General features: G+C 36.6%; 3 long non-coding RNA genes across 4 annotated transcripts in view; 2 read left to right on the top strand and 1 right to left on the bottom strand.

The window, feature by feature from the left end:
• Positions 1–1,517: 1,517 nt before the first annotated feature.
• On the bottom strand, positions 1,518–46,911 carry LOC141379399 (uncharacterized). Of its 2 annotated transcripts, none has more exons than XR_015518842.1 (4): positions 46,770–46,911; positions 27,181–27,352; positions 17,498–19,744; positions 1,518–3,652 (listed from the first exon to the last, which is right to left on the bottom strand). It is a non-coding gene; the product is annotated as an uncharacterized LOC141379399 (long non-coding RNA). The 2 variants fall into 2 exon arrangements; XR_015518841.1 differs by having other exon boundaries at positions 19,625–19,744.
• On the top strand, positions 11,959–15,080 carry LOC147839410 (uncharacterized). The gene is made up of 7 exons (XR_015518815.1): positions 11,959–12,158; positions 12,262–12,369; positions 13,179–13,262; positions 13,383–13,437; positions 13,537–13,612; positions 13,688–13,864; positions 14,199–15,080. It is a non-coding gene; the product is annotated as an uncharacterized LOC147839410 (long non-coding RNA).
• Positions 46,912–54,325: 7,414 nt separating the features above from the next.
• LOC101886926 (uncharacterized) overlaps positions 54,326–60,948 on the top strand; it is a 24,261-nt gene continuing 17,638 nt past the window's right edge. The window contains 18 exon segments of the long non-coding RNA NR_199870.1: positions 54,326–54,356; positions 54,464–54,521; positions 55,757–55,954; positions 56,154–56,195; positions 56,416–56,661; positions 56,767–56,985; positions 57,430–57,506; positions 58,165–58,413; positions 58,590–58,834; positions 58,936–59,133; positions 59,226–59,302; positions 59,392–59,485; positions 59,579–59,659; positions 59,878–60,129; positions 60,218–60,294; positions 60,384–60,470; positions 60,571–60,631; positions 60,817–60,948. The exon segment at positions 60,817–60,948 is cut by the window's right edge and continues 111 nt beyond it. This is a non-coding gene — a long non-coding RNA (uncharacterized LOC101886926).

Below are 60,948 nucleotides of genomic sequence, written 5' to 3'. Positions count from 1 at the left end.
AGTAACAATGTTAATTGTAATATTAGTTAATTTGAGTAAGTTTTACCAATTTACTATGTAAAGTTCAGACTTATTCAGATGATCTGTAATAAAGCAATCACACATTTAAATCGTTCTAAACCTGCCAAGTGAATATCTTACTTTTAAAAAGATGGGTCTGTCCACTTCGAATAACTCTGCTGTCCCACATGAAAAATACTTCATTTCTAGTAAATTCTATAGTTGTTTTGAATGTAAAGTACTTAAATGAATATGATGCATGGTAATTTGCTGTGATAATACAGCAACTAGTAAAATAATCAAATCATCCAGAACTGTACTAACAAGAGGACTGTTTGTAGTAAAATGTAAAAGTAAATCACATTATATATTACAGTTTTTCAGTTCACTACTTTGCTGTTTCAATCATCACAACAGGGCCCAAATACTATGATACCTACAGTATAATGCTCTCGGTTAAAAATGCATGGTTCAAAAACATAATAGTATTTACTATAAATTATAAACTATGTGGGTGGTTCTACAAAAAATTTGACCAAAAAAATCTATAAGACATTAGAAATAAGTCTCCTTTTAGCAGATCCTTTAAATATTTTATAAGCTTTTCATGAGCTGAACGCATATCTTTTTATATTAATAATGTGTAAATGCTAAGTAAACCAGAACTAAAAGAAATCATTTTTATTTTTTGGTGCCAGACCCAATGAATCTAGAGTACAAGCTATTACTGAACTCACCTTTAATTTTAGTTAAATTAAAAAGTCCTGATTTCTATAAATAATCAGTACTAACCACTGTCTTCCTAATCTTTCATCAAAATCTAAATTGCTCTGCTCTAAATTCGTATTCTTAATGATCTAATCAATTCCTATTGGATAAAATACCACTACATTCTCCCCCCACTGATTTAATATCCTATTTCCAGAAATATTCAACATTTACAAATGGTTCTTAATGCGATTTCATGTTGACTTTTAAACAAAACAGCTTTTGAGCAATGAAATAAACAACATTTCAGCAATAACATTTTCTCGGCATGGGTGAAGACTAGTAGTTTTTCCATTCACGCTCTTTATCAGACAAAAAACAAATGAATCAAAATGAATGCAGAGTGAATAGTATTCAAAGGGATGAAATAAGATTGGCATTGAATGCATGCAATATTATGGTGCTGGAGGATTGTGAAGGAGGACAAAATGAGATGTGAAAGTCAGCCAGCCTGATCACTAATAGTGAGGAAACTAATGGACTGATGGACTAAACTGCAGGTGGGTCAGAAGCACAGGCAGATTAGAGGGTCAATCATAGCGCACTGCACAGCAGGATTAAACGGCACTGTAAATGTGGCCTGTATCAAATATTACTGCCCTGAGCTAATAGCTGAACATTATTGTGGCCATTAAGGCAATTCAGCGTTCTCACAATGTCCAGAATCACTTGCTGCTGCTGCATGATGTGCGCCTCTGATTTCCCCCCGACTTCAGAAGATTAATGGAAGAAATAACAGTGATTTTATTACGCTAAACCCTTTATTGCCTTTTAGATGGTTACATTATGATCTGATTGTGCTTTTTGATGAGATTTCAGTTTCATATGAAGGCATTTTTCATTCTACTATCAGTCCTAATAACTGCAGAAATGAATAATTGTGTTTTGTGTGTAGATTCAAATGCAGTTATTTTGAAATGCATTTAAGCATTTGAGGTGGTATAGGATAACAGTTCATGGCTATATAAACTGTGGTGTTTTTTGTCATTCACAAACATGTTTAAAGAAAATTTTGTTCATGTTCTTATTATTTTTGATGGATGGTTAGGAATTTTCACAAACATCTCAATTGCTTATGATTTTCATTCATTCATTTATTTTCTTTTCGGCTTAGTCCCTTTAATCAGGGAATAAACAGCAGAATAAACCATCAACTTATCCATCATATGTTTTTAGCAGTGGATGCCCTTCCAGCTGCAACCAATCACTGGGAAACACCCATACACACTCATTTACACACAAACACTACAGACAATTTAGCCTACCCAATTCACCTATAATACATGTCTTTGGACTTGTGGGGGAAACCAGACAACATGGAGGAAACCCAAGCCAACATGTGGAGAACATGCAAACTCCACACAGAAATGGCAACTGACCCAGTCGGGGCTCGAACCAGCGACCTTCTTGCTGTGAGGCGATTGTACCCACTGCACCACCGTGACACCATAAACTTATAAACTTATGGTTTTTTTCTGACAGGTCAACATTTGTACAGGTTATTAGAATGCATTTTGTTTATAAACAGTTCAGAGTGACATTTTTATTGTTTTGGTGCATAAAAATGTGTGATTCATTATTTTGGTCATTATTTTATTTATTTTTTCAGTTTTTGTTCAAGCATGCATTACAAATTTAAAGGAATTCAATTCACACAATTCCAATGTGTTTAATAATTACATAGAAAAAAATCTCTTAAATACTAAACATTTTGTTTTCTGAAGTTTGATCCACGTGTAATTTAAAAATATATTCAATTCTTTTTTGAGCTTTATCCCTTTATTAATAAGGGGTTGCCTGATTAACTTACTGTAAAAAAAAAAAACATTATTTTACAGGTAATTGTATTTTTTACAGTAATTTTCCAGTAATAATTGGTAAAATGGCTGTATATATGTCTACGCAAATATAGTCTACACATGACTTTACAGAGAGACCTACTAACTACGGTTTGCCTTAAGAATATGTGGTGCAACCGAAGTAAGGACAAACTGTTACAAACTAGCTAGTAGTTACTAAGCCCGTCATGTGGACTTTTGGTTCCAGTTTAAGAAAGAACTTACAAACAGCTGGTGCAACTCTACCCAGGTGAATTGGAACTAAATTGGCCGTAGTGTGCCTGTTTGTGTGTGAATGCGAGAGTGTATGGGTGTTTCCCAGCACTGGGTTGCATCTGGAAGTCTAGCCACTGTGTAAAACATATGTTGGAATAATTGGCGGTTCAACCCCTGATAAATAAGGGACTAGTCAAAGGAAAATGAATGAACGAAAAGAATGTCACTTCCCTAAACATTCTAAAAGTTTTGAGCATTTGAAAAATCGTTTAAATTGTTTCTGTGCTGACACTGTAAGAATATTAAAGACACTAACATTGGAAACAACATTCTATTAATGTTACTGGAAGAACATTTGCTCATAACTTTGAGAGAACCTTTCCAGAACATTACCCAAAGTTCTGTGAATGTTCTCTGTTAGATGGCTTGTTACTAATGTCTGCAATACCACTGCTTTTAAGGACACTGGGAATGAGGGATTGAACGAAGCATGAATGACACATTAATTCTTCTAACACCGAACAAGACGGCTTCATCTGAAAACAGAATTTACACCTGTAAATAATGGATAAGCTAAATCAGCATTCGCTGCGGAATACACACCGTCTTTACGTAAACAATTTTAACTCTCAACAACAAAGCCGGTTCGTTTTTTTAAAGCCACAGGATGTAAATGAGCTGTTGTTGTAGAGCTGAGGGTGACGTTCTGCCAGTCAGGTGCACTCATGCGGAGTGATTCCCTCTGTCAGACACTCGTCCCACAGTTCAGCTCTCTGTCACCACTCTGACTGGAGTGGAAATTTGCTGCTACAGTCGTGATGGATGACATTCTAATTGAGGATAAAGAAGGTGATCAGTGGGCCGCAGGAAAAAGTAAATAAAAAAAATCTGAACAGGCCAGAAACGTGGGCAATATGAAGCAGATTTTTGGTTCAAAAAAGGGTTGATATGTTTCCAGTATTTATTGTTTTTGTAAATATCCCAAAGCTATATTTAAAATCTAATTAAGCAATGACCTTGTGGATGAAATGTATAACTAATTTTTACAACAAGTTTCTATTAAATATTATTAGTTAATGCAATTACTAACATAAACAAATAATGAACAAGACATTCATTTCAGTATATATTAATCTTTGTTAATGTTAAAGGGGTGGTCCACTACGATCTCATATTTTAAACTTTAGTTGATGTGTAATGTGGCTGTGTGAACAAACAACATCTCTGAATGTAAAAAGTTCTAAGTTCCATGCAAAGGGAGACCTTGGTTTTTACAGAGTTAGCTTAGCAAAGCCTACAATGAACGAATTTTGGGGACTACAAAAAAATACTTCCGCCCCCTGTGACATCACAAGTTCGTTTACTGCACATCCCACACTGCGCATGCAGGTAAGGGCCGTGGCCAGAAGCACTGTAACTTTATAGCAGAGATGAAGCTAAAAATGCGTCTAAACACGGCTGTTTCCACAGAGCTTCGTCTGTTTCTGTATTTGGGCTTCCAAAGGACACGACACAAAGACAGAAGTGCCTTCAGTTCAATATTAATTATCTTCCAGAGAATTATAAAATACTCAGCAAGCATGATTTGACAAAACAGCTCCAGAATCTCTCCCAGTTCAGTGCTGGATTCGGCTAAAATCTCCTCAAAGCAAAAGTTGTAAGCTACAAGTAAGTGTTTTCATTTGTTAAAATTGATCATGACATGTACAGTGTCTAGCGTTAACTGTATGCTGTAGCAATGATGTAAACAATGCGAAATGCTGCTTTGCGGGCAAACGATTTAGCTACAAATTCATATTTATCAGCCAAACTGCTGTAAACACACACACACACTCCACCAGCACGGCCGCTTATGTGTGTGCGCATGGGACTGCACTGATTGTCTTCAGGCAGCTTTTCCATGTGTTTCACATCTTAGATAATGAAGTCGCAAAAGATATGAATGATTCATATTACTTACACCTGCATATTCCAGATACTCGTGAAAGACGTCATAACGCATAGTTAAAAAAAATACAGATTAGCTTACCTGACCAGTGGTCGCAGCAGAATAATAAATCAAGCTCAACAGGTAGCATCTCACATCTTGTGCTTTATTCTTCTGTCACGATATATTACAGAAAATAACTTAATCCGAGCATCAGAGAAAAAGAAAGTCCCGTGCACATTCGCTTGCTAAAGAAAGTTAGCACATTCACACACACACACATAGACACACACACAGACGCTGTTAAAGGAGCCGCACCCCATTTTCACTTCTTAGTTACAGACACTTGTCAGATTTTATTTTAGAGAGCGGGCGCGAGGTTGACTGCATGTTTACACAGCAGAAAAGCGCATGCTTTTACGGGCGTGACGTGGAGCCGAATTGCCAATAGCAGCACATTATGACGATGACCAATCAGAGTCACTTAAGGGCGGGCCTTTTAGAGGAACTAGGAAATATGACAGTCGTTTTCATGTTAGCTGAGCATAGATATATACACTAGATGTCGCCTGGCCTATTGTTGTCTATTGGACGGAATGCGTCAATAGCGCCGCCATCTTGCTACAGGGTAGCGCTCCTTTGAAATGAATGCGGGACCAAGGTACAGTGGAGGACTGTGGCCATCCAAAGCCAGAGATATACACATATGCACATATATCTATGATCGGGAGTTTTCTTGGATGTTAGTGTGTAATTTTTTTTTCTAATTACGAAAATTATAATTTTACATCACTTTTCTACATTGATGGATCAGTGACCGCACGGGCATTCCTGACAAAAAGTTTGTGTTTGTGTGTACACAAATGTACTATTCACCCTCCCTGATAAATTTAATATAATCCGTGTCCTGAAACACACCCCCTCTCCTGCTTTCACTTCTCATACTGACGGAGGGAGCGATTCGTTCGTGAATGAATCCCCGACTCTTTCACGACTCTTTCACTAACGTTAGCCGACAATAATACAAGTTTCTAGCAGCGCAGCATCTCGTTGTCATATCTCTTTTGCATTGTTTGCTGATTTTATTCAACAAAACTAGCATAAGCCGAGTGTTTAGTGCGAGTTGGAGCTGCTTTGCCGTATGGTGAATGGAGTAAGTGACTGTTATCATCAATAACGTTACCTGATTAGCACAAAAGTTCAGAACATACAAAAACAGAAAAAAACTTAATATTATCTATGAAATGTTCTGCCTTTGTGCTTTGTTTTCTTTGTTTGCTCGTTACTACACCTGTAGACAGTGCTAAAGTCCCGCATCTACACGTAATAACACTGTCTTGACTAGTGCGGTTGAATGACATTTGTCCTGGGAGCACTGTACCAATGTGGCGGCGCTATTGACGCATGCTCAGGGTCCCTATGCAATATCTAGTGTATATATCTATGTTAGCTGAGTAGCTGTGTATAATCAAAGTGAGATATATGAAAAAATTACGCCATTTCCTTCAAGTGAAACATAAGCACACATTGCTTTGCATCTTATAAACACAACCAAGCCTTAAAATTACATTCTGGACCACGTGCCCTTCAATAAAAATAAAGCAATTCAATGTTAGTTCTTGTTAACTCAGTGCATTACCCAAAGTTAACAAAGACAGTTGTGGATTTTGTTAATAAATTAGAAAATGTTGAATTATAATTAATAAATGCTGTAAATCTGTAATCTGAATTTGTTTTGTTGCCTGAAAAGCCATCTCAGTGTGACCAAAACAAAAGGAAAATTATGGCATAAAACAAAAATGTCTTAGTGTGGACATGGCAAAAGCCCGTTCACCCTTTTAGTTGCTATATTAACCAGTGATTGTTGCTTTATAAATAATCCCAAAATCATCATTTTGTTTAACATATGCTACGGACAGAAGCTCAAAATAATAAAGCTGCACAGCACAGATGGGCGCAGGTCTCTTTCTTTCGCTCTACCCTCTGTAAAAGCATCTACAATAAAAGAAAGAGAGAGAGTAAGAGTGAGTTTCTTCCTGGCTGATTCAATATTGTGAGCATGAATGTGTCACTCCTTGCTATTATTGCCTGCAGTAACTGCTTTTCCGCCATGATAGGCTTGCAAATGTGAATTTAAAACTGCAGTAGCGCTAGCATAGGATGTAATATACACAGGTCCTAATAACTCACTCTGACAGAGTTGCTATATGCAGGAGCTTTCTTTAAAAGTTTCTCCAAGTGGGCTGCGCAGGATAATGCTTCAGAATTCATGCATAGATTTATCAAGTATAGAGCCAAAGGATGTCTTTCTGTTGTGAAGCGGCCCATTGTGAGCTCAGGAGAATGCATGCGCGTGTTTGAGGCTATTTTGAGAGGCATAATAAGGCAATCAAAGCCAATCATTTGGCCTGCATTACGAGAATAATGAACAGCCAAGTCCAAAAAAATAAAAAATAAAAAAATCCATTCTCACACTTTCTATGTATCACACCAGTCCCAAAACGCATGAAAAAAAGTCAGATGGAGTGTGTAACTTCATACTGACGCATTAAAGCACATCCAAGATGTAAAAATAGGTAGAAAGCGGCGGTCTCGCACAATAATATTTGTGCTGCAGTCAGCAGCTAAGAAGCTCAGCGGATCAATGAAGCTCTATTGACACCACATCTTTTTCATGTCATGAGCTATAGCTGCATGAATAATTAAACTGATCAATCTAAGCTAGGCAAGAGCTATTATCCTTATTGACATTTCTTTACGGGCACCGTTGAGCTTCTGGATAGCTGCTGAAATTGTCTCTTTCAGACTGTATAAAGAGCAGGGGTTTTGAGACATGCACTTGTATTAATTGTGTCAGGGGAAGACTGCATGCAGTACAGAATATTGGACATAAAAAGCTACAGCTATTCTCAAAGTATCAAACAAAAAAAAATTTAAATGTAAATGTGCATTAGCTATTTTTACAGGGTAAACCCTCAATTTGTAAACCAGTTATCAATTAATCTTCATTCATCCCTACCAACTCAGTAAACAAAGTGTGGATGCAATTGAGGCATGAAGTGTGATTTTTCTTGTTTAGAAAGCATATTTTGTTTAATTTTTATAATGTTTTTCTACAATATAAAAAATAAACGTTATTTTAAAGGTAATTGTAATAGAATTTGTAATAAAAACAATCTAAGATTAAATTTACAGTTATTGCTTGTTATTTGGTAATGGTATTACAATATTTTTCTGCTTTTTAAAGGACATTTTATGTTTTTTTAGAGAGTAACATGTAATTTTATGTTAATATTTACAGATTATTTCTGTAAAAAAAGGGAAACAAAAATTCAGTCAAATTGTTTTTGTTGTCTAATTTTGTATCTAAAACTTTTTGTGTTTATAATTGGCCAGGTCCCCCTGGTAAAAGATGCATATCTCAATTGGAACTTCCTAGTAAAATAAAGGATAAATTAATAAAATTAAAAAATTTAATCTTGGTTGATTATTAGTTGTTTTATAATTGTATCTCCTAAATTTATTCATTTTATCAATACATTTAATTTACTAAGCTTCTTCAACATATTTCTTAAATTAAAAACAAAGTAACTTGCTATTTCATGAATAACCCAGTTAATTCAGCTCAAAATATCTCACCTTTGGGTTTTTTGTTGGAAAAAATCTAGTGAAAAAAAGATGTAGCATGATATTTTATAATTCTGATCATTTCATGGCCTTATATTTCTATAAGTAGCAAACAAAAAAACTAATTTTGAAGCAAATTTTGACATGCCTGTTTTTAGGTAGAAGCCTAAAAATGTCTAATTTTAAAGAAAACACCCTATATTTTATCACAAGAGTGTAATAATTAATATTTCATACAGTATTTTTAACAGAGTTTTATGATAAACCCATATGGGTCAAAGTGTCCTTGGGGGTCAATTTGACCCACATGGGTTTATAGTTTTCATGGGTTTATAGTTTTTAATTACACAAAAGGTCATGATCCGCACTTAGAGTAATAGCATTTATTTTTTATTTCACTTTCTTCAGGAAGTATGACCACAAACGTTTCGGCACAACATCTTCCTTAGCGTGCCTTCCTTTTTAAATACACCCTTATGGAATAAACGTTTTGTATCTAATCATTGTTTTGTGCTTCCCAATTCACTAATGTAAAAGTGCAGGGACAGAATAGGGTTAAAGATGAATAAAAGTGATCTTAAGCATAAATTTCTCTTAAAATTATAACTTTGTTATAAATTAAGTCAAATATCTGAATCCACTCCCCCTTTCCCCTCGAATTTATTTACATTTTAATTATTAATAAAATAATAAAAGAACAAGAAGAAAAACTGAGGCTGCTGGGAATACTCAAAAGGCCTTGAGTTTGCATAAATTAAATATAGGAGCTTATAGGTGCATGTATTAATGTTCATGAAAAATGTATGTTGGTTTGGACTAGTGTTGATACAGATACAGTACTGTTGTGTAAAAGGTTTTAAAAAAATCATTATTCAAGTTTTGTTATTTTACATTCCTTGGAAAGTATACAAACAACACTGCACTTTGTTCTTATTTTAAGCTCTATTTAAAAGATTTTAGTTCAAAAGAATCACTTTAGATTGTTGCTGTATTTAATTGCACCTAATTAAGCTGAAGCGATTTGGGTCGCTGAATCAGATCTGACTCATTTGACCTCACAGTGACTCTGAAGTCACACAGTAATCTTGGTTATTCTGGGCTGGTCAGATCAGCCAAGGTCTGTTCAGCTTGATTTCACAATTAAAAAAATAAAAAATAAATAAATAAGACCAATGAGTGCTAGGGTGATCCTTGTGGGTGAACAAGATGAACATGAGTCTGCATTCTTTACAGAGCTCATTCATCTTCTTTCTAATCTTATTTTCTTTATGCACCTTTAAAGCGGGCACCTTGATGTCAAAACAACATCATATCAATATGCACTTTTGAAGTTTTTGATGTCAAAACCTTGAAAATTATTTGACATCCATACATCGATGTTCTTTTGAACACCAAAACAACGTCCCAAAAAGTATTATAATAAAAGAAAAAAGTGTTATTCATCTGATCGCTTCAATTCCAAATGACTAAACTACAATGGATGTTGTATCCCTACAAAGATGTAAATTAACTTGATTCATTAAAATTAACAATCTTACTTTGTCATTTTGATGTTTTCACATCAAGAAAGTCAATTGACATCAAGTCGATTTGCATTTCTGACGTGGTTTTTGATGCTGTTATTAATATCTTGGTTGTGCAAGGATTTTGGTTTCATCCACATCCAAACAATTTTTTAGTACAAAAACTGCCATGTTGTTTGATATTAAAAAAATATTTAAATTCAATTATTTTAATTTATTATTATAATCATAAACCGAGGCTTGAAGCCAAAATAGCATAACTGACAACTGCATTTTCTGATTCTTCCATTTACAGTAAATATAGCAGAGAATAAATCAGAAGTCTCACACATTCTAAGAAAAAAGCTTTTGGACACATTGCAAAATAAGGTACAAAATATAAATAATATGGAAATTATAAACCATGATAACTGTGGAGAAAATTACATATTGCACCTTTAAGAAAAACACAATTATTCATTCATTCTCAGCTTAGACCCTTTTATTAATCCAGGGTCGCCACAGCTGAATGAACCGACAACTTATCCAGCACGTTTAACGCAGCGGATGCCCTTCCAGCTGCAACCCATCTTTGGGAAACATCCATACACACTCATTCACACTCATACACTATGGACAATTTAGCTTACCCAATTCACCTGTACGGCATGTCTTTGGACTGTGGGGGAAACCGGAGCACCCGGAGGAAACCCACGCAAATGCAGGGAGAACATGCAAACAACACACAGAAACGCCAACTGATCCAGTCGAGACTCGAACCAGGGACCTTCTTGCTGAGAGGCTACAGCACTACCTACTGAGTCGCCTTACACACAATTAAAGATCATACTTTATTTTAATGGTCTGTTTGTTGAATTTAAGTTACATTGCAACTAATTCACATAGGAATATAAGTAGACTGTTAGGTTGGGGTTACGGTACGTTGACATGTACTTGCAAAGTTTCTTATAGTCAGTTAACTGTCTGTTGAAGGAGCAGTATCAACAGATATTAAGCAGACAGTCTACTTAAAGTGGACCATCAAAATAAAGTGTAACCCAATTATAAATTAAAGCTACAAGTATATTTGCTTGGTTTAAACAGCAACAATAAATAAAAATAAATAAATAAATAAAAAATAAATAAATAAATCACTATTTGTTTTTTTTTTTGGGTTTGTCCCCAAACCCAAAGAAAAGTGACTAATTTGTACATAATTCCCCCTTATTGGGCAAATCTTAAAATGTACAAATGAGATCCTACAAATAATATACACTCAACGGTCACTTTATTAGGTACACCTGTCCAACTGCTCATTAACGCAAATTTCTAATCAGCAAATCACATGGCATCAACTGAATGCATTTAGGCATGTAGACATGGTCAAGACGATCTGCTGCAGTTCAAATCAAGCATCAGAATGGAGAGGAAAAGTCATTTAAGTGACTTTGAACATGGCATGGTTGTTGGTGCCAGATGGGCTGGTCTGAGTATTTCAGAAACTGCTGATCTACACTCTCAGAAAAAAAAGGTACAATGAGGGTACAATTTTGTTCCAAGAGGGAACAAAATATAAAATTGTACCTTTAAAGGTCCCATATTGGTCCTTAGGGTACAATTTTGTACCCAAATGGGCTATAAAGGTACAAATGTCCAGATTTAGGTTTGAAAGGTACATTTTTGTACCTTTTATAGCACATTTGGATACAAAATTGTACCGTAAAGGACCAATTTGGCACCTTTAAAGGTACAATTATATATTTTGTTTCCCTATAGGAACAAAATTGTACCCTCAGCTCATGATAAGATCAAGACACTATATAACACAAATTTAAATGTATTAATACTAATTAATAACATTAACATTATTAAAACAACATTAATACTAAAATACATAATTTAAAAATATAATAAATAAATAAATTGATTGAATTAAATATTTTAATAATGAATTTTTTTTCATGTATTTAAATTAAATTTTTTCTCAAAAATGTTAATAATTTAATTTATAATTGAATGTAATTTTAATCATTAAAACGTAAATACTGGTCTTTGCTTACTGTTTAAGACCCTATAGTTTATGGGATGTAGAATAAGAACCATGCAGAGTGACAGCATCTTCATACAGGTGGTGATGTTGCTGTCTCTTTAAGAATTTGGCTTGTTGAGACGTTATAGTAGTGTTTGTTACTGAGGCGGTCCGTTGAGTATGCTGGATGTTTACACAGAACTTCGCACGCTTTTCAAAGAAAAGTCTAGTTTGGAGTCCACACTTTTCAGGTAAGAATGTATTAAAGATATTTTTAGTCTCATTTTTACATGTGAAGCCGTGTTCTGTTGATTTTGTCTGACTCTCGGGTCTCGGCTTTTTTCCCGCTTTAAGTGCTCCGGGCTGGCCTGCAGGATGGAGTTTGCTAAGATGTCTGCAGCTTATTAAAGAAGTTAATACAATGTGATATCGAAGTCACCGAGGGACATAACGTTATAGACGGTGAGTACTGTATGCTGTTAGTTTTCTCGGTGTAAAAGTTCCCTTTATCGCCTACGTTACGTATTCGCGCCTTATATCTTACGTTACGTTACTGCTTTATTAATAAGTGTTGCCACGGCGGAATATAATCGCAACCCAGATAGCAAAATACACTCGGGCCAGTTGCGGCGGCAGAAGCGAGCCGACGCTGCCGTATCCGTGCACAGGAATCGGGCCGTGAGTAATGTGCGGTGTGGCCCGGAGCTCGCGCGACTAAAGTCTTCATATACCTTGATATAAAACCTTTTGTTATTAATACTGGAAATTTGTAATTATCGATAATTTTTTATATTTTGAGGCCATTTTTCTAGCCACGGTTGACCGCTGAAATGTAATTTTAGACGGTTATATAAGTTACACCGCCATTTTGTGAAGAAAAATCACAATTTTGTCACCGGCAAAGAGACTGATTATGTAAACGTGGCTAGTTACAAACGTGGCGTGTGTATGCTTGTACATATCTTCGTTTCAGTGTCTAAGTTACATTAATGTTGAGGAGTGTCCACAAACTCTCATGTCCAGAATTGTTGGTGCTTTACTATCGTTTAACGTTATACTTATGTTAATGTAGAATTATTAACATAACATGTTGGATAAATCAACGTTTTAAGTTATACTTTGTTCTTTAATGTAATAATTTGTCTCATCTGTTCTGAAACTGGTACCTTGAGCTATTTTACCTAATTTATTAATATCTCAAAATAAGTAAATAGTTATTGCTTTATCTTATTGCTTTCCAGAAGTTTTTGAAGTTTCCAATTGTCTTTCAGGACAAGATTGAACAACAGAATGGAGCCTAACAGCATCAGACCAATGAAGGCATGTCATATGAAAGCATGGCTCAGTTACAAGATGTAAGTATGTCTCATTATCTATACCATGGTTTTAATGGCTTACATACTATTTTAAATTTGTAGGTTTTTACTTACAAACAACAATAAATGTACACCCACGTGTTTAAAATTATTTTCTAGGTTTTCATCGAAAGATGAGAGATCAACTGAAGAATGCTATGGTCCTGACTCTAAGGTACTCTTTCTAAACTTTCTCCACTTGATTAATATTATAAAATTCTAGCTTTGTATGGATTCCTTCATATTTGTTTGTATGCCACATCTTATGTTCCAGGAATTGATTTTACAGCAGCACTTCTTATGTTGCCAGCCTTGTTAAGCGAGACACTTCAACATTTCGTTGTGCTCAGGTGCGTATGTTGTTTTTTTGTTTAGTATATGCTGTGATAAATGCATTTTATAATGCTTGATATTCTTTATATTAGGATGACGCAGTGGGTAGGGCTGTCACCTTACAGCAAGAAGGTTGCTGGTTCGAGCCTCGGCTGGGTCAGTTGGCATTTGTGTGAGGAGTTTGCATATTCTCCCAGTGTTCGTGAAGGTTTCCTCCAAGTGCTCCGGTTTCCCCACAAGTATAAAGACATGCGCTATAGCTGAATTTGGTAAGCTTATTTGTCTGTAGTGTATAAATATGTGTGTGAATAAGTGTGTCTGGATGTTTCGTAATACTGGGTTGCAGCTAGAAGGGCATCTGCTGCATAAAACATATACTGGATAAGTTGGTGGTTCATTTCACTGTGGCAACCCCAGATTAATAAAGGGACTAAGCCTAAAAGAAATTGAATGAATGAATGAAATTTATATTAGTCTTTTAATCTGTGATACTTTTTTTAAATCATTAAATATTAATTATTTTACTTTCTATGCATGTTGATTTTCTCTTCATCAGTGATAGAGTGACTGATATTAATGTAATTATTGCTTTGTCATTTACAGTGAATCATCTTCACCACATCCAACAGTTCAAGTACACGAGGAGGCCACCGACTGGACAACTGTGTTAACAAGACGAGTCACGGCAGTCTTCAGAGTTGATGGGATTGCGATTGGCCGGGCTAATGATGTGGACGAATATACATTTTTGACATATCCATCTTACTAGAAGAACACCTTGATGTTTCTGCAGTGGAATGTTTTGAATGAACGGTGGACGGTGACAAGCCTCGATCTACTCCAGTTACCAGAGTGATCAACCTTGTTTTTTGTTTCTCTACATGCTCTTGGGATAATCACAATCATCAAGTTAATCCAGCACACTGCTATCATTCATGCATAAAGCAAATTTTTAAATAACTTGTGGTCCTAATGACTATCAAAGAACATTTTCCAGATATGAGTGCTTGACATGTCATGTTTATCAAAAGCATAAACACATATTGTGTTACAACAAATTACAACTCCACTTGAGGAGTAATCTACTGATGTTGAGGAAGAGGCTACTGATGTATTTGGTTTTCTGCACTGTTTAAGCAATTTATAAAGAAAGTTTGCCTTCATTCTGAAATTCAGAGAAAAAGTTGATGACAAATTATTTATTATGACCGAGTATTCTGACTAAAGACAAATACTTAGGACTTTATAAAGTGCAGTACTTGTTGTAGCCTGTGTAATGTGTTTATAAATCTTAAACAGTATTCTTGTGGTCTTTGTATTAAGTGTAGATTATTTAGTTTTTATTCTTATCTAAATTGTTCTTTTTACTGTTTACATGTCTGCTTTATACTTGCTGTGTAATTTAATTTCTTAACACATTCAGTTGTGAGTTGTAATGAAATATTTCTACATTAATAAATAAAAATGGACATCTGTGAACCAAAATATTTTAGTTATTTATTTGTGCATGCAGTCACCAAAGGATCAAAATGCCTGGGTCAGTACCCTGAAAATACTACGTAATATAAAAAGGTACATTTTTGTACCTTCAGTGTCTAGGGTACAAAATTGTCCCTTAAAGGGTACAAATGTAGAAGGTACAATTTTGTACCTTTAAATAGAGGTACAAATTTGTACCCTTAAGGGTACCACCCCAGTGACGGGCCATTTGTACCCTAAAAGGTACAATTTTGTACCTTTTTTTCTGAGAGTGTACTGAAATTTTCACGCACAACCATTTCTAGGGATTACAGAGAATGGACCGAAAAAGATAAAATATTCAGTGAGCGGCGGTTCTGTGGGCGCAAATACCTTTTTGATGCCAGAGGTCAGAGGAGAATGGCCAGCCGGGTTCAAGCTGATAGAAAGGCAACAGTAACTCAAATAACCACTCGTTACAACCAAGGTATGCAGAAGAGCATCTCTGAATGCACATGATGAACCTTGAGGCGGATGCACTACAGCAGCAGAAGACCACACCCGGTGCCACTCGTGTCATCTAAAAACAGGAAACTGAGGCTATATATCACAGAGGCTCACCAAAATTGGACAATAAAAAACTGGAAAAATGTTGCCTGGTTTGAGGAGTCTCTGCTGCAACATTCGCAATGGTAGGGTCAGAATTTGGCCTCAACAACATGAAAGAATGGATCCATCCTGTCTTGTATCAATATTTCAGGCTGGTGGTGGTGGTGTAATGGTGTGAGAGTATATTTTCTTGACTTGGGCCCATTAGTACCAACTGAGCATCGTATCAATGTCACAGCCTACCTGAGTATTGTTGCTAACAATGTCTATTCCTTTTATGACCACAGTGTACCCATCTTCTGATGGCTACTTACAGCAGGATAGCGTACCATATCATACAGCGTAAATCATCTCAGACTGGTTTCTTAAACCTGACAATGAGTTCATGGTACTCAAATGGCCTCCACAGTCACCATATCTCAATCCAATAGAGCACCTTTGGGATGTGGTGGACCGGGAGATTCACATCATGGATGTGCAGCTGACAAACTTGCAGCAACTGTGTGTTGCTATCATGTCAATATGGACCAAAATCTCTGAGCAATATTTCCAGTACCTTGTTGAATCTGTGCCACAAAGGATTAAGGCAGTTCTGAATGCAAAAGGGGGCCAAACCCAGCACTAGTAACATATATTAGGCAGTGAATCAAAAAGTTACGAATTGCTGAGAGATTGCGTTGGGTATGACTATAATGTAAAACTAAATATCAAATTAGGCTCCTGCTCACCATTGTGCCTTTGATATGAGATTAGTGCTTTATGCAATGTTGTTGTAATATGTATGTCACAGTGGTTGAAGTTGTCAGCTGAATAACAAATCAGCCATTAGAAAATTTGGAAATTTTTAGCATGGTGATAAAGGCATTATAAAAGCATTTTTGCCCTATTAAGGCATTTAACAGCTGAAGGGCGTACGTTTGGGCTGAGCGGTGTCTGCAACAGGGCTTGACAGAGGACGTGGTGTCATTGTGAGAGTGCACAACCATTGTTAAAGTTCCACATGGCACTTCTGACTCCAGCTAATTAAAATTCCCATTTCACCCTCAATAACACTTTATTATTTGGTTGGGTGGTTTCCCCTTCCACTATGACTTTGTGTGGCAGTACATGCTCTGCTGTATCAGATGGGGTTTAAGAGGTGTAATCTGGCCAGACTGATCCTCCTACTGTGAGAAAAACACATCAAAAGAGCACAAATGACTGTGTTACGTGCCCACTGACTGCCACTCAATACAACCACTAATTTACTTAGCAGAGCCAGACACTGTCTGAAGCATCCAGGCTTTTATTTTTAGAGTTGGTGAAGTCAAGTTGACTATAGGAAAGTATACACATTACCATGTTGTCTGATTGATATGTAAAACTTGAGCAATTATTGATTTATTAATATATTGATTTCAGTGTGAGGCGTCATGTTGGCGCAGTGGGTAGCACGATCACTTGACAGCCAAAGTTGCTGGTTTGAGCCACGGCTGGGTCAGTTGGCATTTCTGTGAGGTGAGCTTTTTACATTCAGAGATGTTGCTTGTGTTCACACAGCTACATTACACATCAACTAATGTTTAAAATATGATATCGTAGTGGACCACCCCTGTAAATGTGTTAACTTAATCGATTTATGTTGGGGCTACATGAATGAGTTGTGTGGAAGCCTGCATTTTTTAGTGTATATACTTTTCTCTTTATATTTTATTTCTGTTTATTTTTCTATCAATAAATTAAAAATAATATATATGTTTTTACATTTTTTGTTTCAGGTTTAGTTGAATATAACAACTCTAATTAGAATATCATGAATGTGTTCATAACGCTCTAATAAAATGAGTCATAATAACCTCATCAGTTTTCCCCAGTGTGTTCTCCTGGTCTCACTGCTCAGGCACAATACAGAGTTATTTTCCTCCTTCCTCACTCAGTGAAGCAGAAGGTTGTGTGAAGTTCATCTGATTAATTCTGCTGGTGAGCTCTGCAGGAATCTTCAAAGACTTTTAATGGACACCTCTACATACAGCAATCTACATACTCATTAAGACCTAATTCTGCTGGATTGCACAGGAGGCAGACACTATCACCACAGACAGCTGCCTCCGTGTTTTAATGAGATCTTCTCCATCTTTCACTGACCATTGCAGAAGTATTGCTCCAACTATATTTATAAAACACACTTTAGTTTATGTCACAAATCATGCTATTAGCTACTGGCTTAATACCTGCCTATTATAAAGATAGTAACTGTTCATTAGTAGTTAAAAAGTATGATGTTAATCTGCATCTCCAATATCTAAACCAAACTTCTATCTGACTAACTATTAATAAACAGCTGATTAGTAGTTTATTAAGCTGGTAGTGTTGGTTAGTGGTTTGTTAATATGGTAAATTGTGACTTAAGTGTTACAAAATATTTGTACGAAAGTCTTCTGAGTGACACTGGATAAATATGTTTCAGACGGATGTGAAATGTTACAACTTACAATATTACAATTTAACCTTTGTGTTTCATTCTAAAACCTGCAACTTCTTTGTGTTTCTCAGTTGAAAATAACCAACCAAGTAACTGCTTATTACTCCCCCTTCATGCTATATTCTCTTTAAATGTTTCATTTGAAATTTTAAGGCCAACGGGACAACATTAACTCATCACTCATCAACTGTGACCATGTCTTTTTGTTATTTCAGGAAGCTCTAAAAGTGTTGGTGTTGGTTTTGTGTAAGAAATTCCAACTTTTAAATGAAGGAATGTATTGTTTTGATATAAATCAATGTTCCTTTGAAGGAAAGTATGTTCACCCTGTAGCCATATTTGCAACACCTTCGGGAAGTTAATCCAAGAGCAAAGACTTATCTAAATGAATGAAGGAATCCTGAAATCTCTGAAACTGTACTCACATTTAAATTACATTATTCAAATCAGGATGTGAAGTGACCTCACCCATTACTGTTGCTGCTTAAACGCCAAATGAGCAATATCACACAAGTAGCAGTGCGATATGGCTGTAAATCAGCACTGGTGGGAGGCGTGTGTTGGCATGAGGCTGTAGGCCGAGTGTCTTAGTGTCCCAACAGAGAGACAGGGAGTCTAAATACCCTTTTGTATTAGGAACTACTTTCTTCCACTATTCATTCACATCTTCAAGCTGACGTCAGAAATGCAGAATCTATTACTAATTCACCAACGTCACTTCAGAGCTAGCATTTGAATGATTCTCTAGCGTAATGTCTAAAGTGATGACAAAACAGCTGGTTTTGCTGACATTAAGATTATAAGACTTAACGACATGAAATGCCAACCGTCTACAGAAATATCGCCTAACAGTATTGCAGTCTATTACAGTCTACATTATTTCTCTGTTGCAATCGGGATATCGCAAAAGTAACCCAGAAAAAAACAGTGCAATCATTGCCAGATTGCTGTGTTTGTGATAAGGAAAAACACTAAACGCATGTGGGCATTTCTTCTTTTTTTTCTGCCAACACAACACACATTCCTGATGAATCCCATCTCACCCTCAATACACTACAATTATATGGTATAAATACAGCACTACAGTGGCCGCTTAGCCGCCATTGGCACAATACAGACAGTATACTGTATCACTATTAAAAATAAAGGAAATATTAAGTTTACTGAATGCAATTCAAGGCACAAATAAACCAAAAAAGATTTTCATATAAAAAGAAAAAAAATATTTATGGCTATTATTTACAATGATTCAGGCCATGCTAGATAATTTATGAGTTGAAGCAACTGAATGAGTATGGGTCACTTGATAATGTTAAAGGGTAGATGTAGGTCTGAATTCAACATATACAGTAGGCTCATTCTGAATACATACCCTTATATACATTTCTGGAGATTGCGAATTATGTAGGCAGAAGTACGTATAGCTATATTTCCTCTTTAAAATGAACGCTAAAGGGCGGTATGATGCCGTTCCTTTTCTTGTTAACAGCGGACCACTTACCTCCATATGAACGGCTTTTCCGCAGTTTCCAGTTTGTCTAGTAGCCATATATGCTGGCAGACTTTAGACGCAGAGGAGTTGACCACGACAACAAGGTTCGAGTCCGGTGAAGAACGGTTCCTGAAAGCAGGAAAGACAAAAACAGAATCTAAAAAAATAGAATAAAGAGTAAATAACAGGGTGAAAATGTGTTAAAATCTGAAAACGTGGTAACAAAATCAGACAATAGCTTTTCTTTTTCAGGATTGCTTTCGAAAACTGTCAGTTAAGTTAAGGGAAGTGGGTGAGCGGGTCAGTCTGTGCTTTTTAAAACACTATTGGTTGGGTTTAGGGATGGAAGAGGGTGGTTCATTCGATCAGTAAGTCAGTCAGTGAGTCGACAGCACTCATGGCACTCACGAGAGCAATTTGAGACCTCAAAAAGTGTATACAGCAGCCTCTCTTTGATTTGTGGAAAACATAAAAAAAAATTTAAAAAGGCGTTTCTTCGAGGATACATTTGGCGCTCTGAAATGTATAGAGACACATTTTCAGAAGGAGCCCAGGTTGTCTGAAATCCTTAATTTCTACATTACTCACATCACATTCACATTACTGTAAAAGAACATAGATTTCTAACTGTTTTAAGTAAGTAAAGTAACTTTATATTTAAATATACCTACACAAACAGATATTTGACAAATACAGGCTCAAATTAAAAGAAAAAAAAATAGGCATTTAAAGTAATAGTTGACTCAAAGCTGAAAGCTGTCATCATTTACTCAGCCTTCTGATATTTTGAAAAATGATGAAAACCTGTAACAATTGACTTCCATAGCATTTGATATTTTATTAGTATCAAACTGTGGATGTCAAGTTACAGTTTAATAAACATTTTTTAAAATATCATCTATCAAGAAAAATGAAACTCAAGGTTTGCAACCACCTGAAGGTAAGTAAACCATGAGTAAATCACATTTTTGGGTGAACTATCTCTATAAGCAGGAAAAAAAAAAGAAAAAAAGAAAAGAAAAAAAAAGTCAAAGTCTGTCCTCTGAAACATTTTTCGTCTCTCCAGAAGATTTAATGTATGTTGTGAATACACAAGACTGACAGCCTCTTCTGCCAACTCACCGCCGTCATCATCACAAACTGTTGTTATCTCTCCAAAAACCAAATCCAACCTGCTGTTCGATCACTTCACGAGCTAGCAGCTGCTTTGGAGAACCATAACTGCATTACAAGGCGGCGCAGTGCCAGACCCTGGTTGGAAATAGTAGAAGCCAGCAGATTGCATATTTCATTGGAGCTACAGTACAAGGATAAGAACATTCTTTTCCCAAGAATGTAAGGTTATTATTAGATTATTCCTCTGTCCTGGAAGCCATTAATCTTTTCAAGCTGTGACCACAGACCATGCAGATTGCATTTTCTTTCCTCTCTGTTGTATATTTAATTAAATTAATGGGAAAATTCGAAGTGGCCCCCAAAGCAGAATAACCATGTTTGAATTTGACAATGACTCAGTGTTTTAATATTCGAGATGGAGGGAGGTCAAACAAAGTTAGCAATACATGCATGGGCAGTCTGTTTAAATATATGACTGTCATGCATTTTTACATATTACAGCTTTACAATAAAACACTCTCTGGGATATTCTTCACTGTAACAAGTTTAGAAGAATCAGGGCAGGAATATTCAGAAAACAACTGATGACAAATTAAGACTATTTAAGGATCACATTGCAGTCCCACAATACTAATAAATGGTCATTTTAAGTCTTGATACCATACAATATAATCCTAACCAGTTTTTTTTTACTAACATGCTTTTAATCATTTAAAATCCAGAAACTGGTCAGAGTGTTTTGTTTTATCTTCTATAAATACAGATATTTCACCCCCATTTAATTTTGTTAAACTTACAGTAAGTAAATGACAGAATTTTTTTAACAATATTTTTGTTTTAACTTTACAAAAGCTAGAAAAAAAGGAGACTCTTTACTTACATTTAACTATTTACTCGTTCTCCGTGTCCTCAATGTATGTACAGTTGAAGTCAGAATTATTGCCCCCCCTGAATTCGCCCCCGTTTATTTTATTTTTTTCCCAATTTCTGTTTAAATGGAGAGAAGATTTTTTTCAACACATTTCTAAACATAATAGTTTTAATAACTCATCTCTAATAACTGATTTATTTTATCTTGACCATGATGACATTAAATAATATTTTACTACATATTTTTAAGACACTTCTGTACAGCTTAAAGTGACATTAAAAGGCTTAATTAGGTGAACTAGGCAGGTTAAAGTAATTAGGCAAGTTGTTGTATAACAATGTTTTTTCTGTAGACTATCAGGAAAAAGAAAGCTTAATGGGCTAATAATTTTGACCTTCAAATGGTTTAAAAAAAAAATGTAAAAACTGCTTTTATTCTAGCCTAAATGTTCTCCGTACGTTCGCGTGGGTTTCCTCCAGGTGCTCTGGTTTCCCCCACAGTCCAAAGACAGGTGAATTGGGTAAGTTATCCGTAGTGTATGGTTGTGAATGAGTGTTTATGGATGTTATGGAAAAATATTTAAAAAAAAAAATTGAAAGGGAGTTTAATAGTTCTGTATAAAACTGTATAACCGATGCAAACGCTGAAATTAGTATTATTATCGTTTATTTTTTTATTTATTATTATTTTTAACATTTCATTCAGTGCGTCACAGCATAAAATTAAAGGATGAAACTGTGAGAAAAAAGTATTCAGAAATCTTGGTCCAATCAGATTCCAGTATTCCAGACAGCCTCATAATAAGCCTGAGACAGTCAAAGCTAATAGTCAGACAGCTTGTGAGTGCAGCACAATCAGTGTGGGTGGAAGCATAATGTCTCCGAACCCCTCTGAAGCACTCGACTGAAGAATGCCATGTTTTTTGTAGCACACTTTGCCAACTGGATGTCATTTTGGTCCATCCCTTTAGCCTTCACAGGCAACAGAAAACAAGAAAGATGATCATAGCCTTAAATATGATAAAGACAGCCACAGAGGAAACAATTAGTCTTTTTGTTTTCTTTCTGTCGGTTTTAAAATGTGGGTGTACTGTCAAGAGCTTCGTATACTTTTACACATTCATAAACAGAGAAGGATGTGCACATGATTACTGTCTTTACCTCCATACATGCAATAACAAGGAATAAAAATCACAACAACCTGAATTAAAATTAACTGGTTACTGAACTTCAGTGTATAATTGAATACAGAAACCTTAATGTTTACGTGCAACAACAATAAATAAATAAAATTAAATTTTATATTAATCGGATTGGCGGCTCAATCTGACTTAAACTCTTTAAGGTAAACAGTTTGATTGATCTGATTGAGTTCAATCTGAATAAAATTGATTTGCTTGTAAGTGCTGGTGTAGATCTCATGTGCTCGTGTCTTCTAATTAGTACCCAGAATAGGAAAATATTAAGTCTGCTATTCAAAACAAAGAAAATAAGCAGTGCTAGCACAATAGCATGTGCAAAAAAGTGGGATACTTTATATGTTGAAAGATGTAATCTAATCTGAAGATTATAACACGCACAACCATCTCAAAAGGTCATGATCTGCAACCACTGAGTAATTGCCCTATATTTTTTATTTCACATTCTTTGGAAAATATAACCTCAGTCTGTGTGATAAACACATCGCAAACATCAACACTTTGTAGCATTTATGTAAAGCATTAACCATTTACAAATGCTTTTTAAGAATGATTACATGCATCACATGTCATATTGCAATTAATTTGGGGGTATACAAAAGGGGTTGTTAAAAAACAAACTGAAATTTTATGTATTTATTCTTAAATTTGGACCATTTACACATCAATGAGACTCTGTTAGTGCCACGCTTATTGGAATCATCAAGCCAGTTAGTCCAGAGAACTCAAATTTTTCTACTATCAATTCTGAAGTAATGTAAAGTAAACCTGCAGAATTCAATATCAATTGATCCACAATTTTTCATTTTACTACACATTATTATCATTGTGTTTTATAATACAAGCAGTCAGATATATAAACTGAACCTTTATTTTTACCTGCTTATTTAGGGGCACAGAAGACAACAGAAGCATTTACATAAAATGCACTAAAGCTAATAACATAACAAAAACTACATGGTTATGATCCATTATTGAACTGATACCGAATTGTCCACATCTGCATTGTGGTGATTCGAAGAAACAACTGATTTCGACACTTCGAGAATTGGCCGATACTGGTCTTTTAGTAGCCATTGAGCCAATAGCCTACTATTTTAACACACAATCAACAGCAATGAGAACTAAACCAAGTTGTAAACCTTGTATTTAGTATTCTTTTGTTCTAAAACTATAAATAAATTGCCTTTTCAATTTCAGCCTTCAATTTACTTCATTTTCGTTGTCCTCTACTGGATCTGTACCCAGCAGCAGTTTGACGCCATCATAAAGAGTGTACCAACACTACGTGAATCCTCTCGCACCTCTTCACCATGTAGCAATAGTTACTGTCAAGACTTACACCCATCAAACAGAGCCCACGGCCCGCTCTTCAAATCCCTCCATCCAATTTAAGGTGCACTGTTTTTCAATGTGTTCGCAGTTACTGGAGAACTCAGGTTGAGATATGCTGTCATGGCGGGGAAAACTTTGGACCCTCAATGTTGAGATGGTGGCCAAGACAGCTAGACAACCTTATTAATGTTCCAGTCCTCCGCATGCTGCTGTCAACATGTTTTAGATGTTGTGTACGCTCATATTCTCAAAAACAACAGCTCCAGCGGCGGCGGAGTTTAATTAAAATCCAGTTGCATGGAGGCATTCATGAATCACCTGCCAAAAGGTGCAAAACAGAGGAAAATCTGTTCCATAGACATATGTTATAAAGAGATTATTTATTTTTATTTTCACCAAAGAAATGTATTAAAAATAACGCAATGGAGCTGGAAAATGCGAGCTCTTTGAATCCACGCACCACAGAGAAGTCTAGATGTTATCCAGGAAAATACTTTGACTAATCTTTAATATGTTGGTGGGAGGTAAATAGCTCAGTACAATTTAGAGACTAAAATAGCAAATCCTTCACATATCCTGCAGTACCTTGTTTTATTCAATGGATGCCTTCAGTGTGCTTATAAAAAGCAATCTTCAGCGTGTGTTTGCTGCCGCTGTGAGCTGCAAAGGAGCTTAAATTAGCTTTTTTTTCTCCCTACAAAATTTCAGTATGGATTCCACTTTAGAGGCTATATGGAACATTTGTAGGGTAAAATCAATTTGTCACACTGCATGGTATTTTCACATAATTTACTGTAGTGAGGGCAAAAATGGTGGGAGTTACAGGAAGCATAATGTATTACTTCCCATGTTTAGGTTTGTAAATGATAGCTTAAAGTCTTAATGCTGGTCTACAACAGATACCCCAATAGGGTGACAGTAAATTTTTGATGATGAACTGTAAATCCAATAGTTTATGTCTTCACGTTTGAATGACTTTTACCGTTAATAGTCAATATGATAGTCAGACTATATGTTTTACAATGCTTTAGCCTATAACGGTTCATGGTAAAAACATATGCAGTGGAACTTGTTGTCATTTTATCTAATTTTCAAACTAACTGCAAAATTATTAGGGTGGCATATTACAAGCTAATATGCAAGAGTCTGCAAGATAAATAAATCTAAAAAAGTATCAAAGATCATTTATTTATGCATTTTCCTTTGACTTAGTCTCTACTGCAGAGGTCACCACAGCGGAATGAACCTCTAACTATTCCAGCATTTGTTTTACACGGTGGATGTCCTTCCAGTCACAACTCAGTATTGGGAAACACTGACCCAGTACTGAGTCGCTTACATTCACAGACACACACACTTATACACTATGGCCATCCATTCATCCATCCATCCATCCATCCATCCATCCATCTATGCATCCATGCATCCATCTATTCATCCATCTATTTTCTTTTCAGCCAAGTCCAATTATTAATCTAGGGTCACACTTATCCAGCATATGATTTATGCAGCGGATGCCCTTCCTGCTGCTACCCATCACTGGAAAACATCCATACACACTCATACACTACAAACAATTTTAGCATACCCAATTCACCTATACCACATATCTTTCGTCTGTGGGGGAAACCAGAGGCCCGAAGGAAACCCACTCGAACACAGGGAAACCAGCCAGGACTCGAACTAGTGATGTTTTTGCTGCGAGGCGACAGTGCTAGCCACTGAGCCATCGTGCTGCCCCTATATAATCAATCAAACAGAATTACATTTTTTTTTAAACATTTAACTGATGATGAGATACAGCACAATTTAGCACAAAAACTGAGATGCAATTAGTGTCAGCCTACAATACAGCACTCATTCCCTAAATATATGTTGCATAAATTATCATAATCTCATGAATAATGAAGAGCTATATTTAGTCATCTCTACATGGTGCTATCCCCCACTTTTAACTTAATTTTCAGCGCAATATAATTATCACAATTTTCTCATCAGAGGCCTATTTTTCAAGAAAAGAATCTGCTTTTGAGTTCACAGTTTGTGATGAGGAGAATGTGATTGTTCTTTAATGTTGTGAGGCAATAAAAATGAAATTATACCTATATTTTTACAAATCATTTCGTATATTATATACTGTACACACACACACACGCATATGACCCAGTAGCATAAAACCTTCAGTTGCACTGGAATATTTTTGTCAGAATAGCTAAAAAATACATTGCATGAAAATTTAAGGGGGCATCACGGTGGTGCAGTGGGTAACACGGTCAACTCACAACAAGAAGGTTGGTGGTTTGAGCCCCGGCTGGGTCAGTTGGCATTTCTGTTTGTAGTTTGCTTGTTCTCCCAGTGTTTGTGTGGATTTCCCCTTGGTACGCTGGTTTCCACCAACAGTCTAAAGACATGCGGTACAGGTGAATTGAATAAGCTAAGTTGGCCGTAGTATATGTGTGTGAAAGAGTGTGTATGGGTGGGAAGAGCATCCGCTGCATTAAACATATGCTGGATAAGTTGGCGTTTCATTTCGCTGTGGCGACTGGAGGGACTAATAAAGGGACAAAGCTGAAAAGAAAAAAAATTTATTAATTAAATTTTAAGGGTGATTTTCTCATTATTAAGTTTTTTTTAACCCTTAGAAATTCAGGATTTTCAAATAGTTACATCTCGACTAAATATTTTATTAATCAAACAAAGCAACCATCTTCCGTATTATAAGCATATCTCCCATGTCACAAAAACCACCTTCTTTCATCTGAGAAATATCGCTTAGTTAGGAAGTATGCTATCCATCTCAGATGCAGAAAAGCTAGTCCATGCTTTCATGAATTCTAGGCTGGATTACTGTAATGCACTGTTCGCTGGTTGCCCAGCATCCTCTATTAACAAACTTCAGCTAGTACAAAATGCAGCTGCCAGAGTTCTCAACATACCAGGTCTAGAAAATGTGATTATATCACCCCAATTTTATCCTCCTTACACTGAGGAGTTTCGCATTAAGCTTGTTATGTTTCGTATTAATTTTAAAAGATTGCTTCTTACCTATAATGCTTTAAATAACTTAGCTCCGGCGAAGCAGTGGCGCAGTAGGTAGTGCTGTCGCCCTCACAGCAAGAAGGTCGCTGGTTTGAGCCTCGGCTCAGTTGGCGTTTCTGTGTGGAGTTTGCATGTTCTCCCTGCGTTCGCGTGGGTTTCCTCCAGGTGCTCCGGTTTCCTGCACAGTCCAAAGACATGTGGTACAGGTGAATTGGGTAGGCGTAATTGTCCATATTGAATGAGTGTGTGTATGAATGTTTGTGTGGATGTTTCCCAGAGATGGGTTGTGGCTAGAAGGGCATTTGTGCGAAAAAAAAACTTGCTGGATAAGTTGGCGGTTCATTGCGCTGTGGTGACCCCGGATTAATAAAGGGACTAAGCCGACAAGAAATTGAATGAATGAATAATCTAGCTCATGTTTTTCTAACCAACCTGTCTCACTACAATCCAGCCCACTATTTAAGATCTCAAAACTCACGGCTTCTGGTAGTACCTAGAATAACAGGTCAAATGGTAGTACCTGGAATAAGTCGAGTAAAGGAGGTCGAGCCTCCTCATTTATGGCTCCTAAACTCTGGAAAAGCCTTCCTGATAATGTCCAAGGCTAAGACACACTCTCCTAGTTCAAAACTTGATTAAGGACCTATCTTTTTAGTAAAGCATACACACAATGCATCACATAACGGTATGATGCATGAACATGCTCCACACAAGCGAGTTGGCTTGACAACCACCTGCAGGACACACTCCTCCTTCATACACCAGACAGAAACTCTCATATGCCCTCATATGTGTTAGAAACTCTCATATGCTTTACATGTTTGTTTCTATTTTTATTTAGATAACTGCTATTTTCATTTATAACATTTCATTTTGCATCTTGCTTAATACATTATGAAAAGCAGCTACGCTAAATAATTTACTATATTCTCTATTTCCCCAAGGGGATACTCATTCTGAGGTCCCTAGAGACTATGCAGCACCGTTGATGCAATCTAAGACCTGTGAAGAGATCCCAAGATAATCCATAATCCTGGACCAGGCAGTATCCCGAGCTCATTCTGTGGTCGTCATTGAGGAATGGAGTGCATGAGACTGATTCCTGTAAGACCCCCGTGACAGATAATTCCCTGCATTGATCTTTTGGGCCAGCCTGACCCACCACTGGTGACCTACTCATACCTGCACCTTTTTCACGATGGACGTCCACCTTCTCCAGCCTCCTTTTATTTTTCCCCTTTCCTTCGTCAACTTTTTTCCTCGCCACCGTCACCACCGGCTTGCTTGGATCGGGACTTTTGGAGTTGCGCTTTGGTGGATTTGCTCTTCAGTGTTTGAACTTTCAGCAGTGAAACTTTAACTCCACTGAACTGAACTAAACTTCATTTATGAAATCTGGACTTTACTAGAACTATGTTAAGCTGCTTTGACACAGTCTACATTGGCGAAAAGCGCTATATAAATAAACATGAATTGAATCTTTCAGGTGTTGTTTGAATCCAAATAATTTGAAAATAAAAAGTAGGACACTCAATGAGATGTAATAAAATAATAAAAAATAATAATGAATAAAAAAAATACATTTGACATTTACTCTAATAATATTTAAATACGATGCCCATTCTCCTTTGTAATAACATCATATTACAATTACTTAAATTATTAGAATTAAAATGCATAATACATTTAAAAGTCATTTTATTTATAATAATCATTTATTATATGGTTACTGTTCATTCATTTATTTTCCTTCAGCATAGTCCCTTTTCCATCAGGGTTCACCACAGCGGAATGAACCCCCTACTGTTCTGGCATACGTTTTACACATCAGATACTTTTCCAGCTGCAACCCAGTACTGGGAAACACCCATACACTCTTGCATTCACACACTATGGCCAATTTTGTTTTACTGAGTTCACCTATAGCGCATATCTTTAGACTGTGGGGGAAACTTGAGCACTCAAAGCAAACCCACAGAAATGCCAACTGGCCCAGCTGGGACTCGAACCAGCGACCTTCTTGCTGTGAGGTGACAGTGCTAACCACATGAACCCATGGTAATTTTTGTTAATAATGTTTTTATCTGAGCACTGTATTTAACTTTTTTATACTGTATATGATTGTGTTTGAACCAAATATGACGCCATAAACACTGAATACAGATGAAGCAAAAAGGAGTCAGAAACAGATGTCTATCAGATCAAACACACATACTGACTGACGGCAAACAGCAAAGTGCAGAAAGATGATGTCAGATCCTGGCATACAAGACAAAAACCCAGGAGACACTACAAACAACAGTGTAGTGCTGGTGCCACTGGTGGGCTTTTTTGGAGAAACACACATCCTATTTACCATAAGGGTGGAGTGAAGGAACGCATCCTCTCCTCTACTGATCTGATAGAGAGCTTTTTTCCACACGCACGACTGGAAGTCGCTTGAGATTTTCCAAAAAAACCCATGGGAGATACATTGCATGAGGCGCTCTATGCCAAATCTTTCTGGATTTCTCATGCGGCTCACATTCTCTGGTGCTTTACTTTAAGCGTGTGCTATTAAAAGATCACAGGTGAGCACTGCGAGGGAATGTGAGGGAAATTCAGGTCACAAAATCTCAGTGGAGGCGCTTAAAGCTAAAAGTCTTCATAATGGAATCACGACATCTCATTAAAATCTGAAGCCGAGTTTCATATTATGGAGGAATAAACAAGCAGTAAGAAGTGGAAAATAGATTATACTGTATACATTTAAAGACGGCCTGCTTAAAATCGGACAAAGAGATAAAGCACAGTGGTGAGATTACACACATTTGAATGAATTATAGGATTAAATTAGAGAATTAATCATTGAATAAATTGTGCATGTGTGAAATATCTTCATCTTCAGCATCTCTCTCTCTAATCATGAAGCTGCAAGTTCCTAAATAATCTAAAATTGCACTGCTGCCTTTTTGTTGCTGGAAGCAATTAAATAAAAGCAATTCAGTAGTGAATTTTATTACTACATCACATGGCAGCATTGACAGCTTATGCGTTTCTGAATGTTTCTTTGTGTGCGTAAGAGATTGTAACCAAAGATGAACATATACAAAAGACAGTACATTTAAATGACTAGGAAAGGGGGAAAGTGCAGCCTGCAGAGTGTGTTCCAGTCCTTCACACCTCAAACAGATGCCATGACTTACTGACATTGTTGTGTTGTGCCTTAAGTTAAAGGTCCCGTGAAGTGCCATTAAAAAAGCAAATGTATACAATTAATGTGCTGACATGATTTGCATTAAACATTATGCTTATTTAAAAAAATAGCCAATACCCAGATATCGAAAATTCGGGCCCAGATTTAACATAAATCTGGCACAGCAGGCATTCATCCGGCACTGGCATACAGCGTGTGTGGGCCAAATATAGCCCTTGTTTAGCAGAGCTGGCACCGTCTTTGAGGCGGCACACAATACTTGGGCCAGATGTCAAATGTAGTATTTGGCCCAGATGTTAATAATTGATATGTGGGCCATGTAAGTTTGGCTTTCTTGACACAGATTTAAAATACATATTTATTGAATTCAAATAAATAGAAGAAAATAAATTCTACCAAAGAGGTCGCTTTGAGAAAAAGCACACTCATAGCACGCCTAAAGCGCAATGATTCATGAGTTTATTAATTTTATTGCAGTCGTGACACACTAATATCTGGCCCAGCTCAGGCTCAGTTATGGGTTATTAACTTGGCTGAGACTTTCCCAGAAATGGTTCATGTTTGGCCCTTGTCAGGAAGCCAGACTTGGTCCAGTCATGTACAGTAATTCACTGTGGCATGTGGGCCAAGCAAAAGCTGACTGTGTGGGCCAGGCATAATTTGCTAAGTGGGTAATTTTTTGTTTACTGTATATAATAACTCGAGTTAAATTTCAGCCACAGATTCTAAAAAGCATATTTTAAAGAAAATCTGGTGGCAAGCCAAGTGATGCCATCAAAAGAGTTGATCAATTTTGACTGTAGTGAGAGACTGAAAGTTTTTAATACAAATTTTTCCTAAATGGGCCATAGAATTTAAATCAGAATATACCTTAGTCTTACATAGCTAGACCTCAGACTTATGGCTTAAAGTTGCAGTAGGTGATTGTGTTCAAAAACAATTTTTTGTTGTGCTGGTTGAAAGTCTCTTCAAATTCCAATAGTAATGATTAAAGTAAATGATCAAAATGTATTTAAATGTATTTTTATATTCTGGGCATAAACTAAAAAATGTTCATTCAATTAAATATTGTCGGGCTGATAATTCCCATAATTCTGATAAAGTAGCCCAAACTGTCAGTCAATAACTGTAGATTTGTACATCTGCGCATCTCAGGTCATGCATATCCACGTTCATGTGCACATGAGAGAGACCAGTAAAAACAAATGCTGAATCAAAACTTCAAAATCCTGAATCAATATTGGATTTACTTTTGCACACTGGAGGACGGATGACACCATTGCTGAAGTGTTTCTTTTCGACAGGTAATGTTATGCTTTAAAAGTATTTTAGTCACGCAAAACTTATGTAGATTTTGTTGTTACAAATGGGATAACTTATATGCACATAAGTGTTGTTCAGCGTCTTCCGGCGAACGATTGGTGTGACTATTTTCAGCTTCATAAGGCGCCTTTGACAGCACTAATAATGTAGATTTTTATTTCGTTTAACAACAAAACTTCAGTCAATAGCGCTATTCCGCCTAGGCTGCTTTACTGAGCTGAAGTTGCTTTTATATTCACATTGGTCCATTTTTGAACAATGACAACCTGTGATGCGTCCCTATATCGTTTACCATGCTACTCTGAATACTCAGTCTGAAATAGCATGCAAGTATGGCTTCGTAATAAGTGTAATTCCTGCAGCCCACCGGCCAACCACTAAGCATACAGTAGTTGCTTTAGGACAGGGATGGCCAACCCTGTTCCTGGAGAGCCACCTTCTGCAGATTTCAGTTGCTACCCATATCAAACACACCTGAACCAATTAATTAGGACCTGAACACCACATGATAAATACAGGCAGGTGTGTTTGATATGGGTAGCAACTGAAATCTGCAGGAAGGTGGCTCTCCAGGAACAGGGTTGGCCACCACTGCTTTAGGACAAAGCATGTGAGAGAGTGCGACAGATGAGAGAGTAATGACAAGTTTTGATTGCTAACTACACAAATAAAAATGTAGATTTAGTTCTCAGTACATGATGCTACATTAACATTGGAGACATGAGACAAGAATTCATTATTTTTCATGAGCCTTCCAAATAATGTAAAAGCTGAGATTTTCATTCTAGGGCCAATGTCTAAGGATATACTCCTTTTGGGAGATTTTGGGTTACTTGTATGTAGATATCAGAAAAATATTTAAACATACTAATGCACTCTATATCCCTCTTAATGCAAATTTGATCACTGTTTTGGAGCACAGTAACTAATAAATAACCTTTAGAGATTTTAAAAGCAAATTTCAAAGGAAAATTAGGGACCATAAAAAGAGCCAGTTTACACGTGCAAATATGGTGGTCAAATGAAGAGACTTTCCTAGAAACCGACTTTAATTAAATTAAACGACTGCAATTTAATTTAAAGCAGCACATTATAACAGAAATGTGATTAAACTGACTGAAACTGTTGTCTATATTCCAGCTTCCAGAATATAATATTCACATAGATCATGGGAATTTTTTTAATCGACAATGCCAATTAAATAATAATAATAACAATAACAACAACAATAATAATAATTATCATTATTGATTTATATATTCTTCAATGAAAAGCTTTGTTATTTTGCACAGTATGGAAGAGTGTGGAACTCAGAGTCAGCACTCATGGCGCAGGTCTAAATAATGCAGGAGTAAAGTGATGTGATGGAGCTGACAGACCAGGGTAAATGAAAGTACAGTCCTCAATGTCAAACAGACAGTGGTTAGGCAGACAGTGTTTATTCAGCCATTGTGTCTCAGCTCATTGTGCACTGTGAAAGGTGACAAATGTTTTTAAGATTGCCTAGTTTAATTCCAACTCAACTCGGGTCTTATCGTTAGCGAGATCTTAAAAGGAGCCTTTGGGCAGAGTATAGATTTCAAATATAAGGTTTTACAGGGGCCGTGAAGGACGTTTGGATGTCATTAAATGGATGAGATATAATTTATGGCCTAATTAAATTGCAGAACACTTTCAGCAACAATACAACAGTACAGAACTGGATCAGCATTCATGAAGAAGGTGAAGACCTGCGGTTAATGATGCGCACAGTTTTAAATCACATACAGTACATAACAATAGCAAGACTGCTTTAATAGGGTGTACAGTATGTGTACTTTTCCTCAAATATTAGACAACATAAATAAATGTACATTTAAATACTTGTCTAAAGTTCCAAATTTTGTTTTTTCTTTCTAAAAGAAATGTTAAGCTCAACAATGGTGCATTTATTAATTAAAAAATACAGCCAATTAATAAAATATTATTACAATTTACAATTGTATATTTTAACATATTTCAAAATGTTATTTATTTCTGTAATTTTCAGCATCATACTTCAGTCTTCAATGTCACATTATTCTTCAAAAATTACTCAAAGATTCTGATTTAATATTTAATTTCTTATTACTATTGCTGAAAACATTCTAACAGCTTAATATTCAACTCAAGTACTTACTTAAGCTGCATTCCAAAAAAGCACACTATACACTATGTACCTATGCACTTACACTCTCAGCAGCATAGCATATGTATGTAGTGTTGTCAGAACACTGATGGGTTTTTTCTAAACAGAAAATCAACCATTTCCCAGATGACGTTTGACCATTGCCAAATTGGTGAAAAAAAATGACCCAACTACCAAATAGTACATGCCATGAGAATAACTCCACCATTGGAAGGTGGTATAATCACTCTTGTAGGAGAATTTTGCTTTCACAGTCCAAAATAAATAGTGGAATCCAACATCAGTGTGTGAAAGCTCCACCCCTTCACTACCTGATCAAAGTAGCTGCTTTTGAGTGTATGGTGTCCAACATTACACACTTAGGGTGCTTTCACACCTGTAAATCGATTCAGTTGTTCCGAAACAGAGATTAAAATTGTTACATAGTTGCTCTTTGCTCTTGGAGCGGTTCGCTTTCACACTGCAAAGTCTCTAATCGGAACAAAAGAGCTAAAACAAGTTACGTGCGAGTAAACTCTCCTTACATTGGTCAGAGTGTCAGGGTTTATTTTGCAGCGTTCCGCTCAGCTGTCAGGAGGTGGTGGTTTGGTTGTGATTGACAGGGTGCGCGCGCGTGACGTGTCTGAGGAGAGACACGGTGGGGAGGGGTGAGAAGGGTGCGGGACGATGCCTATTTGAGAACTGGGAGAGAGACGCGAGATTGCCGGGAGATCATCACTCGTTTGCGGGCATCTGGAGACTCGCGAAACTTCCCGCCCTACTCATAATTCTCTCTTCATGTAGCCGTAAGCCTATTACATATCCATAAAACACTGTAATATAACCGCGCTCGGATCGGATCGCTTTCTCACTGCAATCGAACCGCTCCAGGGATCGTTTCAATCGAGCCGAGACCACCTCACTCAAGCGATCTCGGAGCGATTACTTTGTAACCTGTTCACATATGCCAATCGAACCGCGCTAACTGGGCAAACGAGATACGTTCCGAAACAAAAGTGTAGGTGTGAAAGCACCCTTAGGGTGCTTTCACACCTGTGAAACGATTCATTTGTTCCGAAACAGGAATTAAAATTGTGACATTGTTGCTCTTTGTTCTTAGTGCCATTCGCTTTCACACGGCAAAGTTTCTAAACAGACCAAAAGAGCTAAAACAAGTCACATGCGAGTAAACTCTCCTCACATTGGTCAGAGTTTCACAGTTTATTTTGCATAGTCCCGCTCAGCTGTCAGGGAGGGTGGTTTGGTGGTGATTATCACTCATTTGTGGGCATCCTGGAGTCTCTGTACATTTGCGGGAGACTCTCGGAACTTCCAAGAGACTCAGGATGTCTGGAATGACCTCCCCCCCTACTCATAATTCTCTCTTCATATAGCCTTATGCCTATTACATATCCATAAAACACTGTGATATAGCCGGGCTCGAATCATATCGCATTCTCACTACAATCGATCCGCTTCAGAGTTCTTTTCAATCGAGTAGAGACCACCTCATTCAGGCGATCTTAGACAGATTGTTTTGGCGCTGATCCGAGCGCGATTGCTGGATTCACATATGCCAAACGAACTATGCTAAATGGGCGAACAGGACAGGTTTCAAAACAAATGTGTAGGTGTAAAAGCACCCTTCATTTTAACGGTTGAATAATTGCATTATCTGGGTATTTAAAGTGCACTTATTCTGTTTAAAATTTCAGTGTGAATGCACTACTAACACTATTTATACTACAAAATGGCTTAGAATAGTTCATAACTATGCAATTTGGGATGCACCTTTACGTACTTATTCCCAGGGCCATTTATATCAAGGTTGACACCACATCGATGTTTCGTAACATCTAGTTTTTATAAGATGGGTCGTTACTCAACAGCCCAATACTCAACACCCAAACTGGAGGACCAGGGCATACACTACAGACACTTTAGCTTAGCCAATTCACCTACAACACATGAATTTGGACTGTTGGGGAAACCGGAACACTCAGAGGTAGCTCATGCCAACAGTGGAAGAACATGCAAACTCCACACATAAATGCCAACTGAACCAACTGAAGCTCTAACCAGCGACCTTCTTGCCGTGAGGTGACAGCACTACCCACTCTGCCACAATTTAATTCAATAAAATCTGCCATGGTGAGAAGAAGAATCTAAATGTAGTCATAATGTATTCAAAATCACTTCACGTCCTAGGATGAATCAGGGTTTCTGCAGATATCATAATGTCAAATTTAAGACCTTTTAAGACCTTTTTAAGACCATTAAGTATTAAATTTAAGACCTATAATCGCAATATCAAAAACACGCGAGAGAAAATGTAAAAGCACAAAATTAGGGGTAAAATAAAGTTATTTAAATTTCGCTCTCTCGCATTACAACGCTCCCAACTTATAAAACTGCGCTTGCGACATTTGTCAGTGAAATAACGGCATACTCTGCCAGCTGAAATCATGTCGCGCACACTCAAAGTGAACTTCCGCAAACACAGCGATGACTTCACATTCGCTGCGCGCACTAAGTTTAAAAACAGAAAGCTGATTGGCTATTGCAAGTTGACTTTTTTGTAGTTGTAATACCGCAAATTACAATTGGACTTGTGAAATAATGAACTACAACACCTAAAAAACCTAGCAACAACAACAAAAATAATTTAAATGAGCATTAGATGTAGCGTTACATGGACATCGCAAAAATAAGACCTGTGCAAATATATTTAAGACCTAGAACAGCAAATTTAAGACTTTTTAAAGCCATAAATTTTGATTTTTTAATTTAAGACTTTTTAATACTTTTTAAGACCCCGCGGGAACCCTGTGAATTTCAGATCCAACTTCATTTATTAATTTTCTCTCCGCTTAGTCCTTTATTTATCAGGGGTCAACACAGCAGAATGAACCGACAACTGTTCTAGCATTAGTTTTACACAGCGGATACCCTCCCATTCACAAGCCAGTACTGGGAAACACCCATACACTCACGTTTACATGTACTCATACGCCATCCAATTCACCTATACTGCAACCAAAGGAAACCCACATGATCACAGGGAGAACATGCTAACTCCACACAGAAATGCCAACTAGCCCAGCTGGTGTCCTGACATTTTATCCAACCCATAAGATTATATTACCAACACTGTATTTGAATGGTTCTGAGGTTGGGGTTAGGGATTAGGTAGGTTAGGGTGATATTACAGCTTCTTATCACACTACTCCACAATAAAATTTACACTGGTAAAGTGAAATCGTAGTATATTGATGGGGAGCATATTGCGTCATCAAAATGTGCAATACCTAATTTTTGAATGGGAGGTAGGGCAATCTGACAACATAGGACAAATCAACAGAACACAGGGTGACCTTCTTGATGTGAGGCAACAGTGCTAACCACTGAGCCAACGTGCCACCCCAGATCCAACTTGAGCACCTCAAATGACATAAATTTAAGAAAGGTTGAAAGTCATGCGAAAAATTTCATATGGTTGAAAGCTTCTGAGCATCTCATGTGATGAGCAGAAGCTTCAGAGAAGGTGGATGTGTCGTTTGACACATATAGTGCTGAAGAGCAGCTGTGATCTCAATGCTTGTACAGTTCACAATGCATGTTTGCTCTGAACACAAAGCACCAAAGCAGAAAAAAGAGCTTTCATGTCTGACAGGTCAGTGTCTCCTGTTTTCTGGCAGGCAAGCAGAAGTAAATACCCCAGCTCATATTGTCTAGCGGTGGTATTAGAAAAGAGTTCATGTTACAGAACATTCCTGTGCGGATTATTCTGGAGCTTCATTTGTTTGAGGACTGGAAAAAGGTTCATGCAACCAACCAGTTGGCAGAGCTCTGCTATATCCTTAAAGGTGTAGATCACTCAAAAAAGAAATTAAAAAGTAAATTTAGCTGGTTAAAGTAAATGCAGCTGTGGTGCAGTGAGGGGTTTGCGTCTTTAATAATCTACGTAGGGATACGAAGATTAATCGATATGTATCGATACGCGGTCATGCGCGTGCACGATGCGAGTGCATCGGTAGAGCAGCAGAGGATGAATGAAATTTGGAAGCAAATCGAGATGCATCGGTTTTTGCGAGATGCATCGGTTTTTCCAAGATACAGCTTATATTTTTAACATAGAATGTATTTTTTATTTATTAGCAAGTGTTGTTAACCTGTTTTTGACGCATAATTTAATCGACCTACATGAAGTATGCCTTAGCAACGGATTTGCGGATGTGTACACTTACACTACAACTCAGTGTATCAGGTGTGCGGATGAAGCTAGTGGTGCGCCCTCAGAAAGCGCGAGAAGCAAAGCAAACGTTTTATTCCCCACTGAGTTTTAAATCTAAAGTATGGCAACATTATGGATTTAAGGATGGACGACATGACAGGGCAGATGCAATTTGCAAAATGTGCCGCGCATCTGTAAATACGCGGGCAGTACGACTAATCTGAAATCTCACTTGAAGCGGCGCCACAGTGTTGTTGTGAAAGCATCTTCCAGTGTTCCTACATCCCCGGCTTCCTGCACTGCTTCAACTGTAGCTACCAGCTCCAAAAGTGGTGAGAACAGCATTGCAAGTTTTTTTCCATGCGCAACAGTTTTGTGCGCTCTACGCCAATAACGGATATTAATGCATTGTTCATCTGCAAAGATATTCAGCCTAGTGTCACGGAAAACGAAGGTTTTAAACACCTCCTCCTGTTAATTTTTATTTAATTTTAATAATAATATTAATAATAATAATGATAAAAATAATGGGTGTCACGGTGGCACAGTGGGTAGTATGACCACCTCACAGCAAGAAGATTGCTGGTTTGTTATATTTTTATCAGCCTGTTGTTTACAGTGACAGTGATGTTTCAAAGCAGCATAACACTGCTAGTTCACGACCTTAAGTTTTGAAAATTCAGTGGCAAAATATCTTTGTAAAACTTGTTTTCATAGTTGAAAAGTTAAATCACAATTCTTGTTGTGCAATGATAAACCATTATGTTGAAAGAGTGCAAATATATATATTTTAATATATATTGCACTTATACATTCTGTTTATCTTGAAAATACTTAAATAATATGTGCTATATGTTCTAAAATGGCCCTCTACTGTAAACTGACACTCTGGCTCTGAGAGAAATGCCAGTTTGTAAAAAAAGTCTTGGTTTTGCTTGGTTAATAAATAATCAAACTCATTCAATGGCACAGCATCCTCTTTCACATAATCTCATAAACTTGATCTAATTAGTTAGTGCTGAATTATCGCATTGTATCGTGATATGGGTGTGAATCGTATCGTGTTGCATCGCAATATGTCACAAATGTATCGCTAATATATCGGATCGTATTCTTTGTATCGAGATGTGTATCGGATCGGCATTATAGCTTAGATGCCCAACCCTAAATCTACGACAGTTTACATTTATCAAACAGTAAGAATGATTACAAGTAAGCGCATATGAAACAGTCCCTTAAAAGTCACGTCTCGCCCTCAGTTTTGGGCTCAGGCGCGCTTTGCACTCACACTACAAGTGAACCACATTCTGGCACACCTCTTTCAACCGGGCCAGGGCCAGCCAAGTGAACCGTGCCTGAGCCCGACTCAGAGCACTCACACTTCTCAAACTATCCGGGAAATGGGCCCGGGCACTGTTCGCATATCATAGTGCGAGTAGGCCCTAAAAGACGATGAACTGGCTTATTTTATCATTTCTCAATTAAAAAAAAAATTTATAAACAATCCTCCCCTTTGTATTCGCGTCCTATCAGAAGGTCTCTACTGAACGAGCAAATTTTCATTGTGTAGGTCTTATCTCATAATGCAATTATGAAATGATTTCTTTGTTTGACTTGGTTCCTAAGCAGTTAAACATCGGCCTGCGTGAGAAGCGCATTAGTCGGAGGGACCCAGGAGGCATCAAAGCGCAATCAACTCATTTAGTGCCCCTGTGCTTGCTGTGTAATTACTAAACCACAGCAGCCAAATGGAGATCGATGGCTGACCGAGAGGCAGAGCGATGAAAACACAGAGCAAGAGAGAAAAGCCGTACGCTCAGCTGCACATCTGAAATACCATGTCTGTGCAATAAAATGTCACAACACGCCGCGGCTGCCGCAAAACAAGATTACCTGATGTCAAAAGCGCGAGATACATATACAGCCAGTCACGCAAGGGGAAAAAAACTTCAAGCATGGAGGATTCACTGCGGCTCGCACATCAAGCAAAGTCAAATTTGGTGGCGAGAGCTGCAAAGGAGGGAAAACGAGAGAGAGAGAGGTAATGCAAGGGGGAATCAAGACAGTATTAATTTCACTCTAGAAGGAGCACTGATGGGGAATGGAGAAGGTTGGTTGGGGTCTTGTGCTGTTAACTAATTTATTTTAAGCAGCTACAGGAAAAAGAAGCTGGTGCAAATCAGTAAATTACACCTTTTTCATTCTCATTAGGTTGAACGTATAGAATTAATCTAGATCTAAGGGTGTTGCAGAGCACGGTTTATCATCTCTAATTTTGTTACAAAACAAAACAGATCTGCCATCTTTTTGCACTAATCAGACAAAACTGCAGTATAACAAAAGCCAAAACTGGATACAGTATATTAGACCATGTCCACACATATACAGGTATTTTTATGAATGGAGTTTTCTCCATTTTTTATTTATTTATTTAATTTTTTTTTTAACCTCTGTCCACATAAAAACACAGAAACACTGTGATGCATGTTAAAGGGTCACGAAACACCAAAACACATTTGTTGAGCTGTTGACAGTCGTATCCGTGTCCCACACTGCTAAAAACACTAGTAGGACACCTATATTTCACTAAAAAGTGTAAATTGGTTGTTTTTTCGTTATTTCAAGCAAACTTCCGGTTTGAAACTAATTTTTGAAGCTGCGTCACAGCCATGAGATAATAGCGTTGTATTCCAGCGTGCAGACTGGACGTCTGTACCAGAGTGTGCCTTATTACGTCTCAGAGTGTGCTGCATTAATGCATGAGATCAGCGCTCTCTATTGTGCAACTTTATTAATATTCATTACTGTCACAGTGTTTTCACGACAGAGACGCCACGTTGTATTGGCAAAACAAGCGTGAAGTGTTGCTTTTACAGTTTGCTGCAGTTAAGTTTTGTTTTCCTTTTCTCTCTGTAAGAGCTCATCTGGAGTCACGTGTGGATTAACAGTGTACGCGACGCTCGACAACAATAACTTACGTGTCTAAGGAGGATTATTGTTTACCTGAGAGCTGTTCTCATCTGCAAACGCTGAGATCCGGATTCGCAGGTAGTCTCCTCCTAATAAAGACGCGGCTCTAGTTGCTGGTGATTGTCCTGTCTCTACAGATTTGGTAAGTGAGCGACCAGTGCTCTTTGTTTTTCAGTTTGTTTGTATCAAACTAACTATTGCACCGAGTGTAAACATGTTAGCACCACAACCAAACTTTAACCTCGTGTAGGATTTTCACAGCATTTTGTGACCAGAATAACACACGCGGCTTTCTGACACTACCTGCCGAGTGCATCTAAGTTTCCGGGAAACGCTGAGGGTTTTTTTCTCTCATTCGCCGTGCGGTATCAAACATTGCATGAAAAATACACGCTTAGAGCAGTTCCTCGAATCAAATATCTCGTTTGTCGCGAGGGGCATGAATGAATTCCCTGAATGAAAGAACTGCAGTTAAAGTCCACCATTTATTAATTTGGCAAATAATTCGACTACAGATGTCCATGTAAACACAGTCACTTTCTCCTGTGCGTATGTGTGTGTGTGTGTGTGTGTTTTGACTCTGAAACTCAGCGCGTGCCTAAATACACTCCCACACCATTCCTCTTTTGTTCCTCCGACACTCCCCCTAAACAGAGCTGGACACGCCCACTTTTCTGACTTTTTCCAAAGTAGAGGTGTGAAAACACCCTGCTGAAACGAGGGGGTTTCATGGCCTTTAAGGGCATGCTGAACCAACAGGTGGAACTAATGACACTTTTATGCTGGGTTCACATCAAACAGGGAATTAAACATTTGTGCGAGTAAATTGCATACAAGTCAATGCAAAAGTGAGAACAGAGGGGATTTACCGTCCTACGGTCAAACGATGCAAAATATGTGCTACATTTTCCACAAACGTACCAATTTACCTCATTTGCGTCTGTGTTTAATGTGAACCCAGCCATGTTGGCCAATAAGAAAGGAGAAAACACTGCGCATGCCAATGTCATGAGGTGAAAAACACAGTTGTAGTGTCCACAGTCCACACATTAGTGTAGTGTCCAAAAAGTTTTGTTTCAGACACCTGATACTGCATTTTCGTGTGGACAAACCAGCCTGATCTCACAAGAAAATGTAAGTGTTCAGCGTTTTGTCAGTTAAGTGGCTAATTCGCACGAGTTCAGTTGTACGAAAATGTACGATTTTAAAAACCTCAATCCTAAACCCAACAGTCATTGGGGCATGAGCAAATCATACTAAATGGTACAAATTAGATTGTACACATTAGCCACTAATTAGCCATACGAATTGCTGAGAGATTAAGTTGACAAACAGCGAAACCGCATGGAAAAAATGTGGTTTTGACCACCTGGCAGGGCCTTAAATGCTATTTATTAGCTCTCTGGAATACTTGGAAATCTGATTGGTCAATCAGGACATTCCAAGGTCTGTAATCTCCATTTAGTACATGGCTGTCTAAAATACTTGATTCTGATTGGTCAGTCACAACATTCCAATATGTTATTCCCAAATTTAATTTAATAAATTTGTATTTTTGGAGCTTTAGTGTTGCCGCATTCAATGAATATTTATTCCCAGATAACCACTGAAATTAATAAAACTGCCTCATCCGGGTACTTCAAATAATCTTGACTGTTAAAATCCATATAGTGTCTGTAACTACTGTTTTTGACTGTTTGGCACCATATTATAACCTAACCTATATGTAGGTTAGTGTATTCTCCATCCAGCAATTTCCATTTCTATCAGCCTTGACCTTTAAGAATTAATACTTAACTTTTATGGCTTAGAACAATTTTCTTTATTTTTTTATGTTTTGTGGCAAGTACCTAGGCCTGTAACGATACACCAAACCCACGATTCGGTTCATATCACGATTTTTGACCCACGATTCAGTTCGTATCACGATTTTTTATTTATTTTCTTTGTGGGGGGTGGGAAAAAAGATTTGTAAAACTTTTTTTTTTATTAAATAACATTTGAAAAATCTTTATAAACTGAACAAAGAACAATATTAACTATGCAAATTATTAACAATATAAATAGCCATATCTAAAATAAATAAATAGCCAAAGCTATATCACTTCTGTTTTCTTTGTAACAAAATACTGTCGAATATCTGTCAGAATATCTGACTTCAGCATTATTTTTCAGATAAACAAGAATGTTCACTTGGCATGTTTCTTAAATATCTGCAAACATATTATGGTATTTTTATGCTTAAGAAGAGTCAAAAACTTACATACAGCACCTTTAACATAAAATCTAATGTGAATTATAAACTTTAAAATCCACAATCCACTTTGCCATTAATCTTCAAGCTCCTGGTCAACAATAACCCATACTTGACATGAAGATTATGCGATGGACTATTCCAGATGTGCGGTATTGATGCTGAAGCGACATATTGTGCAGCCCTAAATTATAATGTCAGTCAATTTTTTTGGTCTAACTATCTTTTTAAAGTAGATAATTGCCAACCTCTCCAGATCAACTGACAGTTTGAGGCGAATCAATGAAGGGGAAACACGAGAGGAGTGATCAGCAAGAAGGGGTCGAAGAACAAAGGCTGAGAAATTACTGCCAAATCCTCCATTCTTCATTTCCTGACAGCAATTCATCTCCGCTCGTCTCAGCCTTTTTGGCAGGATCTCACATTTTCTCGCGGCAGTAATTTCCTTGACCTTTGTCTCTGGCAGCACAATTTCATCGTCCTCCCTCCAATATCACAGAGAAACATCAGCGGGGTTATGCAGTTGACAAAGGGGCCAGAACATAACAAGCACTGCCAAACTCCTAGACATGAACTCAGCAGTAAGAGAGAAAAATCGATAGTGGTCCCAGTGTTGCTGATCTTTTAAACGATGTGGGCTGATGGGGGATGTGGGTGCTGAAGGGGAACTGTGGATCCTCCGTTGTTGACCTCATGAGCGACTAGCATTGAGGAGTCAGTGGGGTTACGCTAACACAGAAACACAGCAGAGCCGCTTTTAATGTGTCCTCCTTCGGTGCACAAGGCCCTGCTTCGAAGGCATTGGCAGGGGAGGCGTTATAATACAAACTGTTCTTCACTGACTAAAATAAGAACTCAATGAACCTGCTGAGGATTTCTGGAGAGGCAAATCAAGCGTTTAACCGTGTAAAGAAGACTACAGCATCTTATTTTACACACAAAACTAAGACCTTTCACAAAGGCCTCAATTACACTAAACATCCCTTCATTCATTTATTTTCTTTTCGGCTTAGTCCCTTTATTGATCTAGGGTCGACACAGCGGAATGAACTGCCCACTTATCCAGCCCTTTGTTTTACGCAGCGGATACCCTTCCAGCTGCAACGTATCTCTGGGAAACATCCATACACACACATTTACAGACAACACTACGGACAATTTAGCCAACCCAATTCACCTGTAGTGCATATTTTTGGACTTGTGGGGGAAACCGACGCAAACACAGGGAGAACATGCAAACTACACACAGAAATGCCAACTGTCCCAGCCGGGGCTCAAACCAGCGATCTTCTTGCAGTAAGGCAATTGTGCTACCCACTGTGCCACCATGCTGTCACTAAACATTACTAATTAAAACTAATTAAAAATTTCACAGGAGGGTTAAGAATTTTGCCTTCAACTGAACTGATTACGGATTCTAAACAGGAAGCAGTCAGGTATGTCACTTTTTGGGGTCCCTAGATTAATTTCCATTGTCTGTTTTATTAGCAGCATAATTCTGTTTATGCATGTGCATGCTTTCAAATTGATTAAGATGTTTGCTAAATGTGTTAGTGTTTTCTACTTGCATGCCTTTTCTAATGTCGTAGTGTGTTTGAGCTCTCTCTGCCTCTGAACATTACAGGTGACCTTTAAATGTGAAAAAAAAAGTTTCTTATACAGTTTTGCTAAATATTTCTTTTTCAAATTGCCTGAAATCCACCTCATGTGAGTGTTGCAACGTTTGGGAGTTTTTGCTAAATATTTTTCATTAAATTCTAATAGACGCTATTTTCAATAGATATTTTCAAGTCAGAATTTCTATTTGCAAAATTTGAAGGGTTCAACGATCATAAAAAAAAATCCCTCATCACAAATTGTGTCAGTGTTCATCTTGTTGCAGGTTTTTTGTATAATTTTCAATAGATCTGTCCTTCACGCAGAGATCTCATATCAGTTCATCCAGACATTTTAATCTGATTTTAAGCTTGTTTGAAGAACCAAATTAGCCAGAAATCAGTTATCAAGATGAACAGATCCAGGTTCTGTCAAATCATCTTAGATCATTTAAGCAAGGAAGATCCTGCGATGTGACTTTTCCAGATGTGCGATATCAATGTTGAAACTATATATTGTACAGCCCTACATCATAAAAAAATCATAAATAATTATAATTATATTCATTTGACTTTGATATTTGTTTCAGTGTTCATTTTGTTGCAGGTTTTTTTTCGATAATTTTTTTTCTTAGCAGGCCACATAATATAAAGAAAAATTATCTTTGCTCAAATGAATATTTGATACAGAACTGTGCACTGCCTTTTAAATATGCAAGCCAAAAAATAGTTTGAAATCATATAACAATGTTTTTTTAAATAGTTGTTATTTAAGGAGTACGGCTGAAATAATCTTCCAAATGGCCAACAACTACTTTAGTGTTGTTTGAAATAGCAGTGTGTCCAGAGACTGTACTCTCTTCAGCTGAGTGTGCTGTTACTGTTATCCTTAAACTTGGGGTTTTTCTCCATGATTGACGGAGGGCACACCGACTGGAAGGGTCTCAACCCGGCCTCCATTTCTGACTGACAAGCTATGTTTTCTCTCGCTAATCTGCCAAGGGATCATCCCAGTGTTTAATCTAGTAAATACAGATGACTTTGGAAATGGTTTTCCTTCTGTCAGCACTGAAATACAAATCCCCAAACAGGTATGTAAACAGTAGCATACTTCATTTTTGTGTCCATCCTAAATTTGAATATAGTTTTGAAATGTGTATATTGTATTGTGAAGTGCTTTTAAGTTTGACAAAGTTGGGATGAGAAGAAAATAAGGAGAGAAAATAAGAAAGGACTTGTATCATCACAAACGTATTAGCCAGAAAAAAAGTGTGGGCATATAGCTTAATATAGTATGGGAATATATCGCTTAAGATATCTTTGTTTTAATCATAAACAAAAGGTTGTTTCCTAGGCATTTATAAAATATACGAAGTTAAAAGCTGGAGATTTTATTTTGACCCAGGAATCATAGATTTACACAAAATCACGTTAAACTAAAAATTGAAATGTTACATTACTGCTTTAATACAACGAAAAATAATTAATTATATGTTAGTGTTAGGCAACAATTAAAATAAATAAATAAATAACAAAACAAAACAAAAACAAAACAACAGTGGCATACAAATAACTACAGGTTGTATATGTGCAGGCTTGTAGCATTTCTTTGGAAAGTAACATTACCATGTACATCCCTGGCATGCATAAATTACAGCCGTTTTAATAACTGAAGGTATTACTTAAATATTAAAAACACTTTAAAATATTTACAGACCCATTCTTAACCTCATAAAGTGGTCTAATCTGAAATAACATTTTTCGTTTACAAATCCAGATCAGCATTGTGTCTAAATTATGCTTAAAAAAACTACATTGTGATCGTTAGTCCAGTAACTTATTTACGTTCATAATTTTTACACTATCATGAGACTTACGGAGTCAGTTGCGTCGTCATTCACAAATCCTTTCATGGCTTCATTGGATAGTAAACTTTTGATCCTGGATCTGTCACCATCTGTTTTAAGAATATGGTGAGATCTGACATGTTACTGTTTCACACGTTTATGCCTATTTCACAAAATGACGATAGAGACCGGAAGTAGGGAAAACTTTTTTCCGGTCGCGCCCACATGCGAGCAGCTTTTTCTTGCACAGCAGCTAGCAATGATTATGCTAATTGCTATTGGAGCAGAGCGAAAGCCAACCCTGTAAAGACTGACGCATAGCCTAATAAAAGTATGACATTTGATCATTTGTTGACTCTTCTTTGACAAAATTTAAATAAATAAAATAATAATTATGAAACGTATTAAATAAAAATGTATAAAAACAAACCAAAAAAAGTTGGCATTTTAAGAGTTTAACATATACCCAAATTTATGTTACAGAAAAATATTAAGTCCAAATTAAAAATAGAGGACAAATCAAGAGAAGCAAATATTGATTATTGATTGATTTATTTATTTATTTGCAAAACTTTGCTTGAATTTAATTGTATTATCTTTTAATTTCACAATATGTTTGGTGACTAAAATATAATTTTATTAAATATATCTGTTTGTGGTTGGCCAAACTGTACCATTCAACATTTGTGTTTGCTCTTATCTTTTCCAGTACAGTAAGTCAAATATTAGGGACATTTTTTGATACTTTTTATATAATTTGCTCTGAATTCAGTGTCAAATATTGCACCCATTTCTGCTTACTAAATCTATCATGTATGATTTAGCAGCTTCTAAACAATGTTTCTGTGATTTAAGACAGCATAACAAGATATTCAGAAGTATTTAGATCTAGCGATTACATTTGATTAAAAAATCTTGATGTAAGTGCAAAGTGTAGAACAGGTTCTTCTTCAAGGTTTTGATCATTCCCAGGTAGCAGGAAATTCTGGCTCATACTTGGCATTAACCTGGCACAGCAGGCATTCATCCAGCACTGTCATACAGCATGCGGGCCAAACATGGCCCGGGTTTGGCAGAGATGGCACCGTTTTTAAGGCAGAGCACAAGACATGGGCCAGATGTAAAATGTAGTATATAGGCCAGATGTTAAAAATCGATATGTGGGCTACATAAGTTTGCCTTTCTTGACCCACATTTAAAAATACATTGAAATTATTTTTGAGTAAAGAAAAAATTATACCAATCAGGTCGCTACAAGGAAGAACATGCGCATAATGTGCAAAAAGTTCAATGCTTCATGGGTTTATCAACTGCATTGCAGCCGTGACACACCAACCTATCTAGAACAGTTTAGGCCCAGTTAGGGGTTATTAACTTGGCTGTGACTTGACCCAGACATGGTTCATGTTTGGCACTTGTCTGGAAGCCAGACTTGCTCCACTCATGTACCGTAATTCACTGTGGCATGTGGGCCAAGCAAAAGCAGATTGTATCAGCCAGTGCTGGGCTGGATCAATTTTGCTATGTGGGTTTTGATAATTAAGGGGGCTTAGAACTTTGAATATTAGATTTTTGAGAAGTACTAGAGGTTGTGGTCAATCAAACTCACAATTGCCATATTCATACACAAGAACCATCCAGAATCAGACTACTTAGTACTTACTCGTTAAAATATTGAGGTAAAAAAATTAAATCGATAGATTAAAGGGATAGATCACCCAAAAGTGAACATTAACTCATTGTTTACTCACCCTCAAGTGGTTCAAACCTTCCCATATTTTTTTTCTTTTCTGAAGAACACAAAAGAAGATATTTTGAAGAATGCTGAAACCCTGTTACCACTGACTTCCATAGTAGGAAAAACAAATACTATGGAAGTCAGTGGTTACAGGTTTTCAACATTTTTCAAAATATCTTCTTGTGTTCAACAGAAGAAACTCAGTGGCAAGCAATTATTCATTCATTTTCTTTTTGGCTAAATCCCTTTATTAATCAGGGGTCGCCACGGCGGAATGAACCGCCAACTTATCCAGCATATATTGTACGCAGCGGATGCCCTTTCAGCCGCAACCATCACTGGGAAACACCCATACAGTCTTTCATTCACACATACACTACGGCCAATTTAGCTTATTTAATTCACCTATAGTGCATGTCTTTTGACTGTGGGGGAAACCGGAGAGCCCAGAGGAAACCCACATGAACACGAGGAAAACATGCAAACTCCACACAGAAATGCCAACTGACCCAGCCGGGGCTCAAACCAGTGACCTTCTTGCTGTGAGATGAAAGTGCTACCCACTGTGCAACCGTGACACCCCGGCGAGCAATTAAAAAACAAATTTTCTTTGTTTGTGAATTACCCCTTTAAATACAGGCATTTGTTTTTTACTAGATTTTTATCCTTCATCTTCTCCTTTGCATCACGATTCATCAAGCTCTTTCATTATTCCTCCGGGTTGTGTGTAATGTGAAGCGCTCAGCAATGTTAGTGCTGCAGGTCTGAGTTATTCAGCCGCTGGCTCTGATAACCCGCAGTGACAGCCTGCTAGTGCCCCCCTGATAACCATAGAGAGAGCTGGATAATGATGACCCACACACCATGCATCTCGGAGACAGCAAAATCTCCCTGAGACAGAGAGACAAAGGCCTTTCTGTTGATTGCAGTGAACTTACAAGAGGAACGAGACACCTGCTGCTGCCATTCAGTGATTACATTTAATTTTCATACGATGCCAACGCTGAAGTAATTGTTGTCCGGTGAGACACAATAAAGCTGGTTAATATGTTTCTCTATCTGGCCTCCAGGCCCCTTTCCTTCAATGCAGCAGAAGTTAATCCACCTTGGTTGAATGATGTTGAAGGTCGCGGCAGGAGCTTCTCTCTCTATTTAGCATCAGAGAGACACTGAATTCGTCTTTATCAGGCTAATGCAGAGCTGCAGTTTCCAGGCCTCCGGTGATGCAGTGTTTCCTTCCTGTCATGAAAAGTTTACAATCATTGTAAGCTTAACACATTGGGAGTTTTGAAAGATAAAATGTGTAATCTTATAGATTTTTAGAAGATAAATATATGAGCAACATCACACAAGCAGCAGTGCGATATGGCTGTATATCGGCACTGGTAAAAGACGTGCGTTGGCACAAGACCGCAGGCAGAGTGTCTTACTGCCCCACCAGTGACATTATACAGCCATAATGGACTCCTACTGGTGTGACATTGCGTTTATACAGCCATATTGGACTCCTACTGGTGTGACATTGCGTTAATACAGTTTGATAGGATAATTTTGTGTGTGTGTATATGTGTGTATATATATATATATATATATATATATATATATATATAAAATGTGTGTGTGTATGTATGTATATATATATATATATGTATATATATATGTGTGTGTGTGTGTGTGTGTGTGTGTGTGTGTGTATATATATATATAAAATCAAACACAGTCTCAAAAACCCTTTTGTATGCGGAACTACTTTCTTCCGCCATTCATTCACATCTGCAGCTGTCAGAACAGCAGAAACCATTGCTCTTTTACCAACGTCATTTTAACGCTAGTATTTGAATGATTCTCTAGCGTTATGTCTAAAGTGATGAAAAAACAGGTGATTTTGCGCACATTTTAAGATTATAGGGCTGAACGGCGTGAAATGCCATCAGTCTACAGAGATTTCAATATTTTTCTGTTGCAATCGGAATATCACCATAATTAATCCAGAAAAAGCCAAAGAAAAGCAAACACTACCAGCTTATTGTTGTGTCTGCGATAAGGAAAAACACTAAAGACATTTCGCTAACCATTTCTTCTTTCTTTCTTTTTACTGAGCTCTGCAGGAACGAAAACAGGATACTCATTAGAAATAGATGGCCAACAAAAAGTAACTCAATACAAACACAAAATACATACATTCCTGATATGCGAGTCCCATCTCACTCTCAAAACACTACTAATTACTACTTATTATAAATACAGCAGTGCAACATACAAGAGAGATAGAGATCGACTTAGAATGTCACTTACCAGTTTTATAATGATTTGATCAGCTGTAGTTTAAATTTTACGCTGGGTATTTCCTCCTCTCACGAGTGGCTTTTGTCGCCATCTTGTAGATGATGCTGTAACTCTAAATATTTAAAATAGGCAATATCCTTATAAATAAACTGCATAACTGCACTCTAAACAACTTCATTCTCACATAAAAAGCCTCAAAAGTACATTATGTTGTACAACAGCTGCAATATTTGTCAAGCTGTATAGTGAGTTTATCAATCTGCTGTCACTCTATGTGAGTGGAGTAGGTGAGAGCGGGGCACTAAGTAACACTTTTTGGTTTTGGTCAAATAATAAACGCACTATTGGGGTTAGACAAACCATTTGTTTCTTACCAATAAAATACAAGCCTCTCCTACAAATGAGAACTAAAAGTATGATCGCCGGACCAATGGTTTCTGTGCAGTAGTGGCAAAAGTGCCAGGAGTAAAAATGTTACTATTCATCCCACCTGCAGGGCAAGTTGTAACAGACAGGGGGTTAGTTGTAACATGCTTAAAAAGGCAGATTACACAAAATTATTTAAAATCAGTTTATTTAAATAGTAGCTATATTTTCTCTGTACCTAGCTCAATTTATTTTTTATTCTTCATAGCACAGTATGTTTATTTATTTATTTATTGGATAAACACATTTAGATTATCATCCATTATTATTCAATGACTTTATTTGTAGTATTAGCAATAAAATATTTTTGTCTATATTAAAAAATACTTTTATGCTACGAAAATGGTTTCTCTTGTGTTTCTCATCCAAATTTCGCCTAACTTTTTAAATAATTGGCAGGAAGACATCTGCTGACACTGTGGTAAAAACCTCGGTAGCATTTTATGCATGGCTAACCCTGAGTAAATACCTTAAAACTACATGTTACATTTAACCCTGCGTTACATTGTGCCCCGCGCTCCCCTAATACAGAAGGGTGAGCAGGCTGTAGGAGTTCTGATATTGCAGAATAGCACACGGCTATCAGCCAATCAGATTCGAGAACCAGACAGAACTATTCTATGTAAGTGCAATGTATCAAAAACAATCAACAATGCAACATTATGACTGTAATACAAATAGAGTAAGTCTGCTGAGACAATAACATGATCAATTATAAAGAGCTGGACCATGGTGTGATATGAAACAATAGACAAAAATAAAAATAAATAAATAAAGAGCATTACACTGTAAAAAACCCAATCAATAAAATAGTAGAAGAACAAAAATATACATTCAAGCCGGAAATTATTTCTACAACAAAATTATTCACACAATTATTCATATATTGAACTAAGTTGATCTAATTCTCAAACCTGGGCTTAGTTTAAAGTTAGTTAGTTTTTTAGTTAGTAGGGTATGTGCACAGCTAGTGTTTTTTCCCATACCGACAATCTTCCCCTGAACGGTTATTGTGTCTATTTTTCAATTTTATACGGTTGCTTTTACAGTATTGATGTTTTAATGTAATTCAAATATAATCAGTTAAATAGACTTCAGCGTTCATTTAGTTGATCAAGCATAAAATGATATAAAAAGCTGTGTACATGCACGCGCAGTTAGGATCTGCAGGCTAGCACAAAAACTCTATGCAGGGGTAAAATTCATTCATTCATTTTCTTTTCAGCTTAGTCCTTTTATTATTCCGGGGTCGCCATAGTAGGAAAAACAAACACTATGGAAGGTTACAGGTTTTCAACATTTTTTTTTTCAAAATATCTTCTCTTGTGTTCAACAGAAGAAACTAAGGTTTGAGTAAAAGCCGAGCAATTATTCATTCAATTTATCCAGCACATGTTTTACGCAGCGGATGCCCTTCCAGCTGCAACCCATCTATGAGAAACATCCATACACTCATTCACACTCATACACTATGGACAATTTAGCCTACCCAATTCACCTGTACTCCATGTCTTTGGACTGTGGGGGAAACCAGAGCACCCGGAGGAAACCCACGCCAACACAGGGAGAACATGCAAACTCCACATAGAAACGCCAACTGACCAAGCAGGCTCGAATCAGCGACCTTCTTGCTGTGAGGTGACAGCACTACCTACTGCGCCACTGCGTCGCACCCTGCGGTAAAATAGATGTTTATATAATAAAGACATGGCACAGAAAAATGGAATTTAATGCAGTATTTTTGTACATTCTGTGACCCACTTTATATCGTATATCAATCAGGCAGTGAGGATTGTTGATTTTTTAAGACATTTTAACAGACCTTAAATCTTAAATGCGCCAATTTTGTAATGGCATATACATTACCGGAAGTCTATCTGCAAATACTCTGTTAGTTTATCTTCTTTTGTGAAGAAAGAAACCTTTGAAGTCAAGATTTCTTTTCCCAAACTTTTATTAATGAAGTAATTAATGAAGAAATTTTCTTTTTATGTCAACTATCCAAGATTAATCAATAATACGTGTTCACAGTGTGCAAAAATATATTTTAAAATACTTTTATACTTTAAAATGTCAAATGAAGTGATATTTTGAGAACTTAAACATAAATTCAGCCAAAATTAATATCTTCTAAGTTGGAGTCAAGTTTGGGCCAACTAAAAGAATTATTAGTGATATTTTAAAATAGTTTATGTTACTGGTTGAATCTGCTTGATTTTTTTAAAACATCATTTACATTTTTTTGGTTAAATTAAAATACACAGAAAACATGTAATGCTCTGAAAGCATTTAATTTCATGTAAATGTATATATTTTTATATTATCTCTTTCAGAAAACTCTTTAAATATATAATACCTCTTGTTCTTGTGGCACTGAATTAATAAAAAACATGCAAAATAAAAAAAAGTAAAATAAAAAAGTGTATTGCATACATTTTATTTTAAATTCAATGCAAATGTGACAGGACTGACAGAAACACGAAGACAAATTGTAAAATAGTATTTATTTGTAGAATTTATTTACAATTTCATGTTTTTAATGAATTGATGTGAATGATAACAACCTAAACTTGCTATTTCTGAAGTTTTTTTTTCTCTCTCCAAATAACAGTTTTTAGCATAACAAAACCATGAAATCTATAGGTTTAATTTGACTGAGGACACTGACAGGGTTTGTAAATTTGTAAAGTGTTTTAATAAAGAAAAAAAAAACTCATTCATTAACAGAACAAAAACATATTCATTTACAGAACAACTCACAGAAAACTAACCCTCGGTCCATTTCGGATTTTTTTAAAAATACATTTTATTCTTTGTATTTACGTTTTATTTCAAGGAGAGATAATGTAGGCTTCTGGTATATGTCTTATGCCTGGAAATATAAATGCCATGCGAAATGTAATGTAAACAAACAATAGGATGAGTGTATTTCTAAAAAATATAAAGCCAAAAATATATTTTTACACAAATCCACATCCTTTACACAATTCGTTTTATTATTTTCGACAGTGTTTCTCAAAAATCGCGTACTGCACCTTTAAGGAAATTGCATATTGTCGGCGCGGTGGCGTTGCTGTGGTTACAGTGGAACGTGTTCGAAGAACATGTTCGAGGAGAAACTAGTTTTGACGTCGGCAGTAAATGTCTGACCATCGTCGACAACGGAGGTATGTTAAGCTCTTCTTAAATGTTTAAATTTCGGTTATTATAGGCTGAATGGTTGTTTCAACTTGCTTTTGTTGAAAGACATTATTTCTCTGTAATATAATTTCAGATTGTGATTAGTTTTTGACCGTTTCTTCGGCTGTGGCAACCCCTGATAAACCAGGAAAGTGAGTGATATTCGTTTTTAAGGTTTAAATACTATATTTTGTACTATATGTATTACTATGTTGTACTAGACTATTGTTACACTGTCGACTTGTCAATTCTAGGATTTTGAATGTGATAATATACTGTATTTGATGTCAGATTTATTCCTCCCTGAATTATTAGCTCCCCTGTATATTTTTTCCTCAATTTCTGTTTAAAGGCAACATTTTTGTCACACATTTCTAAATACAATAGTTGTAATAACTTGTATATAGTAGTAAGTTGTAATAAGTAAAAGTTCCACATTTCTAATATTCCCCTTTTTTTTGCCATGATGACAGTACATATTATTTTAATAAATATTTTCAAGGTACTAGTACTTCATCTTAAAGTGACATTTAAAGGGTTGACAGCTATAAATAGGCAAGTTAGCTAAACATTAATCAGCAAAGTCATTGTATAACAGTGGTTTGTTCTGTAGACAGTCGAAAAAAAATAATGTGTAAGAGGGCTAATAATATTTACCATAAAATAATGTAAAAAAGTAAAAGCTGCTTTTATTCCAGCCAAAATAAATCAAATAAAACTTTTCTTAGAAGAACAAATATAAGAAATATTGTAAAAAAATCCTTGCTTTGTTAAACATCATTTGGGAAATATTTGAAAAAGAAAACTAAATTCATAGGAGGGCTTCTAATTTTGATTTCAACTGTATTTCCATTATAGTTTGTGTATTGTTATCTTCTTTAGCATTTATAAGTTAAATGTAGAATGGCATTTGTTGTGTTGTAAACACACAAATAGATAAATAAAGATAACATAAATATAGATTTAACATTTGGAGATTGTTATGTCGTCAGATAAATTGATTTGATATTATGTATTTGTTTGCTGTCAGGTTTACCACTTATTGCATATTACTGTACGTCTATTGTCTGATAGATTGTCTGGATGTTGTATTATTTATTTGTAATTTATGCTGTTGGCCAGATCAACATTGGTAGATTTTTAAATTGTTATTCTATTTACAGTTTGACTAATGTTAATGATTGTAACACATTTATCTACGTTTATGTATCGTCCTCTTATAGAGTAATTTTACCTGCAAAACTGTATTTGTTATTTTTGCAACAGAACTAGTCTGGAGACAGTGATAGATGAAACAAGCATGCATTTATTGAATAATTTGGTTGACTTCCAAAGAATGCTATTAAGAATAATTCTTGACTTGTTATACTTTTCTTGTCTTTTGCAGTGGAGTGGACCGCGTGGAGAAAAACAGGAATCACACACCTCAGCAATGACTGGAAACTGCATGGATGGATGGATGAATGGATGTCTTGTCTGTGGCAGGGGTTTCTTTTTCAGGTAATGGACATACAACAGGGAGGAGAGTGAGATTCGCAAGAGGATAGTTGAAAATATGCTTGAGAAGCTGGAGCTCAGAAAGCAGGTACACTGTAAAAAAATGCAGGGTTCCACACAATTCAATCATGTTGTCCTAACGATCAATTAAGTTAACTTGATACTTTTAACAAATTTATGTGAATATTTTTTTTAAGTGTAGAACTGTTTGAACAGATTGAACAATGTTAACTTCCAAAGAAAGTTATTAAGATTAATTAAACACTTGATATCTTTCTCTTTGGCAGATTGGCATGCAGAAACAGAGAAACACACTTCAGCAATGACAAGTACATCATTATAAATAAGGTACTACCTTAAATCTGTAACGTGAATGAAATTAACTTTAAAACAGAGTTCAAATTTTTACAGAATAAGTGAAGATAGGGTATTTCCTTAAGACAGACAGACAGACAGATAGATAGACAGACAGTCAGTCCTTCATAGATATGTTTGCAGGTAATGAACAAGTAAGCAGAGCTTCATTGATTCTGTCTTTGTCTTTTACAGATTGGAGTGGAGAAATAAGGGATTCGCAACCCTCAGCAAAGACAGGAACCTGATTGTGTGGTATTACCAATATATGATAGATGTCCTTCCAAGAGGAAGGGGGTGGTGGTGGGATAGATAGTTATTTAAGTGTCCTGTCGGTGGAAGGTGTTTTTTTTTCAGCCAATGGAACAAAAGAGGAAGAAGAGAAAAACTCTTAATGAGAACAGTGGAGATATGCTTGAAGAGCTGGAGCTCAGTAAGCAGGTAGAACTGTTTGAACAGATTGAACAATGGGGTTAACTTCCAAAGAAAGTTATTATTAAGTTATTATAATTTAAGACTTGATCTCAATTCTCTCGTCTTTTGCAGATTGGAGTGAACTGTATGGAGAAATACAGGAATCACACATCAGCAATGATTTGACAACTGCATGGATGTATGGATGGATGGACGGGTTGATGGATGGATGGATGTCTTGTCTGTGGCAGGGGTTTCTTTTTCAGGTAATGGACTTACAACAGCAATGAAAGGGAGAATCACAACAGGATCAGTGGAGATATGCTTGAAGAGCTGAAGCTCAGTAAGCAGGTAGAACTGTTTGAACAGATTGAACAATGAAGGTAACTTCCAAGGAAAGTTATTAAGATTATTTAAACACTTGATATCTTTCTCTTTGGCAGATTGGCATGCAGAAACAGAGAAACACTCCACAACAATGACAAGTACATCATTATTAATGACCTACAACCTTAAATTTGTAAGTTGAATGATATTAGATAGAGGGATGTTCTTTCAAGAGGAAGGTAGTGGTGGAAATAGACTAGATAGATCTCTTTTTTTATCAGTTATTTTATTTGCAGGTAATGGATAGACAACAGACAGAAGGAGAATCACATGAGTTTCTCTGTGGAGATATGCTTGAAGAGCTGGAGCTCAGTAAGGAGTTTGAACTTCTTGAACAAATTTAGGAATGGAGTTAACTTTAAAAGTTATTGGGATTAATTAAACACTTAATATCTTTCTCTTAGGCAGATTGGCATGCAGAAACAGAGAAACACACCTCAGCAATGACAAGTACATCATTATAAATAAGCTACTACCTTAAATCTGTAACGTGAATTAAATGAACTTTGAAACATAATTTTTACAAAGTGAAGATAGGGTATTTCCTTCAGACAGATAGATAGATTGTCCTTAACAGATATGTTTGCATGTAATGAACAAGTAAGCAGAGCTTCATTGATTCTGTCTTTGTCTTTTACAGATTGGAGTGGAGAAATAAGGGATTCACAAACCTCAGCAATGACAGGAACCTGGTTGTGTGGTATTACCAATATATGATAGATGTCCTTCCAAGAGGAAGGGGGTGGTGGTGGGCATAGATAGTTATTTAAATGTTCTTTTGGTGGAAGGTGTTTTTTTTCAGCCAATGAAACAAAAGAGGAAGAAGAGGAAAACTCATAATGAGAACAGTGGAGATTTGCTTGAAGAGCTGGAGCTCAGTAAGCAAGTAGAACTGTTTGAACAGATTGAACAATGGAGTTAACTTCCAAAGAAAGTTATTAAGATTAATTAAACACTTGATATCTTTCTCTTTAGCAGTTTGGCTTGCAGAAACAAAGAAACACACTTCAGCAATGACAAGTACATCATTATAAACGAGCTACTACCTTCTATTTGTAAGTTAAATGAAATTAGATACAAGGATGTTCTTCCAAAGGAAGGTAGTGGTGGAAATAGACTAGATAGATCTTTTTTCTTTGTCAGTTATTTTATTTGCAGGTAATGGACACACAACAGACAGTTGAAGGAGAATCATGAGTTTCTCTGTGGAGATATGTTTGAAGAGCTGGACCCCAGTAAGGAGTTTAAACTTCTTGAACAAATTTAAGAATGGAGTTAACTTTCAAAGTTATTGGGATTAATTAAACACTTAATATCTTTCTCTTTGGCAGATTGGCATGCAGAAACAGAGAAACACACTTCAGCAATGACAAGTACATCAATGTAAATGAGGTACTACCTTAAATCTGTAACGTGAATGAAATTAACTTTAAAACATAGTTTTTATAGAGTAAGTGAAGATAGGGTATTTTCTTACAGACAGAAAGACAGATTGTCCGTAACAGATATGTTTGCATATAATAAACAAGTAAGCAGAGCTTCATTGATTCTGTCTTTGTCTTTTACAGATTGGAGTGGAGAAATAAGGGATTCACAAACCTCAGCAAAGACTGGAACCTGATTGTGTGGTATTACCAATATATGATAGATGTCCTTTCAAGAGGAAGGGGGTGGTGGTGGGCATAGATAGTTATTTAAATGTCCTGTCGGTGGAAGGTGTTTTTTTCAGCCAATGAAACAAAAGAGGAAGAAGAGGAAAATTCATAATGAGAACAGTGGAGATATGCTTGAAGAGCTGGAGCTCAGTAAGCAGGTAGAACTGTTTGAACAGATTGAATAATGAAGTTACCTTATTAAGAAAAGTTATTATTAAGTTATAATTTAAGACGATCTCAATTCTCTTGTCTTTTGCAGATTTTTGTGAACTGTTTGGAGAAATACAGGAATCACACTTCAGCAACGATTGAAAAGTGCATGGATGTATGGATGGAAGGATGTATTGTCTGTGGCAGGGGCTTCTTTTTCAGGTGTTGGACATACAATAGCAAGGAGAGAGAGATTCACAACAGGATTGGTGGAGATATGCTTGAAGAGCTGGAGCTCAGTAAGCAGGTAGAACTGTTTGAACAGATTGAACAATGGAGTTAACTTCCAAAGAAAGTTATTAAGATTAATTAAACACTTGATATCTTTCTCTTTAGCAGTTTGGCATGCAGAAACAGAGAAACACACTTCAGCAATGACAAGTACATCATTATAAATGAGCTACGTCCTTCTATTTGTAAGTTAAATGAAACTAGATAGAAGGATGTTCTTCCAAGAGTAAGGTAGTGGTGGAAATAGACTAGATAGATCTCTTTTCTGTGTCAGTTATTTTATTTGCAGGTAATGGACACACAACAGACAGAAGAAGGAGAATCACAAGAGTTTCTCTGTGGAGATATGCTTTAAGAGCTGAAGCTCAGTAAGGAGTTTGAACTTCTTGAACAAATTTAACAATGGAGTTAACTTAAGTTATTAAGACTAATTAAATACTTGATATCTTTCTCTTTGGCAGATTGTCATGGAGCATGTGGAGAAACTGGGAAACACTTCAGCAATGACAAGTACATCGTAAGTGAGGTACATCCTTAAATGTGTAAGTTAAATCATATGAACTTTATAAAGCATTTTAAATGACATGTTTAACTTAAAGTAATAAGTTAAAGTAAGTTAAAACATTGTATTATTTTTACAGAGTAAGTGATGGTCATGTATTCTCTTCATATAGATATCTTGTACTTAGCAAGTATTTTCTTGGCAGGTAATGAACAAATAGGTAGAGCTCTATTGATGCTCACACTTTCTCTTTTACAGATTGAAGTGAAGGAACAAGAGATTTACACCTCAACAATGATAGAAAACAGATGATCTAGTATTATTGATGGATGATAGATGTCCTTCCAAGATGAAGGGGGTGGTGGTGGGTGGATGGATGGACGAATGGCTGGATGTCTTGTCTGTGGCAGGGGTTTCTCTTTCAGGTAATGGACATAAAACAGGAAGAAGAGGGAGATTCACAACAGGATCAGTGGAGATATGCTTGAAGAGCTGGAGCTCAGTAAGCAGGTAAAACTGTTTGAACAGATTGAACAATGGAGTTAACTTCCAAAAAAGTTAAGATTATTTAAACACTTGATATCTTTCTCTTTGGCAGATTGGCATGCAGAAACAGAGAAACACACTTCAGCAATGACAAGTGCATCATTATAAATGAGCTACTACCTTAAATTTGTAAGTTGAATGAAATTAGATAGAAGAACATTCTTCCAAGTGGAAGGTAGTGGTGGAAATAGACTAGATAGGTCTCTTTTCTGTGGCAGCTATTTGCAGGTAATGGACACACAACAGACAGAAGAAAGAGAATCATGAGTTTCTCTGTGGAGATATGCTTGTAGAGCTGTAGCCCAGTAAGTAGTTTGAACTTCTTGAAGACATTAAGGAATGGAGTTAACTTCCAAGGTAAGTCATTAGGATTAATTAAACACTTAATATCTTTCTCTTTGGCAGATTGGCATGCAGAAACAGAAAAACACACCTCAGCAATGACAAGTACATCAATGTAAATGAGGTACTACCTTAAATCTGTAACGTGAATGAAATTAACTTTAAAACAATTTTTACAGAGTAAGTAAAAATAGGGTATTTCCGACAGACAGACAGACAGATAGATAGATAGATTGTCTGTAACAGATATGTTTGCAGGCAATGAACAAGTAAGCAGAGCTCCATTAATTCTGTCTTTGTCTTTTACAGATTGGAGTGGAGAAATAAGGGATTCACAACCCTCAGCAAAGACAGGAACCTGGTTGTGTGGTATTACCAATATATGATAGATGTCCTTCCAAGAGGAAGGGGGTGGCGGTGGGCATAGATAGTTATTTAAAT

The sequence above is a fragment of the Danio rerio genome, chromosome 20 (assembly GCF_052040795.2).
Source record: "Danio rerio strain M-AB ecotype USA chromosome 20, GRCz13ab, whole genome shotgun sequence".
NCBI lineage: Eukaryota > Metazoa > Chordata > Actinopteri > Cypriniformes > Danionidae > Danio > Danio rerio.
This window is presented reverse-complemented; position numbering and strand designations above follow the sequence as displayed.